The following is a 72,089-nucleotide window of genomic DNA, read 5'->3' as shown; positions in this document are numbered from 1 at the left end:
CTGTGCATCAGACTTCTACCAACCGCACATAGAGCATACTGAACAAAAAAAGACAATGTCAAAGTTTGATGGCCAAACCCTTTGTGTGTGTTTTTTTTGGGGGGGGGGGGTTCTTCACTATATTAAGGACAACTCGGGGGGGGGGGGGCTATTATGATAACTCAAATATTAGATTTTTTCCCACAATTAGGCCTGTTTTGAAATATTTTAAATAATTACTCCATAATTTAATGAGGTCCCACCCATAGATATAGAAAAAGAAGTATATAGTTTCTTTATCTATGGTCCTGGCACCCCCTGCACCCTCTAACCTGGGCCCAGAAATGTAGCCTTTCCCCATCTACCTTGGTCTAAATGACCAAACATGTAATGTAAGAATAGATAAAATGAACAGTTTTATGCTTTAATCCATGCAGACTAGACTGCATGCAGGAACAATAGTGAGAGACATAATTTGCGACTTGACTTGACAACCTTGTGACTTGACTCAACTTGACTCGACATAACCTTGTAACTTGACTTGACTTGACATAACCTTGTGACTTGACTTGACTTGCCCATGACAAAAAAACTTGGGACTTGCTTGAGACTTGGACCGAATTAATTGATACTTGCTTAGAACTCGGATTGGAGGGAACTGTGCAATTGTAGAAGTAATAGTAATGTTTCAATTTATCATCAACATCGTAGAGAAAGGCTATGTAGTAGTACGTATGGGCCAAGTGTAATGCCATCAATGGAACTATAATTCTGGAACTGGTTCTTAAGTGGAACAGGGTGTCGATGCCTAATGCCATTTAATCTTGGGGTTCTCCAGTTGCTTACCTGGTAGTGCGCATGCCCCATATGCAACACTTCAGTCCTTACTGCATAGCCTCTGGTTCTCTGGGGGGGGGGGGGGGGGCCTGGAATGAGCGTGGACCCTCTCGCGCGCGGTAAGGACCCCCATTACCGCGCTCTCTCTCCTGTTAAAAGTCATTGTAGCTCACCCATTATTCTGATCATTTCGTTTCTCTCTCTCCTTATAATCAATTTAAAGAGTAATCCAGCCAGATCAAATGAAAATGCATTAAAAGGAATAAAATGACAGTTTTCTTAATGAACTGATATACTGATCTACATGATCTATAGTGAAAACATAGATAAGAAGATATCCTGTGCCATTTGAAATAAATATAAACTGCCGACTGAAACTGTTAAAAAGATTTTAAAAGTGTCATAATCAACTGGAAGTGCTCGTCGCCATCCACAGTATGATACCAGTGATTTTTGTTAAAGTGAGATTACCAGTTGGAAACAGTGTTAACCTTTGTAATTAAAAGGCCCAACCGAAGTTACCGTGGCCAACCCAAAATTAAAATCCTGGTGCCGTGCCATCCATCCATCCATCCATCCATCCATCCATCTTCATTAATCAATTCACTCACCAAGTTCGGTCTTGTACAGCCATGCGGAGTATCTACAGTCTGACAGTCATGCTGGATCAAAGCTAGACTGACGGTGGTGACCCGTCTGCAGCTTTTTACTGCGTGCTTCGGTTGGAGGGCTGAACAGGTGTGTTTGGGTCTAGTCGTGGTGACGTTAACAGGGGCAGGAGATCGGCAAGCACTGTGGTCGGCCCGCCTGTCACAGAGGAGAGGAGAAATGCATTAAAATTAATGTAATGAAACTATAGCAACCCATCAGACTCTGAAATCGCACAAATTAGAGTTAGTTTTTTTCTTTGATAAAAAGAACACATGTTATAGGCCCTTTTAAAATATAAATTAAATAATGGAATTAAAAAAAAATCTACAAATTTCTGTGTGGGCGTCCCGTTGGCAGGGCGGGGACGTCTGTTGGGAGGGCGGGGTGCCCTGCCAAATACATAGGGGAAACACTGGACACTTATGTGAAAGTGCTGTTTGTGGACTACAGTTCAGTGTTCAACACCATAGTGCCCTTCAGGCTCATCATCAAGTTAATCCCAGGTAAGTGTCTGCATCTTTGTAGGTGTAAAACTATATGAGTTAGTGTTCCTGCATGTTTTTTGCATTCACTCTGCTTCATGTGGATGTGAACCACAGAAATACAATGTGAGCTTGACGCTGATGTAGGTAAGTTCAAAGCTGCTCGATAACATCAATCATGCGTACTCCATGAAATGCATACATCTGTATCAAGGACGCAGGTGCAAGTTTGAGTGTGAGTTTATTACCCTGCTCCCTACCAGGTTATGAGTTAAGCATAAGTGACCTTGGAGATCTAGCCAAGTTAAAAGAGAGCCGATTTCAGGACAGTGAAAACCCTGGATTTAGACTCAACATACCTCACTAACCCATTAATTTCACCTTGTAGTTTACCCCTCTGGTATCACCTGCAGTTACTGCTTGTGATGTATTCACAAAATGGTGGTTTATGTTGGTAATTGTTAATTTTGTGCTGGTTTAGAGACATTTTAATTGACACCATGTGTGAGGGGTCTTGAACATTTCACCACTCCAACTGAAGTTCTTATATGAAGGAGAGGACTGGTTGAAGACAATGCTTCATCATATGCTGAATTTTGGGATACGTGTAGACCAGAAATACGTCTATGCAGAAACCGGCCCTGACCAGTGACCGGCCGGTCAGCATCACATATCCAATTCTGTGCCTGCCATTGTCACACACGAGGTCGACGATGGTCACGTCACTGCAGTCAAGCCAGCCTCCACTCCCTCCCTCCCACTTGTTTTGTGGTGCGCATATATACAAGGCATTATTGTAAAAACTGGGTTACTGTTGAAGCTACCCTAGTACTAACACTGGCTGGTTACTAAGGGTTTCCAGGTCCACTGAAGGGTGTCCGACCAGAACAATCCAATGTCACTTCTTTCTTAGTGTCCTTTATTTGTGCCACACAATCAACACACACTCAACTCCAAACAGATCTTTGATGTACAGGTAGGCGTGGTTCTGAAAATATGAATAATCACAAATCAAACAGATGCTGCATATACTTGTTACAATAAATGAAATCAACAGCATATCAACTTTAATGCTAATTGACACATGGCTAACAACTAACCTAGAAACAGGTAAGGCATATTCACACACAACTCTCCTTTGGGAGGAGAGAAAGCATTTTTATTATGATACTGCCCTCTATCGGCGAAGGAGGTGAACATCAGTTTGACCTACTTTCACTCAAGCTGCGTGCGCTCAGCACCACAATGTCTGCACTCAATTAAACCAGCGCAACAGGCTCCGATAGACCATGTTTACAGACTGAATCACAGACATAACTTTAACAATTACGTACACACAGTACATTATGAACGATAATACTTTACGCAAGTCTTGCTGCACATATCAAACACGTGCAATTAATCTACACACAACATAGCGTCCTCGTCAATTAACACCCACTGGCCATCATGATTTCTGCCTGCAGAAATCATGATGGCCAGTGGGAGCTTAAGAAGTGCCTTCATGATGGCCAGTGGGAGCTTAAGAAGTGCCTTCTTCTTCCAAGATTTTGATCAGCTTCTGAAAAACAGTTAAATGATCCAATCATACCTTGTGGTGCTCTAGAGAGTGCAGTTTTGTTTTTATGTTTTCCAAAGGAATAAAATATTGACCACAATAACCCAAAAATTCCCTTTTATTTCCCAAGCAAGCTAGATTGACCATTTTACCTCTGGGAGCATAACATCGAAGACAAAATCCAGGAGTCCCCCCTCTATATTTGCGCTCCTACACCTGTGACCTCCTCAATGACCCGCAGTAGCTCAAGGATCCATTGAAAAGAGAAGTTCAAATCAATAAATTCATCTTTTATATGTTTCATCTATGAGAAAACACACGACTGATGACATTTTCATTTACCCGCTGGTCACTAAAGTTCAGGGTCCTCAGTTTTAAGTGTTGTTTCAGATTAATTGAGGTGGATGGGTTCTGCCATAGTTAACATCGTATTGGAACGGATCATTCCATTCATCAGATCATCGTGTAAGCTCTGAAACCAAAGGGTAAAGGGTGAACATGTAATCACTGATAGAGAATGTAATTACCAAGAACACAATCTATTTGAAAGTTACCTTGATCTCCCCCTCCTTGCTCAACAGCATCCATTATCCTGCAAAGATGAAAAAAAATGAGGACTGCCAGCAGCTACTGCAAAATCATTTATCAGTAAGCATCTCCAGATTATAGACAGGAAGATACCTCCACCTGAAGTTCACCTGACATTTTGTGATAAAAATATGATTGTAATGCTTGTGGGTCAAAACAGTTATCTTCTTTAGAAAACTTTAAATTCTTTTGGGAACATTATGTTGTCTTTACAGGACATAGTTTTAGAGAGCAGACTTTTTTTTTAACACTACCTGTGAAAACAGCTAATATTTGGGGTTAATAATTCTCCCCAAGCTGGCATTTTCTCATAGGGTTTAAATAAAGGTTTATTAAGCCTTTCTTTGAAAAGTGCAGGCTTAGTATGTCAGTGTTCATCTTTATTTTTGTGTGACACTACATACAGATATTTAAGTAGTAGTACCTTGGTCTGTCATTCATATCTGTGCATCCACAGTTGAATGAGTCATCACTGAGATGTTTATGGCACTTTCCGGCACAATCTTTGTGCAGCCAGACCTTGCACATTTGGCACTGCACCCATTCCACAGACGCAGCATCTGGGTATAACAGTCTAACCGCATAAAAGATGTTAACATTTTATGTTTGAAATTAAACACATACACTATCCAATTGTTATCCTTGTACAGTGCATGTGAAAGCATTTTCACAAATACAAAAGATAGTCACTTTCTTAAAAACAGTGAATAGGCCTTGAAGTGTTCAGTTCTTAAATTAACTTTTAAACCCACCTCTGTCCTGTGTTTTGTGATGCCTGGAAAACACAGAACTTCTTTGGATCAGCCATGCACAGTCGTTCGTTCTTTGCCTGAGCAAGTCAATTTGTAGAATCAGATCCATGCCTATCTGGCAAATATGTCATGAAAATTGTAATCCAGATAATCTAGCATCAAGGACTCTAAAGACAACCGTGTGTTAAACTGCACTTTAAAGCAGTGCAACTCAATATAACACTGATTAAATTATGGCAAGCTTATACATGCAAAAACACATTATCATTCAACATTACTGTTAAATGTAAAAGTATATGATCTCAGACAGATACTTATCATCATACCCTGGAAATGCAGTGCATTTGCTGAGTGGTTTTCAAGGTTCCTCTGGATCACACTGCCAGTTTTAGTAATGAATTTGGGACACCCAAACTCAGAGGACGACAAGACTGTACACTCCAGACTGGATTCTTTGGTTAAATAGAGGGGTGCATCTGAAAAAGGAGATGTTAAACAACATTGATATCTAGAAAACTTTACAGATCATAAGGTTAACACCACGTGCACTTCTTTTTGCTTATAATGTCCTCTTCTTCAGCGCTCGTTCTCACTACACGCTGTCCTGCTATCAATAAACGCAGGTGGCGATGTTGCACACTTTCTTTAGCTAAGCTAAAGAGCGAGTATAAGCGAGTTGAGCGGAGAAACAGCCTTCCCAACTCATGTCACTCATTACATACATTACATTTGTAGATAGCATAGAATTTTATCTTAGATCACACGCTATACTTTTTAGATATAGGATAATTAACACTCTTTCACTTACCTTTCTATCTATTCGTATCTTCGTATCTACCGTTGTGCAAACTTCACCCGCCGGGTTTGAAAAAGCAACTCCGCACGTCAGTTACAGCAAACCTGAAACAGCACATTGAACTCAAGCACTCGGGTAGCCTTTCAAGGTATGTGCAAGGGAATAAAAAAAAAAAAATCAAAAGACACTCCAACATTAAAAACTGATAAAATAATTGCTGTCTGTGGTTCTATATGGGCTGTGGCAATAATTTTGAAAAATAGCTTGCAGCAACATATTGGAAAAAAAAAACTATGAAGTAGTTCATATTTGGAACTGTGACCTTAGTTCAAAATTTTGAATTATGAACTCATAGTTCATAATTCAAAAAACTAGTTCATTTTAAATTTGTGAACTGAACTTTGAACTAGTTCATGTAGAAAGTGAACTTTCCCAACACTGGACATATATATGACTTTAATTACATCTTCGTGCAGTTAGTGGTTCTGAGTGAAGCAGTGGCCAATGTGGCACCTTTCCTTATCTCGTATTTTTTTTTTTTTTTTTTAATCCATGAATGCAATGCACTTGCCTACTGATTGAAGGAGAGGGTGGAAATCTTAAAATGGTTTGCCTCTGATCTCGGTTTCATACCCAGTAAATATGGCGTGGACTGAAAATGGTTGTAGTGTGTATAACACACTCTCAAAGCAAGTTACAATTTTAAGCTACCAGATTCCAGACACCATCAATCTGCAGAATCAGGATCACTTTAGACATTTACAAATCAGAGATTTTGTCAGCAAGAAATTTCACACAATAATGCAGGAGGAAATCCTTGATGTTGTTCAAAAATGCCTCTAAGGATGGTACTTACCAAAAAGTAGTATCTAAATGATATTTTGTTCCTCAAATTTTAAAAGGAGACCACACCCCGAGTATTTTAATAAGAGTGGAGCAGAGGGCAATTTCAAAACAAAAACAGTCACAATACTCAGGCGCACAGCCTGGCAACAAGCATCAGAGTCAGTTAGTTCATACGTCCAGGGACTGGACAGAGGTGGAGACCTCGGGCGGACGGCCCGGGGGCAGGGCAGAGCCGGAGCAGGAGAACTCGGGCGGACAGCCCGGGGGCAGGGCAGAGCCGGAGCAGGAGAACTCGGGCGGACGGCCCGGGGGCAGGGCAGAGCCGGAGCAGGGGGCCTCGGGCGGACGGCCCGGGGCAGGGCAGAGCCGGAGCAGAGCCCCTCTGGAGGCCGGCAAAGGCGAAGGCAGAGCCCCTCTGGAGACGGGCGACAAGCAGGAGGCCGGCAGCGAAGGCAGGACTGCTTGGGCGGCCGGCGGCGCTGGTGGAGACGTAGGCGGAACCCCTCTGGCAGTTGAGCAGGAGGCCTGCGGTGCTGGCAAGGGGGAACGCCTCTGGTGGATGAGCAGGAGGCCGGCGGCAAAGGCGGGACCCCTCGGGTGGCCGGCGGTGCAGGTGGAGATGAAGGCGGGTCCCTGACGGAGGCCAGCACTGAGACGATGCAGCAGCCAACAAGAGACACAGTGATGCCTGGGTGACAGGAGGCAGCTGCAGTTCAGGATGGACAGGAGGTGATTGTGGCCCAGTAGGAACAGGAACTGGAGTCGATGGCAGCAGCAGCGGCTGTGGCGGCAGCCCAGCCTGGACAGGAAGTGGCTGTGGCTCAGCCGGAACAGGAACTGGCGACGAAGGCTGCAGTGGCGGCCCAGCCGTAGCAGCAGCATGAACTGGTGATGGCTGCGGCGGCCCGGCCGGAGCAGGAACTGGCTGCGGCGGCCCAGCTGGAGCAGGAACTGGCGAAGACCCAGCCAGAACAGGAATTGGTGATGGCGGCTGTGGCGGCCCAGCCAGAGCAGGAACTGGCAATGGCTGCAGCAGCAGCCCAGCCGGGGCAGGAACTGAAGGTGGTGGCTGCGGCCCAGCCAGAGCAGAAGATGGTGACGGCGACCCAGCTGGAACAGGAGATGGCTGCCGTGGCCCCACCGGGACAGGAAGTGGCTGCGGCCCAGCCGGCACAGATGATGGCTGCGACCCAGCTGGGACAGAAAGTGATGGTGGCAGCAACCCAGCCAGAACAGGAGATGGCTGCGGAGGCCCCACCGGGCCAGGAGGGGATGGCGGCGGCAAACCCAGCCGGAACAGGAGATGGCTGCGGAGGCCCCACGGGGACAGGAGGCGATGGTGGCGGTGGCCCCACCGGAACAGGAGGCAATGGTGGCGGCGGCCCCACCGGAACAGGAGGCAATGGTGGCGGCGGCCCCACCGGAACAGGAGAGATGAAGGCTGGGTTGCTGGGCAGCAAAACCTCCGTGGCGCTGGGCAGCTGAGGCTTGCTGGGCAGCTGAGGCTCAGGAACACTGGGCAGCTGAGGCTCGGGAACGCTGGGCAGCTGAGAGGCATGACGGTGGCGACCGCTACAGTTGCGTCTGGGAGGCCTCTCAGATAATGACTCTGACTGGGCTGGATCAGGCAGGAAACTGGTAGGCTTAAAATTAACAGGCCTGAGGCCCGTAGGTTGACGGCTAGCCAATTCAGGTGCTGGAGAGCGGAGAAGGCTAACAGTCTGAGCAGGTGGTTGGTATTTAATAGAATCCATGTTAAGCTCTGAGTCAGGGTTGCTTGGGGAATTGATTTCAGCCTGTAAGTCTTTCTTAAGATTAGCTAGCACTGCCAGATTCTGAGCAACAAGGGGAAAAACTAAAATCTTGGGCCTTGACAAAAAGGTATTCTCCATTAAGGAGTACACGAAAATCCTTCGCCTTAGATCTGTGCATCCTTGTATGGTTGAGTTCAACTGCACAAACTCACAGCATGCCTTCTTCAACTCCTCCAAAAGTGACAAATCTGCTGGGTCCATTCTGGTCAGTTCATACTGTTATGATTTAACTAGTTGGTGGAGGACCCAAATGCAGACAACTGGAGGAGTTCTAGTTCAAAAAAAAGGTTTAATTAAATAAAACAACAAAACAAAGGCTTACATGAAAAGCAGGGAGGTCAAAATCCAGAGTCCAAGGAAAACAGAATCAACAAAAGGAAACTCAAAAACCGTCCAGGGGAAAAAAACACAGAAGGGGAAACAAACGGGAGACACACAGGACGCAGGCTGACATACAAGGAAAACAAGCACGAACTGACAAAGACACAGAGAAACACAGGGACTAAGTAGGGAGAACTAACGAGACACAGGTGGGCAAACAGGTGAAACACATGACAATTACAAAGGCGGGAAACAGACAAAGACAGGAAGTAAAAAAAGGAGACATGAGGGAGGACCAAAAACTACCAAAATAAAACAGGAAATCAACAAAAACCAAAACCATGACAGATATCTGATGAATACTGGTCCAAATAACTTACCAATGTGTCAACTGTAAGCTGCTGTGTTCTTGTTGGTATTACACAAAGAACGAAAGACATGAAGTGTGTATCAAACTTTTATTGAAGCTCCAACACAACCAATCACTGTTAAACTTGTACATCAGGCGGAGTAATATCATAATTTTGTGGAGTGCTACTTTACTATGACATCCTATTCTTACAAAAAACAAACTAAAAACTTTACACACAGTGATCAAGGTTATTCTCAAAACAAATGCCTTTCAAATCAAGTTAAGTGTTTTGCTTTTTTTTTTTACATTACAACACCAAATTAAATGTACTGTTACACATCACACGTTATTGTTTTCAGGGAAAAGAAAGGTCACGTATTAAACACATAACACTCAACTTTTGTGCCTGTCATCTTTGTTGTTTTTATCACAACTTTTTTTTAAGTGGTATTTAGTCATGCCATATCTTATGGGTTTCTTATTCTATTCTCCCACTTGATGTTTTGACAGGTGACTTGTCCATGGAAACACCAGTGTCTCATCGGTGTCATGAATGTGTTTTAGTTGCTTAAATGTGTGTCCTTAGACGATGCCCCAGTAGGAGCTGAGCTGGTGATGCTCCGGCATCATCTAATGGTGTGTTCCTGAGTTTCAGCAGGGCAAGATACTGGTCTCCATTATCTGCATGTGCTTTCTTTAGCATGAGCTTGACAGTTTGAACTCCTCTTTCTGGCAGTCCAATTGACTGAGGATAGTGTGGACTTGACACATCTGAGCTCCTGCTAATGAGCATTATCCAAGATCATCTGGAATTCCTGATTTCAGATGTGCAATGACAGTTGTACTTAGAGTGTCTTTTCTCAGAAACTCCACATCCATAAACTCTGAGTAATAATCTACAATAAGTACTCACTTTTGTTGTATGTGAAAAGATCAACACTGATTTTCTCCCATGGCCTCTACGGTACATTGTGTGGCTGCAGTGGTTCTTTAGATTGTGCCTTTCTGTATGTGTTACACACTGAACAGCTGCTCGCCATCTCTGTTATTTCTTTGGACATACCTGGCCAAAAGAGCAGATCCCTTGCTCTCCTCCTGCAGTTTTCAATCCCAAAGTGACTCTCATGAATGCAGTCGAGCATGTCATGTTTCAGTGTCTGTGGCATGATGATTCTGTCTCCATTGAAGATAATGCCTTCATCACAGGTTATCTCTTCTCTGTAGGTCCAGTAGTCTTGAATGTTTGTGGGGATTTGTCTCCTTTCCGATGTCTTGTAGCTTGTCAGCAGACACAGGCAAACTTCCCACAATCATATGAACATGTGTCTCTATGTCTTCATCATCTGCTGCTGTGCCTGGTATATAAGCTCTTGACAAGGTGTCAGCAACTATCATGTCTTTACCAGGTTGGTATTTTACATGTATCTGATACTTTTGTGTTCTCAACAGTAACCTCTGTATTCTTGCAGGTGCAGAGCTGAGTGGCTTTTTTTTCAACTGATGAAATCTTTCAAGTCCAAACACTATTGCCAGCATTTCTTTTTTAATTTGTGCATAGCGTTGTTCTGTTTCACTCATTGCTCTTGAGGCATATGCCACAGGTTTTTCGTCCTGCAGAAGCACAGCTCTTAGGCCACTCTTTGATGCATCAACTGACAGTTTCATAGGGAGGTTGAGGTCATAGTATTTCAATAGAGGTGCTTCTGTGAGCATGGTTTTCAGTTTTCTGTAAACTTCTTCATGCTCTTTCTTCCACTGCTACACCACCTCATCCTGTGTGAGCTCCCTTAACAATGCTGTGTGGTCAAAGAGATTGGGAATAAATTTCCCTAGATATGTTACCACTTCCACGAATCTTTCCATGTCTTTCTTACACTATGGGGTTGGCCTGTTCTTTACTGCTCCCACCTTGCTTTGGTCTGGTTTCAGTCCATCTTTAGACAGAATATGTCCCAGATAGGGCGGCACATTTTTAAGAAAAATGTAGACCATTGTTTCCAAAAGTCCAAGATGACATCTTCAAATGTCTTGTTTTGTCCACAACTCAAAGATATTAAGTTTACTGTCAGAGAGGAGTAAAGAAATCGGAAAATACTAATATTTAAGAAGCTGACCATAATATATGTAATTAAGATTGCCTTGTATTCATGGATGTGGGTTTGTTTGTTATTTATTCAGACACCTCAGGAGCACACAGTCAAAGCTACTGCTGCTGGTCCAGCTCCTTCAGCAGCTGTGACCTCTGCTGGAGTTTCTCCATCTAATGCTGCAGCCTCTTCTTCTACAAGTCACACTGGACCCAAACTAAGCCTTCAAATGGTACTTAAACTGCTCTTCTCTGAAAAATCAAATCAAACTCAAAATCAGAAGCTTACACAATGATTAAGTTCTACTTTTTAAATACATGTATATAGCTTTGACCTGTACACCTCAGTGGTTGTTTAATTTGTGATATTTTATCATTCCCCAGTTTGTCAAGTCACAGAGCGCTGCACTCAAACCGAAACTCAGCCTTGCCAGGAACCTCAGGTTCGATTCCATATATTGCTTATGAATGTAGTAACCATTTTCTAATGTTATTTACAATACTTAAAGAAGAACTAGGATCTGCTGTTGTGTATCTCTTCCAAATTCTGTGAATGTCATAGTGTCTGGTTTCATTTCTTATGTTTTTTTATTATCTTATCCATTGTGATACATGAAAGTTTATCTAATATGATAAATTACTTTGTATTGAAAATTTTAAAACATGCTTGAATAATTTGTATTGTTATGCTTCTCATAGAATGTCTCATTTTGTATCACACCATATATGTCATTTCTCTTTTCTCTCAGCCCCCTTCCAGCACCATCAGCACCTCATCTGACAGTTTGACCTCAACAAATCCCAGCGTCCCTGGGACAATGAGTTTGGGACTGCAGAGACTGGGCACAGCCAGTATCAGGGCATTATCTACTGCCTCAGTACAGAGACAATCCTAAAAGAACTGTGTTTGGAACAGAACAGAAAATCCAAAATGTAAATATGTGATGTAAATCCAAAATGTCATTAGGTTAGGATGTTCATATACAGACAGTGTGTTATGTATGGTATGTTAAACTGTCTTGATCGTTTATTTTGTATTTATTTAGAGTTTTCAGGTATTTGATACATTTCCAGCTGTTTTTAAGGTTGAATATGCAGCATTGCAAATGCACCATTCAGAGTTGAATGTTTACCTCACATTTTTAATGTCTTATTTTCTGATTGTTTCACAGCGGTTACATTCTAAAGCACAAATGAACACACTGACACCTCCACTCAATACCAGATGTTGTATGAATACAGCTAAAGTGATCCACTGTCTTCTCTACCTGTTTCTGCAATTTTCATACAGAGAGGAGGGGAAAAGGTAGAGGAAAGATGTGTAGAATGTGATATTATTTTTTATTATTGTCATTATCATTATTATCATTATTATTATTATTATTATTATTAGTAGTAGTAGTAGTAGTCGTATCATTATTATTAGTAGTATATATCTCTTTCTTAACTGATGTGAAACAATAAATGTCAACATTTGCTGTGCTCTGAAACTTGCAGTCAGTCATTTCTCTGAGTCAGAGATATTACTTGAATAGGACTTATGGTTTTGTTCAGATCAGTAAAGATAACACAAGTGTTTGTCCCAGCATACACTTTATATAAACTCCACTTGTAAAACAGTCTGTCTGTGGGTTGAAAAAGAAATTGCATTAAATTCAACAGACCAATACTAATTAAAGTTCTGTTCCATTCAAAATTAACAGAGTCAGGGTGCTGCTATTGTACATGTTGTCTCACTGGAATGGCTCTGCTGCACTAAATGGAATGGCACCATTAATAGTACTGAGAACACTTGTGTTTACCCTACAAGTTCATATCAGTATGGCTACTATGAAATAGGTAGATTTTTACAAACATTAGGCAGTGAAAGTCATTACAAAGAACACGAATTTACATGAAATATAATGAAGTCTACACATAACAGCCTTAATCCCTTATCTTTTGAACCTAATATTTGCTTTATGCTTCCCTGTTAATGAACCCTCATACTTACCTGTACAGAAAAGAGAACAATCTAAGAACATTCTTGGTTTTACCTGTCAGGCAATTAATTATATTACAGTGCCTGGAAATCTGACCTAAATAAAACTGTTGTTCACACACTCACCTAGTTCATAGCCCAAACAACCTTTTAACATTGATCAAATATAGTAGTATTACTAAATTTATACCCAATCTCAGATTTTTTAGAATTAAATTCCTAAGTATCTTAAACATTTCTAAATAAACAAAAACAATATTATTGAGTACACAACACAGTAGTGGACAGTGTATTTTATTAAGGTCAGACAAGGTCAGACATCTCACTAATCTCAACCAGTAAACTTCAGCTCCTTTGTGCTAGGTGGGAGTCGAACTTGGGACCTTGAGAACTACGTCAGTCTTCCCTCATCCAACCAAAATTGTAACATTTCAGCAATTAAATTAAAATTACACTATGTAGCCACCATTGGCAACTATGTAACATTTTAACGATTTGGGTATTTTGGGCTCTCTCATTTTTTCTCTCATTTTCTCTTTTTTCCTCTTTTTCTCCTCAGTTTTCTTCCCCCCTGCTTACAGACTATTGTTCCCTAGCTTGGGTCCAAAGACATGCATGTTAGGTTAACTGGTGACTCTAAATTGCCTGTAGGTGTGAGTGTGAGTGGTCGTCTGTCTCTATGTGTCAGCCCTGTGATAAGTGATGGGAATTCCGGCTCTTTTTAGCGAGCTGGCTCTTCCGGCTCCCAAGTGGCTCCTCAGATCTTTTGTTGCTCAAATTAATTTATTACCAAAAATAATGTAAAATGAATTACTAATGTAAAAAACATACATTATATTATTTATATGGCTTTATTTCTATACTCAACATGGAGGAGTGCTACAGTATTAAGCAGAGTGCTTAATTTTGACAACAAACACCACATATTATATTAATTACTAATTTTCTGTGTAAGTGTAATATTTAACACTGGATATATTAGTCTTCTGTTGTGCAATGAAGTTTTAATCTGTCAACAAGCAGATACTTTGTCTGATAATAATAAAGGTTATATATATGACTTATATATGACTTGGTTTTACAAGGCAGATAAAAGAACAGATGTTACATGTATCAGAAGGGGGATCTTTTCTATTTTAACCTCAATCAGCGATCAAGAACGCACTTTAATTCTTCAGCTATGAACGTGGTCTGCAGACTTCAGGTAACCTACAGGTGGTCTCCTCCTCTATTCTCTCTTATGTCTGTTGAAAACTGTCCAACTTGACTGTAGATTTTCATCTCTACTTCCTGCTGCAGCTGCCTGATCTCATCTACTTTCCAGGCGAGGCGCAGTTCATCTCAAACGAGTGTATTTTCTCACCTTTCAAGCGTGTTGTCACTGTCTGTAGCGCATGTTCTCCCTCGTCTCCCTCCCACTTGTTCATGTGCTCACTGTGTTGTGTATCTATAACCCCTCCCCTCCCTACTCAGTGTGGACACACACACACGCCACCAATCATGTGCGACTTTAACAGAAAAAAAGAGGAGAAAAAACAAATCGGCTCCCAATCAAGAGCCGATTCCCGTCGTTCTCTTCAAAGAGCCGGCTCTAAGATCTGGATCGTTCACGACCGACACATCACTACCTGTGATGAACAGGCAACTTGTCCAGGGTGAATCCTGCCTCTTGCCCAATGTCAGCTGGGATAGACTCCAGCCCCCTGTGACTCCACCTTCGGGAATAAGCGGTTACAGAAAATGGATGGTTGTCCCAGATATTTAATTTACCCCAGTCCTATGTTGCATTTTTCTCAATTTAGTGTAGCCCTGGCTAAAATTCATTTAGACATCAGAATGTTAATAGTTTTAAAAAATAAGCCAGGCGAAATATGTTTTAAAAAAAGCAGGTTAAAATGGATAAATATGTTTTTAAAAAGCAGATTAAAATGTATAAATATGTGTTGTAGCACCCAATAATGTAATAATTTACTGAAAATGTAATAACGCCTTAAAATGTAATAAAATTTGCACTTAACTCAATCGAAAATGTAATAACTTGACCAATAATGTAATAAAATATTCTGACTGATATTGTAATAACATTTTTACCAATAATGTAATACCTTATTACATTATTGGAGATTTATTACATTTTCAGGTGGGTCATTTAAAAAAAAAAAAAAAAAAAAAATGATAATGTAAAATTTGACAGATAATGTAATATAGAATTCTACATTTTGTGTTTTGAGAATCCAAGACTGTTATATAGCCTACACTGGATTTGAAACAACAGAATGCCTAATTGCAGACCTATACCATACAGCTATATACACATGCAGATACTCAGGGACATCCTGGTCCTGCTGAGTGTGTGATGGACTTACCTCCTTTGGTGACCAGAATTCCAGCTCAGATATATCTGAGCTGGAATTCAGATACATCTGAGCTGGAATTCTGGTATAGTTTTTGAGCAGCACTGGAGACCCCAGGTAACTTCCCTAAACGTACCTCTTCACTTCACAGTTTTCCAACATATCATTACCTCATGAAAACAAGTCAGTGACACTTCATTTGTAAAGATATAACATAAGCATTCCTAACACCCACATACACATTACGTGACACCTGACATAAATATAGGCCTCACTCATTAATGGTCTCATGAATGGTCTCACTTTTAATCAGTAAGATGTCAAGTGACAAAGTGGTCAGTCATAAAGTATATTATGAGATTTACCTGTAGGCTTTAAATACAGATTAAATTATCTTGAAAACTGAGCGGGCACTTCTATATTAAGTGTAAAGTCAACAGGTGATTGCACAGGACAAACAATTCTAGAAACAGTCTAGTAACATACTAAGGTGAACAGATTTCTTAAGTGCCTCTTAAGTACTTCTTAACCTAAACCATTAGGCCTATAAAGAGTGAAAATTAATAATGATTGAAAAAATAAATTATAGTATAGTATAATTTTTCAATTTTATTTCAACTGAAAATTGAAAAAATGTCTAAAGCCTACCATTACCCAACTATTATCAAATGTTATCACAGAAATCTGAAGGTAATGATGCTGAGACATTGCATACTCACTTACCAAGTGGTCACATAAAGCGAGAAATGTCTCTCTTTGCTAGCCACCACCTAAAAGAGACCCTGATCGTGTTCTCCCAGGATGCTGGCGTCCAAGATGAATTAATACATCAAAAGCATCATTAATACAATATAGTGACTGTATAATGGCAAATGGAATATAACCAAGTCAGTTGTCATTATGTTTTGTCATTTTTATACTGACATTTTTATTAAACCTGTACTTACAGAGGTAAATCTCACAGTATGTCAGCTGACCACTATCACTTGACATAGGCTAGAGGAAGATGGTAAATGGTCCGTATTTATATAGTGCTTTACTATACTTGAAACGATACCCAAAGCGCTTTACATTATACATCACATTCACCCAGTCACACACTGATGGCAGAAGAGCTGCCATGCAAGACGTTAACCACGACCCATCAGGAGCAGTAAAGGGGTTCGGTGTCGTGCTCAGGGACACCTCAACATGAGCTCTGCAGGCCAGGATCGAACCAGCAACGGTTACAAGACGGCCACTCTACCCACTGAGCCATGCCGCCCGTCATTCAAAGTGATATAATAACCATGAGAGGATATATTTATGTCAAATTTTGTGTTGGTGTTATGAATACTTAAGCCTACCCTCGTCAAATGAAGTGTTACTTAAATTTGTTTTGTTTGTTTGTGGTTGTTTTCACGAGGTAGTGATTCGTTGGAAAACTGTGGAGAGCAAAGTATGTTTAGGGAAGCAATAGTTATTATCTTGTTTCAAAGTCAGTGTATTTAACAGTCTTAGATTCTCAAAACACAAAATATAGACCTCTATATTACATTATCTGTCAAGTTTTACATTATCATTTTTTTTTTTTAAAAAGACCCACCTGAAAATGTAATAAATCTCTAATAATGTAATAAGGTTTATCGGTAAAAATGTTATTACAATATCAGTCAGAATATTTTATTACATTATTGGGTTTTATTACATTTTCGATTGAGTTAAGTGCAAATTTTATAACATTTTCAGACGTTATTACATTTTCAGTAAAGTATTACATAATTGGGTGCTACATGGTGTTAAAAAATGTTGGTATGGATGGTTAAAATAAGTTAAAATTGTCATGGTTTAAAAAAGTTAAATGTTTATATTTCATGCAGATGAGCATAGTTTGTTTCTTTTGCACAGGATCCCACACATGTAATCAGCCTTACAGTCTAACTTGGTTAGCAGCATAGATGTCAATCATTGCTTTTCTTTGTTTTCATTGCTATGTCCTAAAACAAATAGCCAACCACAGTCCAGTGTCAGGTAAAGGGATGGGGGCTTAGCCGTATCTGCAGGTCCGAGGTTTTGGAATGAAGGAGAAGCCATTTTGTCATGGTGGAGTAAACACTGATGTGACGAGAGATAATGTTCAAGACTTCGGGGTTGACGACCAGTTATCCTATGTTTTGGACTTGTGTGCTGTACAGGAGGTGAATATGAGCTTGTGTATTGTTTTCTGTATTGTGAATAAATGTTATGGTGTAAGAATGCATTGTATTGCTTAGCACTATTTGCCGCTAGCATTTAGCATAATAGCTTCTAGCTTTGCGGTCATACTGTTAGCTTTGCATTTGAAGCAGTTGGATAAAACAAGCTATTGCTATATCAACATGAAATAGTGGATGGACTTGTTGTTTAGCGTATTTATTTGTTTCAGGAGATGGACATTTGGACTGTGAGAGAGAGGAAGACTCTTTCGGACCACTGTTAGAGAGCTGCTTTTCCCTGACGCTGCTGAGGGCTGTACTACGAAGCAAGCTCAACACAGCCAGGCTTTCTTTGCATGATCTGGATCGACAAAGCCTAAAACCGCAATCAGAGATAACGGGTATCACGACGGTGGTTATCAACTCACTTTGTTAATCCAGACTTTCGTCTTCAGACTCTGTGCGCGCTCACATAAAAGGGGCGTTTGTTGCGTTATTTGACTCTTCTTCCACATGAAATGAAGCAATCGCGAGCCACTTACTTAAGTCAAAATCATCAAGTTGTTATAATTATGAGCTGTGGAAAATATACAAAATACATTACGGCAAAAAGCAACATTGTTGCTGCAAATAAAGCAGGAGAAGAAGAATGATGTCAGAAAATTACTGATCAACTAAATGCGGTCTTAATGCTGCTGTTTATTCTAACATGAAAACTGCACATTAAACAATAAAACTCCATACAGCAGATTTAAACATGATGAAGTCTGTCTGACACTTGCCTCTGATGACAGAGACATGGAGATCACTTAAGTTTTTGACCAAACCAACATAAAATGAGTGTAACTTATTTAAGTAAATTTTATTGCTTGTATTTACAAGTGAAGCGGCCAATACAGTTTTTAGGCCTCAGCGCTCCCCAGTACGTCGGGCCTGCAACATTTTATTTTTTTTCCATTTTTGGGTTTGAGTGTGTGTGAGTGTGGGCCCACAGTGACTTGGTGATTGTTTGTGTGTTAAAATTGATAAGTATTTGTGATGTTAGAGTCCAATAAGAAGTGTTAACGAAAGAAAGATTTAAAAGATACCTGAAGTAACAAGGTGAACTGATATGTATTTTGTGTCTATTAATATTCGGTGATTTTATTTTTATAAGTGAATCAAATTCATTTTATTACATTTTATTTTTGCACCTTTTGTTAATAAATACCCAAAGTTTGGGATTTTTGTATTTGAACTATACTTCTGGTGTAATTCATCTTATATATTGCATTTGGGTTGTTTGGTAAAAGCCATTTACAAAGGGTGAATTGAATTAATGTACCAGGAAAATAACTTAATTAGAGACATCTTTCATTGTATTTTTTTAATATTATTGGAGGCAACGCCATTATTTTTAGTTTCATAATGGGAGAACAAAAGTTGTAAAAAAAAAAAAAAAAAAAAAAAAAAAAATCCAAATAGCTTACAAGTACAAGAAATAGCGCTACTAGATTTGAAACACAACCCAGGCCCCGCCCATAGTACTATTACACAGATCAGGACATACAATATAATATAGCTACATGGGATGGGTGTTAGATTAGTTTCAGGTTTTTGGCTCTGGCTCATTCCAAAACTTGTTTCAGTCTCTTATCATCATGTTTTTTAGTGTCACCCCACACAAGGATGTCATCAATGTTTTCACACCATCCAGTCCTTCAAAAACTTGTTTCACCGTCCTGTGGAAAACCTCTGATGCAGAGTTTTATCCCAAATGGAAGCCTTAAAAACCTATAGTGTCCAAATGAGGTGTTAAATGTGCATAGGTGAGAGCTGTTGTTGTCAACTTTGATTTGCCAGAAATCAGAACTAGCATCAAGGACTGAGAAGTATTTAGCATTTGCTAGTTTGGATGTGATTTCATCCATAGTTGGCAGCTGATAGTGTTCTTTCAATCGCAGAATTTAGATCTTGTGGATCAAGACAGACTCTACAACGACGATGGGATTAACCCATTCAGTAGGCTCATCAATTTTCTTTACAACTCCAAGAAGCATCACAGGCACTTTTCTTAGAGGGTGTACTTTTGGTACGGCACACCCTGAAAGACATCTTTATATTCAGAGAGTAAATCATCTGAGTTGTCATCCTTGTTTGCTGCTTCAACTCCATTTATTATATTGGTTTCACATTGCTCTTTACCACAGTGAATGAGAGCACACATTTTTTGTGTTTCACCTGCAGTTTGCATTTTCCTTTAACTGCAAGTTACTGTCCAGTGTATAGGCTGACAGTCTTGACTTTTGTCTTTGTTCTTGTCTGTGTTTGTGTCTTCAGTTTTTTTAACAGGCTGTGACAGGCAGTGTCAAGTTTAAAATTTTGTCTTTATTCTCTATTTTCGCATTTGCTGTCCATTCATCTGTTTTTGTGCTTTTTTTCAGTTTCATCTGAATGAACAACACCAACAAAGAGCTCTTATCATGACATCCAGCCCGACTTGGTATAAAAGAAATAAAGTTATCAACAGCATATCTTTTCATTTAAGAGAAGGTGGTAGGGTGAAGCCATTTATTGTCAAACAACTGTTTACTCTTTTTAAATCATAATGACAACAGAAACTACCCAAATGACCCTGATCAAAAGTTTACATACCCTGGAGATTTTGGCCTAATAACATGCACACAAGCTGACACAAACGGGTTTGAATGGCTACTAAAGGTAACCATCCTCACCTGTGATCTGTTTGCTTGTAATCAGTCTGTGTGTATAAAAGGTCAGTGAGTTTGTGGGCTCCTGACAGACCCTTGCATCTTTCATCCAGTGCTGCACTGATGTTTCTGGATTCTGAGTCAAGGGGAAAGCAAAAGAATTGTCAAAGGATCTGCAGGAAAAGGTAATTGAACTGTATAAAAACGGAAAGGGATATAAAAAAAAGATATCCAAAGAATTGAGAATGTCAATCAGCAGTGTTCAGACTAATTAAGAAGTGAAAAATGAGGGATTCTGTTGAAACCAAACCACAGTCAGGTAGACCAACAAAACATTCAGCCACAACTGCCAGGAAAATTGTTCGGGATGCAAAGAAAAACTCTCAAATAACTTCAGCTGAAATACAGGACTCTGGAAAAAAAGTGGTGTGGCTGTTTCAAGATGCACAATAAGGAGGCACTTGAAGAAAACGGGGCTGCATGGTCAAGTTGCCAGAAAAAAAGCCATTACTACACAAATGCCACAAAGCATCCCACTTACAATACTCCAAACAGCACAGAGACAAGCCCCAAAACTTCTGGAACAGAGTCATTAGGAGTGATGAGACCAAAATGGAACTTTTTGGCCACAACCATAAACATTACATTTGGAGAGGAGTCAACAAGGCCTATGATGAAAGGTACACCATTCCTACTGTGAAACACAGAGGTGGATCGCTGATGTTTTGGGGATGTGTGAGGTACAAAGGCACAGGAAACTTGGTCAAAATTGATGGCAAGATGAATGCAGCCTGTTGTCAGAAAATACTGGAAGAAAATTTGCACTCATCAGCCCGGAAGCTGCGCATGGGACGTACTTGGACGTTCCAACATGACAACAATCCAAAACACAAGGCCAAGTCGACTTGTCATTGGCTACAGCAGAATAAAGTGAAGGTTCTGGAGTGGCCATCTCAGTCTGCTGACCTCAATATCATTGAGCCACTCTGGGGAGATCTCAAACATGCAGTTCATGCAAGACAGCCCAAGAATTTACAGGAACTGGAGGCTTTTTGCCAAGAATGGGCAGCTTTACCATCTGAGAAAATAAAGAGCCTCATCCACAACTACCACAAAAGACTTCAAGCTGTCATTGATGTTAAAGGGGACAAAACACCATATTAAGAACTGGGGTATGTAAACTCTTGATCAGGGTAATTTGGGTAGTTTCTGTTGTCATTATGATTTAAAAAGAGTAAACACAGTTGTTTGATAATAAATGGCTTCACCCAACCACTAACCATGAGTGAAAAAAAGTTATTTTCTTATCATTCATATTCTCTGAAAAATTACCAAAAAATCACAAATTCTGCCAGGGTATGCAAACTTATGAGCACAGCTGTAGATGTGTACATATCTAGATGTATATGTTGTTATCTAACAGATGGTCCTCCCCTTGTTGTTTATATTGTTTAGATACTTAGTATTCATTTTTCTTTTAACATAATTTTGTATTTTATTCTCTTTAAAGTGTGTTATGTGCCCAGTTAGCACATATGTTACACTGTGGCTATTTGTGTTCTTTAAAACAAAACCTGAGAAAAATAACAAAAATATGAAAATAACAAGTAAAAAAAATAACAAAAATATCAAGTACACTTCATGTGCACTCAAGGTCACATCAGATGTGGATGCTAACTGTACCAAGACAAGGAGCCAATTGCTATTAGGATCTTGTCAATGGCACTGTAAAAACAACACAAACAAATGTTGTGTAGGTGATGCTGTGGTGTACTCAGGCACAGAACATTAGTAATGTGAAAGCTGACCAGCAGGAGAGTGGAGTGGAGTGAACAAACAGGGCAAAGCAATCTTATCTGCAGTGAAGACACTAATTATCCAGAAGAACTAGAGTCCTGTGTAGTGATTAAAACAGAGAATACGCACAAGATTATTGATGTCCACTCTCTCCTGCACTACCTTGCTGCTTTGATGCAAATTCTTGAAGTCTAATAATACATTAGACTGCAAGAATTTGCATCAAAGTGAAAGATTTGTTCCTGTTTGTGGAATTAAAGACCATTCACAAATCCATCACTGTATTAAGATAACTTTATAAAAAAAAAAAATCAAAATTAACAAAGCATTTGTAATAAAGTACCTTTGGATGAAACTGCAAAATTCTGACATTAATATGTGAGACATGTTTACTGAACAGATACTTATTAAAGCTTTTAAAAAAACATTTATTGATAACTCACTGACTACAGCCTCAGTGTGATGCTGGCTGACTTTGTATTGGAGGAATGAAAATGACAAATAATTCAAGGTGAAGTCAGATCAAAATCAAACTAAGCAATTTAACTGAAGCAGTAGTACAAAAACAGAAAAAAAGTACCATCTATTGCCAAAATAACACAAACCTTATCACAGTGCAACTGCAAGCATCTGTATGCATTTCCAGTGTCACCCAATAAGCTACAACACAGGCTAAAATATCTGCACTAAATCCATACAACACTGAGACTGAAGATGTGGCTTCAACCCAATGATGAGAAAAGAAACAGAAAGCATTGTTATCATCTTTAGCCTAGAAGACAAACAGGGCTCTCACAGACAGGCAGGCAGAGCTGAAGCATTCAAAATTGATAACTCATGTATAAAAAATAAATTCATCCTTTGGCTTCTGAGCAGAGGCTGTTGACTGCTTCCAGGACTGAACCGATCACCGCAAAGAAAAACACGTGTTGACCAACGGATGTCTAGCTCACAGGAGTTTCTCTTCATCAGTTCATGTTTACATCACTTCAACATTCACACAGCCATATGATTTGTTGTTTGGTACAATTACAGCATGTCATCTTCACCTCCTCCATACATGTCAGCCAGTTTCTTGAAGCGGGGTCCCCACTCATTGAGGCAGTCGTAGTCCTGGTCTCCGCTGCTTGATGAGTTCAGAGAGGAGAGGCTCCCGGCGTCAGAGCCACCTCCTTCATAGTCAAACACCAGTAGGGAGTCATACGGGGGTGCTGTTGGGTCGTTGTCAGCTGCTTTCAGGTTCTGAGAAGGGAGCACAAGATATGTTCTCATTTTATAGAACTTCTGTTCACATACTGCACAAGCAAGTCAGGAAAGATGAGTGAGAGGATTATGCAACATGTATAAAAGCAGATTACAAAATCACAACATGAACATAAACAACTAGGACACCAAAAGGGCCATCCTGGCAAATTCAGTGAGTTTATAGCTTGTGTTGATCATCATCTACAAGAACATACATGCTCTGATAAAAGGTGGCTGAGAGCTTTGCTATTATAGTGTAGTGAAATGCTGTATATCACTGCAGGAGATTATTGAAAATAGTCTCAGCAGAATTTGGAGCAATGAATGAGGCAACATGAGATGGTTTATCATTTCAAACAAATACTGACTTTGTAACTGCAACCAGCAGTTTTACAGCTTGCTCTGTCAGCCACAGGAGACTGAAACTTGGCATGGATGTCAAAGGTGTGTGTGTTGCATGAGTGCATAAATATGTGGATGCTTGCACATAGTAGGGCTCCCCCTGAGAGTTGACAGTTCAAATCATTAGTCCCCTGAGGGGTATACTACGAAGCAAACTCAACACAGCCAAGCTTTCTTTGCATGATCTGGATCGACAAAGCCTAAAAACCGCAATCAGAGATAACGGGTATCACGATGGTGGTTATCAACTTGCTTTGTTAATCCAGGCTCTCATTTTAAGGCTTTGTGCGCGCTCACATAAAAGGGGCATTTGTTGCATCATTTCACTCTTCTTCCACATGAAATGAAGCGATCGAGAGCCACTTAAGTCAAAATCATCAAGTTGTTATAATTATGAGCTGTGGAAAATATACAAAATACATAACGGCAAAAAGCAACATTGTTGCTGCAAATAAAGCAGGAGAAGAAGTATGCTGTCAGAAAATTACTGATCGACTAAATGTGGTTTTAATGCTGCTGTTTATTCTAACATGAAAACTGCACATTAAGCAATAAAACTCCATACAGCAGATTTAAACATGATGAAGTCTGTCTGACACTGTCCTATGAGGACAGAGACGTGGAGATCACTTAAGTTTCTGACCAAACCAACGTAAAATGAGTGTAACTGATTTAAGATTGTCTGTGATAAATGATGATGAATTTTCTAATCCGTAATCTGAGCTGCAATATCACCAAGACAAAACAGATAACAGTAAAAAGTATTCAAAGTGTCTGTAGTTGCTTCATCATTATTTTACTGTGTGGATTATATACGATGTAAATTTAAAGTGTTAATATGATCTGGAGCAAACGGGAAAAATGACTCTGCATCACCCACCGGAGGTTACCATGACAGCGTGATGCAGACAGTTTGTACCGCTGTTTCATTTTTACATTATATGGATTCGTTCGGTGATATAACGAACATACAGCTCAGCAGCTTTTCATTTTTAATGTCTTTCCTCAGTTTAAAAGCTATATCGCTCATAAACAACCTTGTTAGGACAATAATTAGTTAAAGAACAGCGCTTTTTACAGAGGATTTAATCTGAAACTCTGAACATAACCTGCTCCCGACCAGGTTATGAGTTTAGTATAAGTTACCATGGTGATCTAGCTAGCCCATTAATCTCGCTTCGTAAGTACACCCCACTGTAGTTGACTGAGATTCTCCCAGTTGAGCACTTGTTTTTTCCCTTTATCAGTGTGCATCACAGTTACAGGATGAAGACACTTACAAAAATGTACAGGGGAGAACATTTACATGAGGAAGTATAATCAATCAAATATATTTTATATTAGGTGGTGCACTTTGTACAGTGACGCAGATAAAAAAAACAAGAGTTGAAACTTGTTTACCAGCCACTCATTTCAACCTCTCTCATCATTCAACAGACTACAAAGAGCAAAGTAACAGCATGACAGGCTGTAAACTTTACAATTGGAGGAAACAACACAGCAGTTTTGTGATGATTTAGAGACTGTGTTTGGTGAGGTGAAGACAATTTATTTGATTGTATTCTTAAACTAACTGTGATGGAAGAGAAGTGCGATATAAACGCAGTACACCATGACACACTGTCCAACCCTCATCCAGAGCGCACCTGCAGGAGCAGGTGATGCTTGTTTGTCATTTGTGCTTGTTTTTGTCACCAACAGGCTCAGATTGTTATTGTTGGTGTCTGACAACATTATAGAAAGGATGACAGCAATGAGAGACCTTCTTTTTAAAGAGTAAGATACATTTTGTTTAACTAGAAACAACTGCTATCAAACGCACCAGAATCCTTTTGAACCACTATCAACTTCATTCAAACTTCACAGAAACTAAATGAAACTGACTAAAAATGTCACTGTCCCAACAATCACCAAGTCTGGTTTGGACTAAATAAATTAATAATTCATGCTGTAAAGGAGTGCTCGGCACAGGTGATGCTGGACAGCGGCTGCAGCCTCAGGAAAGAGGCTCCACAGGTCCACTGATTTTATAACGCACACATTTAGTTTACCTAAACCTATGTGGTAAAACATACTCAGGTAGGCTCAAATAAGAATTTAGTGTGGTGCACTGCACTGCAAAAAAGGACAAATCTTCGAGTACTTGTATAGGATGACCAAATCTGATTTCACTAAGGAATATCAGAGTTGAAGGCAGCCATAGTACATACATGGCCACTGTAACTGCAAATTCAAACTTGTTTACCCAAAAAACTCAGTAATTTATAAATGCAGTAATAAATGAGCTGGTTTCCCATGTTTGAGTTTAGTTTCTATGAGTAACTCTTTGACTCACATCATCGATGAAGTTGCCAATTTCCTCTGGGTTGGCTGGGCGAGGCCGGTACTGAGGAGCTGGCATGAAGTTTGGCACAACATCGTTCCTGAACACCTCGGGCCGGTTGTCCAGACCACGGTGGAGAACACTCAGATCATAATCCTGATGGAGAACACATGATGGGGTTACACAAAACATGCTGCATCTTCTGCACTTCCATGATACATGTGATCTAGGTTTTCAGCAACAATTTATCAGGAACATTCTGTATTTAGTTTATTTATAAAAGGACAGTGTGCAATTACATTGATCATTTACATGAAATGAAAACATGGTGGCACCAGATTTAGTGAGACACTAATTTCCATCTATATTCTGCCTCTTTAGCTCCTGCTGCTCATCTACACATTGTCAAAACTGTAATTCATACTTTTCATGCAGACAATAGGCCTACTTTAGAACATTAGGACTATGATATATAATCAGTGGTAGGGGTGGGCTGGATAGCTGAAATTGGTATTGCCATAAGAATATTTGAATGACAGGTATATATATCATGATATGGCAAATATAGTGAGGGGCGGGTCTCCCCCACCTTGCTCCTCTCTCACAGCACACACCGATGCACTGGTACAGACACACCCACCCACACTCAGAGGGCGGAGGAGAGACAGTTTCCCCACCGTTACATTAAAAAAAACACCAACAAACAAACAAAAATTGTAAATGGACGACCGGAGGTTCTCCAACTATTCGCAAAAATATCAGCGTTTTTTTTAAATAAACCGTACGTGGCGAGGCGGGAAGCACAGGTAGCTCTGCAGCCAGTGTTAGCCAAAATGAGAGCATCTCTTCCAGCCCCAACCACAGCTCTTGCCGATCTCCTGCTCCTGTTAACGTCACCACGACTAGACCCAAACACACCTGTTCAGCCCTCCAACCGAAGCACGCAGTAAAAAGCTGCAGACGGGTCACCACCGTCAGTCTGGCTTTGATCCAGCATGGCTGTCAGACTGTAGATATTCTGCATGGCTGTACAAAAGCGAACTTGGTGAGTGAATTGATTAATGAAGATGGATGAATGAATGGATGGATGGATGGATGGATGGATGGATGGATGGATGGATGGATGGATGGATGGATGGATGGATTGCAGGACAGGATTTTAATTTTGGGTTGGCCACGGTAACTTTGGATGGGCCTTTTAATTACAAAAGTTAACACAGTTTCCAACTGATAATCTCACTTTAAACTTTAAGTTTATATTTATTTCAAATGGCACAGGATATCTCCTTATCTATGTTTTCACTATGAATCATGTAGATCAGTATATCAGTTCATTAAGAAATTAATTTATTCATTTATTCCTTTTAATGCATTTTCATTTGATCTGGCTGGATTACTCTTTAAATTGATTGTAAGGAGAGAGAGAAAAGAAGCGATCAGAATAATGGGTGAGCTACAACGACTTTTAAAAGGAGAGAGAGCGCGCGGTAATGGAGTCCTTACCGCGCGAGGGTCCACGCTCATATATATATATATATGTATATATATATATATATATATATATATATATAGATATATATATGTACACACACACACACACACACACACATATATATATATATGTGTGTATATATATTTAGTTCTGTAATTCATCCTCTCCTATGCTCCAAACATTCCTTTTTGCTCCAAGGAAAAAATGCTAACATAATAATATGTGTCAGGGCTACAAAATACTAAACTGAGGAAATGTAGCCAATGTTTTATCCTCATCTCAAAGTGATGTCCCAGCCTCTGATTTCAGGTACCTGATCGTCCTCTCCACCTCCCTCTTCATCATAGTAATAGATGTTGTCTCTGATGTCATCATCCTGCAGTAGAGGTTCCTTCTTCTCTCCTCTTCTTCGTCTCGCAAATAGCAGCAGCAGCAACAACAACACTGAACATACAGAGCAGAATTTAATTCAGTATACCCACTACACGTCCAACCACAGTTTACCATGGTCACTGCAGGACCAGTCATTTATGCACACACACACACACACGCATGCACCCGCGTATGTGCCCACACACACGCGCCCACACACGCGCCCACACACGCGCACACACACGCGCACACACACGCGCACACACACGCGCACACACACGCGCACACACACACACACACACACACACACACACACACACACACACACACACACAGAGTTGTTCCAGTCCCATGTTTTCCATTGTGATACTGACTTCTGATAACTGATCTTGTATCAGCTGATAAGGCGTACTTATTTTAACAGCTAACACTACTGACCCTGCATGGATGTGATGTGATTACCATCATTCTTGCATGGCCTGGCTAATCCTGGTTAAAAAAAAAACATTTGGCATACTGGGTGCTGCTGGGAAGTAGCAGGGTCCTGTTTCAGGCTAATAAATTACATGATATCAGATAGGTGAACAGACTTGTGTATCAACTGAAACCCAATCCAGTATTTTTGGCTGTATCAAAGGCATTTCTGATATTGGAATCTATTTCAGAATAACCCTAGTTATGTGTTAGACCTTTAATTTGGTCCTACTATATCTTAGAGGCTTTACCATATTTATGATGCAAAGCATCCAAGCTTGTATTCACAAACTGTCCCTGGAATTATGAATCAAAATTCAGACTCACTGAGCAGCAACAGGACGCCTCCAAGTATTCCCAGGATCATAGGGAGTCCGGCTACACTTTTCACAACATCTGGGCAGTGCACCTCTGCCCCTCGGCAGTTGCACACTTTGGCCTGGACAGTACTGTCCTGCTCTAGGCCCTGATTGTCTGAAACCCTCAGGACCACAGTGTACTCTCCGCTGGCAAGGTCAGTGGCTAAATTCAGAATGATGCCCGTTTCTGCAACAAAGAGGAAAATAAAGGAACATTTACTTTATACTTTGTGTTTGTCTAATTCTACCAATATCACACAAAATAATTTTAATACACATCTTGGCCTGAACAGACTAGCTTCCTGGTAAATATTTTTCCTTTTGTTCCACTGAGGTGTTCTCATGACACATTCCTTCCTCCCACGCTGTGCACCACCTCCAACAAATTCAAATCATTAAAACACCAGTGACAAAAAAATGAGGAAATCTTTCAGCACCTGAAAAACTGAAAATCATTTTTTTAGTTTTTTCCCTAGGAGGGACCTTTGAGTGTTTCCTGGGACCAACTATTTGATTGGATGGCATTAGTTTGTTACTTGCTACAGTGCTCAGCATAAATGAGTACACCCCAACAGATTTGTCAGAAAACCTTTAGTTTCCTTTCAGAATCACTTTTCCAACATGACCACGATCCAAAACACACATCTAAGGCCACTGTTGCATTTCTGAAGAACAGGCTGAAAGTGATTCAGTGTCCAAGTATGTCTCCTGATCTGAACCCAATCGAACACCTATGGGGAATTCTGAAGAGACAAGTTGAGCATCACTCTCCATCCAGCATACAGCCTCTAAAAGGGGTCGTTCTTGAAGGATGGAAAAAGACAGATGTCGCAACATGTCGCCAACTTGTTCATTCCATGCCTAGAAGACTTGGTGCTGTCTTTAAAAGTCATGGTGGTAATACAAAATACTAGATGTAGTAGTTTTTGTTGTGGGGTGTTTAGTTTTTGCATCAACTAATTTGAGTAAAACTGAAGATTTTGTAATGAAGTTATATTATTAACCTTACTTTCATGTTAAATTTTCTATAAAACTAATTTTTGTCTAATTTTGTTCTTGTGTTCAGTGAGATATTGATTAAAATCTTACTTTTCAAAAGGAGTGTTCTCATTTATGCTGAGCACTGTATGTGTAATGAAAAGTTTCATTTTCAGGCCTGTATAAACATTTTACATACTGGAGTCATTCATCCTAGCAGTCCAGTTGGTCTTGGACAGGCCCTGCAGGGAGACGCTGTATGGAGCAGCAAAGCCTGGTCCATCTTTATCTGTGACTGAGAGCAGCTGAGGAGGTGTGTCCTTGTTACAAACCTGAGAAAACACAATGTCACATTCAATAGTGCTGCGGCTTTGGGTTTCTTTTACCTCTGGAGTTAGTATTTAATGAACTGATTTTACATCATTTAGACATATCACCAGTTTCAATGGATTTTAAATAACACCATCATAGAATATAAGTTCTGCACCCAAAGCATGTCAGTCTGAAATTTCATTTTATCAAACCATGACAACTGTGAAAAGATTGAGAAAGGAGGCTCACAGTGATTTGGCGTTCCACAATGGTGGGCGCATTGTCATTGACATCTTCAAGCTGGATTATTAGAGTACCAGTTCCTGTGGCTGGGACATCATCTGGTGAGGTGGCGCACAGACGCGCACAGACACACACACACACACACACACACACACACACACACACACACACACACAGACAGACAGACAGACAGACAGACAGACAGACAGACAGACAGACAGACACACAGACAGACAGACAGACAGACACACAGACAGACAGACAGAGAGAAATATATGTTGTAAAGTAGCAGTAGGATCAAAGCAGATTAGCAAGTACAAGTGTAAGTTTTGCCTCCCACCTACCATTGTCATATGCACCAATCAGTGCTGTGTATTTGTTATCCTTGACAAAGGACGACTCTCTGTCCATGGGGCTTTTCACCTTAATAAGGCCCGTCTCTTTGTCCACATTGAGCCAGCCTGCTGGGTCACTAATGATTCTATACCTGGAGATGAACAAGATCATCACAGTGAGATGGTTACAGCCAGAACTTAATCTTCATTACTGTTTTATTGTCACCAAATGCAAATCCTCTGGGTCAACTTAGAAAGCAATGCAATGCAGTGGATAACAGTAGCTACTGATGGGAAAGGTCTGAATAGAAAAAGGTGCTGTGTGACAGAAATGTTTGCTGATGCTGATTGAGCCTGTGGGCCAGAGAGGTAAAAACGAGATGTGAGTGGTGAATGGTTTCTTGTCCAAAAGAAAACATGGTATAGAAACACAATTTAGTATGTTGGAGCAAAGTAACTTAAACTTACGATTTACTAACCTTTGCAAGTCTTAACTAAAGGGAAAATTCACCACTTTTCACATGGATGTCCAGGTAGTATTGATGGTAAATGTGGTCAGCTGAAAATATAAATTCCTCAGTGCTGCTATATTGACTCAGTTGTTCTTCCTGCATTCAGTGATGTCACACTGATGTCATTGGTGGAAGAACTACAGGCTATATCAGTTTGGATTTCTAGTCTCCTCTGGGCAGACAGGCATTATGCTAGATGATTACTTTTGTCACCTAAGATATGTTCTGGCCAATCAAGTAATAGTTACAGGCTAGGGTGGTGATACAATGCATCCTGGTCCATGTAGACAGTACCAGCACTGTACCGTGAGCAGGAGAATTCAGTTTTCTTGGTCAGTATAGCATAACTGACGGATTTATTGCATCAACATTTACCATCAATACTGATTGGATAGCCACATGAATTTTACTCTCTAATATTTAATAAATCTTGTCTGTACTTCAGTTTCTAATACTTTACACTATTTAAGATTAGCTGGACCACCATGTTGAAATAAAATTAAAACAGTAAATTAACAGTGACTCAACATTGTGTTTTGTTACATACTTAATAACTGGTTTTGGTTTACGTTTTGAGCCTGAATTGAACGGGTGACCTTGGTTAACATTTTTCTTTTTCCACTTTTCTCCAGCAGTGATAATAATGTGCTTAAATACATATCTAGAATAAAAAACTTTCATCTTACATGACTTTCTGTTTGCGTGCAGTATCTGGGTCAGAAGCGGTGTACTGCACCACATCACTGTCAACAGCAAGGTCCTCCCGCTTTGAAACAAGCTTCTCTACTGGATCAAAGATTGGAGCTTCATTAACGTCCTGCACATCCACCACCACAGTGGCCGTGGCAGTGGGCAGATCAGTAGCAAAAGGAATCTCATTTTCCACTGCAACCAACAAAGTGTGCTTTCTGCTTCTCTCAAAGTCAAGACCCTGTATCGATGGAAGGAAAATCACAGCAGCACATTTCTGACAAATGTTGCACAACTCATTCTGCTAAACTAAAGCCCAAACTCCTTTTTAACTTTGTTTTAACTTGAATTGATAACAGAAGAGTGATCGTTATTTTAGAAACTAAAAAATAAAACATTATCTTACAAATAACACTGTGTTTGGGAATTCCTACCTTGGCAGTAGAAATGAGTCCTTCATGTTTGTTAATTCCTGTTTTTACAGAGAAAAGTCCCTCAAGATCACCACTGACAATCGTGAACTTGGCATTCCAGGCTGGAGAATGTGGCTCGTCACCATCAGTTACTGATATTTTAACAACCTGAGAATCCACTTTGTTTTCTGCCACTGTTGCCTGATACTGGGAGAATGCAAGGGGTATGTTAGAAACAAACATGGAAACAGTGGAAACCATGAAAACACATGGAAAAAGGATGTTCCTTGTTAATATGAACAGTAACATTGCCAGAAATGATTATGGTGCAGTAGTTTCTCCAGCAAACCTGTCACTGCACTTCTTGCACAACATGTATGGCAGATTTACAATTGGAAGTTTTAGTGATTTGGTCCTTGATTTCACAAAGAACACAAAATTCATTTTTAGCAGGTCAGCATTGACTATTCAGATAAAATGACAACTGGCTGGCATATTTTAATCAGAATGGGTTTTTCTACTGTAACATGTAACACTGAAAATAACTATTAGGCCAGGCTGCACCAACAAGAATTAAATTTTAAACCTGATTAAATCATGGTCAAGTATGTTGCAAACTTTTAAACTAGATTAAAATTAGGAAACATTCAATTTAAACCTTTCCTCCAACCTCAGTTTAGATTTCACCCTAAGCCTTGATTCAATTTAATTCTGTTGCACCAAAACTTTAAACTCAAATTTAAAACGTCTGTTTTTCAATCTTCTATTATTTGAAGATAATTTCACCGACAAGGTTTTTTTTTTCAAAGGAGGAGAAATTAGAGCTTCTCTGCTGAGCAAACATGAGGAAGCTGACAAGGATAAGCATTTTTTTAGCTAGCAAGCAAAGAGTGCAGCCTAATGTCTTGATAACTTTTCAGCTAGCTAGCATTTATGCAGCCTGATGTTTTGGTTACTTTTTAGCTGGCTAGCAAACAATTTAATGTACTGATAGGGAATACAGAGCAGCCACAACTTTTGCCCTCTTTTACTAGCTACTACCAAATCACTAACTGATAATTGACATTATTATAATAATTCAATTTCTTTTATTTATATTTTAATTAGCAAGTAAATTCTCAACTTATTTTTAAAACCTAGATTCATTCATTTTAAACTGTGTATTGCTTAACTCTGATCAGAATTAATCTTAGATTAAATTATTCTTTGGTAGTGCAACTCAGTCTTAGGGTTAGGGAGAGCATTACTTGCTGTTGCAGTGACATCAGGAAGCTTGGCTTTAGACTCTAATCTGCACAAATACATGTAAGTAGATATTGTTCACTCAGTTCCTTGCAACTGTTGCACTTGTGTTTTCAGAAACACTCCAATCCACAACCCAGCGCCTTGTTATAGCTGCTAAGCCTTTTAATTAATTAATTGCACAATTGCTCTTCAGGGGAGGGATTTAGCAAATAATACATTTCCAGTCATAAGTATGTTGTACTTACGTTGGACTGAGTGAAGGCTGGTGCATTGTCATTGCTATCTGTGACTGTAAGGATTACTTTGGCTTTTCCCACCAACCCTTCTCCACGCATGTCTGCTGCTTCTACTTCCAGAGTGTACTTTGGGTATTTCTGTTGGAAGACAAACTCAAGGTGTTAAACCCATCAACTGAAAGAATTTATGAGAATCCATGAAGATATTCCTCACTTTAAAGATCAACATGATATTTAAGAAAATATGCCTTCATATGTTTGATGAAGTAGTACAAATTTTTTTATTTCATATGTTGCTTATTACAAATTCCCTGCAAAACAAACTGACATTTCCATTGGCTGATGTTACAGAATGACACCTTCTCAAGTCCTGTTGCCATAGATATAATGCCTTCAACTAAGAGCAGTTGTAAGAACGTGTGCTTTGGTGGTGGTTGCAGACTAATAAGGAAATAATTTTCATTGTGGTACTAGTTACTTTCCCTTAGGGCTGTCAATTTATATTCAATATTCTAACAGCCATTCAAGTAAAGGTATGGTTGCTTGCTGACTTTGAGAAATCCAACTACCTTAAACCCTTTTCACACAAGCATTGCAACTCTGCAATTATCCAGGCACTGCCCAGAGAAACTGTATGTGTGAACACAAATTCCTCTCTTCCATCACAATTTGATATTTTCAAGACTTGATTTGTGATGATAAACACTAAAATAGGCCCTCCTCATCTACTTTCAACATGTGTGAACACTTCTGACTCATACAATCTCCTAATGCATACTGCATGGGTGACAGGGCACATTCAGATGATGCTCTGGCCTGATTCTCAGGGTATAGTTCTCAGCAGTGATGTCAGCAGTGACATTAGGGCTGCACAATATGGCAAAAGAAGATATTGCAGTTATTATTATTATTATTATTATTATTATTACTACTATTATTAGACACTGTGATATGATCCCCAGCTAGAGGGAATGGGCATTTTTGCATCACAATTTTAATTTTCACTGAATAAAAAAAAACAAAACTATTAAAATCATGATGACAAGATTTGTTGGTCAGGGCATCTCTGAAGCAGTCATTATAATGAGTGGCTAAGTGGCAAAGTTCCAAAGTTCCAAAAACTAGTTCAGGCTCATTGGTACGTCATACTTTGGTCTTTGGCTTAGTTTTTCCACCTACTATAACCACTTTGTGGTTTTAAATCAACATATCTCTATCCATCATTTATGTATTGATTTCAAGATACGCAACAGTTAATCTGGTCTCAACCTGTATCTGTCAGGATCAGCCAATAGCAGATGGCTAAATAAATTCTTCCAAATCAAAAGGAGAAAATTTTTCAACAGTTTGGTGAGAAAGTGTATCAAGACAGATATCTGTTTTCAAAACCTCACCTCTCTGTCTAGCCCACCGGCATTGACTCTGATGGCTCCAGTGACTGGGTTAATGACAAACAGGTATTCAGCAGGCAACGGTGGATTCTGGCTTGCAATACGGTAACGGATATCCGAGTTGTCAGAATTTGGCTGGTCGTCATCTGTGGCAACAACTGTAATCACATTTGAATCTGGAGAAAGAGAAGTCAGAAGGGGAAACTGAATATAAAGACTTCAGATTCAGTATTCAGACCACCTCATTAAAACAAAATAAAGACATGCAAGGACAAGAGTATGTTATTTTTTCTCCAATCCAATAACGACACACCTGGTGAGTGTGGTGTGCACTGTAAGTCAGTAATTTAAGTTATTTTGTAGTCTTGTCTCAATGCCATGTACCAATTTTAATACCCTAGTGCCTATAATGACTAAAATTACCCCAAAATATAAAAAGTGTATAGAACACTCAATCTACTACGTTACATTGCACAGGCAGAACAAAGGTACATTTAGACAATTGGCAGATGAGAGAAATGATCTAAGTTGTGTCCAAAGTTGTTTTTAATTTTGCCATCTGACATACTGGGTGCTTTTCATTTAGTAAATTTGGTTTCCTTGTCTCCTTTCCTTGTGTCTTAGCTCTACCCAGCGAGGATGTGACAGAGATGTGAGGACGACATGTAAGGACAGAGGAGACAAAGTTGTGAATTGAAAAACCTTTGGTTCCTTTTAGCATCTGAAGCGACGTCAGTTACTGTTGACCAGCTGATAACATCTCTATCAGCTGTCAAACTGACTGGTGCAAACATCCACAGAAACACTTATTTAGGAACAATTCCAACACCTGACAATATTCATTTAGATCTGTAAAAATAGCTGTTTAAAATAGCTGATTATTAATAGTACTCTTTCTGGTGTTGATTTTAATCATCATTTAATATTCCTTTTAAATCTTCAAATTTATATAAGTAATGGATCTGTGTTATTTGTTTACTTAGACTATTTATTTACTTGCATTATTGTTATCTGCACAATAATACACCACACAGCTGTGTAAGAATGTGTGTTGATTTTATTGTGAAATAAAGAACAAGACAAATTGCCGCTTTGTGTGATGCCACAACTCTTTGCAATTAAATGATCCTGTTATAAAGTGTTAGATGCCGACACATGACAGCAAGTTATATTGCATCTCATCATGTAACTGTGTTTTATTTTATTATCTGTAGATCCCTGTACATGACACTACAAAGTAAGCACTTCACCACAGGTATTTTCGCTGATTAGTTGTGTGACAGTGATCCCACAGTAATAATCTCTGAATCATCACTGTACCAGACACCTTTTCATCCTGTTTCTACCTGTCTGTCAGTTTTCAGAACATGCAGCAATTTGCAGTCTAATAATACTAATAATTCTGATAATCAGTTATTTCTTCATGAGCTCTTGACACCGAAGTGCATTAATACCGACATCAGAATCATTAAAGTGAAACTGCTATTCTCACTTCCCTGTGTGGGTCCTGATGATGCAGGATGACAATCGCAGAAACTGTCCAATCAAAATAATTCTTGATAAAAGTTCTGATAAAAGACTTCCGCATAGGATACACTGGTTTATCCTTGCTCTGAGCTCTTCCATACACCTTGTCTCTCCTCATTCCTCGTCTCCTCCAGCTGCATTTAAGCAAATGGAAGATCTTTCATAATGGCGGGCCGGAAACAACTTTCGGGTTGACAGAGGAGAGAGGAGACAAGAAGGCATAATTCAATGTAATGAAAAGCACCCACTATATAGTCCTCTACACATTAATCCCCAATTGACCCTAGTTAAGTCCCATCCCTTTTTGTTCTGTGCTCCAGTAACAGTTGATCAAGCTGGACACCTCTTTCAATATTTTTCTTTCCTGTAAAAGTGACATAACAGATAACATGTAACATTTAAACTTTGTTAATGTTTGCAAAACGCGAGCTAGCTACTGATTGATATAGATGAGCTAGATGGCATTTTGACAACATTACCTAAGTTACCTAAGAAACTAAGAAACCTAACTTACGTCCTGGACGAGGGTGCATTTATGTGTCTTTTTACAGGTCCCCCAGCATTGTCCTTTAACCATTGTCAAAATTTGGTTCTCTTTTCAACAATGAGCCTAGCACATTGCATATCTACATACAGGGAACGGGAAAGGAGAAAGTTGATGAGGTACCAAGCTTGCTTAACTGGAGCACAGAGTGAAAAGGGGCAGGACTAAGGAAGGGTCAATTAGTAAGGGAAGATTTCTATTTAAATAAGAAGGTATGCTGGTATTAGTATGCTCACTTTAGTAATGCACCAATTCATTCTTGTATGTACATTTTGGATCTGTCTTGTTCCCTGTTCCTCTGGACTCAACATGCCTAAACCCATTTAGTGTCACCTGCAAACTTTGTTCAGCCTGTTGCTGTTTCAGAAATTCTTGTGTATTTGTTTTGCTCCAATGCACAGCATTAGAATGGAGGGTCATCAAAATGAGAAGACCACATAACATTCATGCAGTGGCCAATTATATTACAGGTTACATTAGAAAAAGTTCAATTTATAACTGTGCACAGTGTGTTGGAGCAGGTCATGGATTTGTGATACTTGTGATACTTTATCACAGTTCAGGACAAACTGTTTCATTTTTATAAGACATCTTTTTTAGGCTTAAATAACATCCACTGTCAGTACTTATTGGTGAGGCCTCAGCAACTTCTCCCAGGAAGGTGTCTTTAGTGAAAACAGGTTTGTTGTCGTTCTGGTCGATTACATTCACCACAATGTCCATAGGTTCCTCAGCATTTCCTGCACCTTCTGCCACAGCATGCGCCTGAAACTGCACACAGAAAAACATACTTGTATTATGATACTGCACATACAATAAGAATCCATGTAGATCCTTTCATTCTGTATCACTAGAGCATGCATGTGGGCGACTCACTATTGAGCCACAGAGAGTCACTGAAACACTGATCACTGACCTGCTGTGATGGAAAAAATACTCACATTCTTTGTTTAAGTAAAAACACTAATACCACAATGTAAAAACACCTAATTACAATTTAAAAATCTTTTCAATTTTTTGAAAAATCAACATTTTTATTGCTGTTGTTGTACTTTAATGGTTTTCTTATTGGTATTTTTTGATGACTAAACACAGACCTGCAAACTCATAAGAGGAGAAAAAGGTGGCATGTTGGTAAACCTGTCCCCTGTCCCCTGGGGGTCTGGGAGCGTCCTGCTCCAGAAGAAAAATGTTGCGATTTTAACATGCTAACAAAGCATTCTGGTAACTGTTTCAGTTAAAAGAGTTATAGTTGTTCATTTAATAGACCTGTCTTGTTTTCTGTTTTGTATATTACCACTGTTCTTAAATAAAGCAAAAGTAACGTAATAGAAAAAAATGCAGAACACACAATATTTATCTGATTACTCAATTAATCGCCAAAATAATCAATAGCCCACTTGAGATCAAATTGGGCTGTATGTGGCCCCTGAACCAGAATGAGTTTGATACCCCTGATTTAGTTGTTTCAGTTTGTTATTTGCCAAATAATTAACAATAACATTTTTAGTTTTAAACAAGTTTTTGAAAGATTTCTAAAATATTTATGTTTTCCCATTTTTATGACAGGTGGTCTAATAAATTTGTTAAGCACTGTATACAAATAAAGGTAGTGAACATAAATTGTAAAGGGAAATGAAATATAAAGTGTGTTCAGATGTGTCTGATTTTGCTAAGGGGACAAAGAGCGTGTGTACAAACCTAAGAGCAGAGCTTACCGTATACTTGGCTTGTGTCTCTCTGTCCAGTGGCTGTGTGAGATACAAATTACCAGTGTCTCTGTCCATGTTGAAGAGACCAACAGGCTCTAGATCAGCTCCTGGACCAGTGATGCTGTAATAGATCTTCTTTACTTTATCTTCATTAGAGCGGATCTGCACAAAACACAGCATGCCTCATTACAGTACTGCAAAACAATATCATCTGCAGTAAAGCAGGGGTACAGAGCTATTTGACTTGTACTGCATTTAAGTTTCTGAGGTACAAAAATCAAGCAGTGGCCTGGTTCCAATATTCAACACCAAGTCAATGATCTTGTAATCTCTGGATGACAGCATTGTTTCTATTGCTGTTAGTGATCTTCCCAAACCTTATAGCCATCAACCACTGAGCCCCCATTGTAACATCATGATTTAAAAATATCTGAGGTGGTGTGTTCTAACCACCAGAGTTGTCATGAGGCAGGAGTTTTGCTGTTTCTGACATGTCAGAAGAGAGAAACAATAAAAACAAGCTGTTGCTGCTGGTCACTACACTAATGTTACGTCTATGTCCCGTTTATTAGTTTCTTATTAAATCAGAAACAGTAAAATAAAGCAGATAAATTAAAGTACAAACAGGAACGCAGGAGAGACGCTCAACAGCAAACCACAGAGATTCAGTTAGAAGCTACAAAAAGTAGCTCAACACACAGACACTTAAAAACTTCCTTCTCTCTATTCTCCTACACAAATTCAGCTTCACAACACATGCTTGTTGGAGGGGGAGAGAGGGCGGTTGTAACGGGTTGGCTGTGGAGGAAGAGACGTCACTGCAGCCCACTTGGAGGCAAGTCCAGTGGAAGTCCAGCAGGGCTTGACTCAGCATGACCAAAAATGCCAGTAGAAAGCCCCACAAAACACTTGGTTGGCAACTGTTTCTTTCCTGCGAGCCGATGTTTGTTTCTTTCAATCATGTCGTTACATGTGCAACTCTTTTCTTACCTTAGCTTCCTCAGTTTAGCTGTCCAGCTAACTTTATTTCAAGCTTCATGGACAACACAACTAAGTTATGGACAGGTGCAGGGTCAGAGGCCCTTTTAAACCTGGCCAAATGTATGTGGATGGTTAGGCAATAATTTAATTATCCTGTGAGGAGAGATCAACTTTCTTGTCCCAAGAAAACAGAGGACCTCACTTCTTATCTTAGGTTAACGTAGGCCTGGGTAATATAGCCGAAAAACCTATCACAATAGTGAAGTTTCATATCAGTTGAATACTGATCGTGTAAGTTATGACTGAAGATATGTTGTGTACTCCAAAGGGAGGAAGTGGCTGAGGGAATAAAATACGTTTGTTGTATCATATTGCAACAATATTACAGGGATGACTATTGGTGCTTTCACAAAATATGAGATTATTATATAAATAATCATCAGTAATGTGGATATAATGCCTAAGTGAGTAAAGGCAAATAATAGATCAGCTGGAACAGTCTGGTAAATTCTCAAAATTACATCACTAAACTGTAATGCAGCCTTTAAAAGGCTTCTGACATATCATGATATAAAGATATCCAAAATCTATCACAATATCTAGTGTCATATCAAAATACATTATAATATCATTATATTGCCCAGCCCTAGGTTAACTGAGATAAAAATTAATGGTATCAGCGCTTTACTTCGGGAGGAGTGGGGAGAGATACAAGACAACCAAAGGCTGTATTTGAACATACTGTAAAGGATTTTAAAAAATCTAACAAAATATCAATAAATAAATGTAAAAAATCAGAGCTCAGTGACTGCAGGGGAAACCAAGATGGAGAAACAAACTATCAAAGTCCAGTTCGGTATTAAATTCTTAGTTGCAAATGTTTAGTTCCTCTTACTTGAGAGACTCTGAGGGGGTAGGGTCCTCTGTCATTCTCAGCAACATTGATGTCAGGAATAACCCAGTCTCTCTTCCTCCGCCTCAGCCCTTCGCTGGACTTGGGGAATAGCAGAATGGGAACCTGTGGATCTGTTGCACTCTGAAAAACACAAACATACACACAATCACTTAGTAAGTGAGGGTTTGAATAATACAACACTGAAATAAACAACTGCAAAGAAGTGCATTTATTTCATAGGCATCAGTATGAGCTTAAAATGGAGAGGAGGACTACTCAGGGGTGGAGCCTATCCCAGCTCACATTAGATAAGAGGTGGGGTAAACCTTGGACAATCATGCAGTCATGGTAAGCTGAACTAACAGGTATATAGGTGTGTATGTATGCATGCATTTTTGTATGTATGGATTACAGGCATTAGATAACAATGTTCACATAAACTTGACATTTATGTGGAGGCTCGTTGGTCATTCATCTGGGGCTAACTTCTACTGATAGTTGTTTTATTGATTGTTAAAATACATTACAGCCTTTTTTTAAATTAATTAATTTATTCATTCATTCATTCATTCATTCATTCATTCATTCATTCATTTTATCAATTAGTAATAACATGAATAACATACATACACAGGCCGGATCAAAGAAATCTACAATGGTAATAAATGGGAACCTTCATATTGTTTACTCTGGCTTTCACAAAATAGCCACAATAGCAATAATGTAATTCCTAGTATTCCTCTTAAGTTGTTACACATACTGAAATAATAATGCTGTAAAGAAATACATGTAATTTGAATACTGACATCTCAAAAGTACGTTTTCACATAACCTAGTGTGGCTTCAACAATATAGCTGCAAAAAAGACCAACAAAATGGAACCGAGTCTTGCTTGTTAATACACAGCCACAGAGGGGCAGTGTGTGATCACAATAAACAGGTCTTTAAATGCAGAGCCTTTTCACTGTCAAACTGCCTGTGTCAAGGGCTTTACTGCTCCCCACCCTTGATAAACGAAATGTTCATTGTTAAACATTTTGTGAGCATTTTCATTCCATTAAATGCATTATTTGTACAGGGACTAAGAACAATGGGGTTGCAATTTTTTCTTCATGCCCCTTCAACAGTGACTCTAATCCTACCTCTGTGTTATTAGCAGAGTCCACTTCAGTAGGGTGGCGCTGATGTTGTTCAGCGTCCCCATTGTGATGCTCAGCATTTAGGTGGTGGTTCTCACGATGATGCCCATGGTGCAATATCCTGACAGGCAGAGTCATTTTGTGGCCTTGTGAGTCCCAGGTGTCGATGTTGAAGTCATGATGTCCTCCATGAAGAGTAAACGGTCTCCTTAACTAGAATGGGAAAAAACAGTCAGCAGAAAAGGCCAATGTGCTGCTCCTCACCAACATGTACAGGGAAGCTTGACAACAGTGGTTAACATCAGTATTATTGCTGTTGAACTAAATCTCAGCAATGTTTCAGGTGGGTTCAGTTTAGGGGTGTGAATCTCTTTGTATTTCATGATTCAATGCTGATTCAGAGGGCTACATTGCGATTCTAAAACAATTATTGATTCATCTTGATGTGTCAAAATTTTAAACTTTTAAGCCGGGGGTGTTGGTCAGACTGTATCCATCTGCAGTTGCTCACTCTCAGTCATCCACATCAAAACTCAAGAAGTGACCTAGTTAAGAAGTAAACATTCTGCACATGCCCCATTTTCAGCCTCCTGGTCCTGTTCCACTGAAATACAATACTGATACTAATAATATGAAACCTAACTGACAATTAATGCAGTCTTTTTATAGTCTTATTATAAAATCTTAACTGTATTAATAAATTAATTCATCATTTTGAAAGCATCGCACAGTTTCCTGTCTGTATGAGAATAAATGTCTGGATGGGGTGTGGGTGTGGGGGTGGAGGGGGAGTATTTCACTGTGTTGTTATTAATGTTGTGTTTTCAGCAGTGGAGAGCAGCCTCTCTGGTGTGATGTTAGCTCGGGGAAAAGAAAGCCATCACGGTCCATGTTTTTTTAATGCCGCAGTGTGTGTCACTCAGTTGCTCTTCTTCATTGCAGCTGATCGCTGCTCTGCTATGTTAACATCTTAACATCATATATATATATATATATATATGATATATATAATATGCAAGTATTACATCCTTCATAGGACGATAAAACATAGTTACCCAAAGCCTCTGTCATTTTAACTCGTATAGGCTTAAAATGATGTGGGAGGTTTTTGCAGGGGTGAGCATTAGGTTCTACAATCAAGTGTTAAACTCTACTAACCTTAACTGTGCCATCTGTCTGCACTGTGAAGCGAGGGTCATCACTTCTGAAAGGAAATACGGTGCGGTCTGTACAGTCCATGAAGCCCACTGGGATTGGACAGAAAACATTGTTACCAGTTAAAAATGCAGTTCGTACAGAGAAAGCAATGAAACAGCAAAATAATGTACACACTTTCAGGCAGTATGACTGCTCCTTCCAGGCAAAGAGTGACAGATTAAACCCGCATCTCCGTACAAAATAAAGTCCAGTACAAAATAAGGAAGGATCGACTGTGAAAATTCCTCTACAGTGAGACAAACTGATTCTTGGTCAAGATTTGCTCAAGCAACTTGTACCTTTACATGTCATCACAAACAACACAGACAATGCACACTTGACTGTATTTTATAGACTTTATGATGAAGAAAAATAGTAACAATGTTTTGGGATAAAGACCCCTTTTGGTATTAATGCTGATGTTTTGTGTCAGAAGAATTTCTGAACCAAGCTGGGTCTACTGCCACTGATTAGGGTTGGGTACCATTCTCATTTGAAATGACACGGAACTGATACTGTTGCCTGGAATTTAGTGCTGGTACCCAACGGTACCTTTTCTCAGTACTTCACTCTCTTTGTATTCATAAAAATGTAATTTTCTAGATGAGTCCAAACTTTTAAATTTCAACACTGTTATTTATTTTGAATATTCTGTTTACAATTTAAAGCATTATACACACGACATGAAGTATAATCCCACCTCTCTCCCTCTTCCTGCACAGTCTGTGTCTGATCTGTTGACTCTCTTCATCAGCAGGGTGTTTTATGAAGTCACCCAAAAAACACAACTTGTTTATTATTAAAGTATGGCAGGATTAACTATCTAGACTGTGGTGGCCCAGCACAGTCTATATGATTAGTGGGAATAGGAAACACTGTACAATAAACTAGAGTAATGTGTAAAAAGTGCAAGAAGACTTAACAAAGGTGGTGATACAAATCAATTTAACCTCCATGAGCAGAAGCACCTGGTTGAGTATGAGGAGAGCCAGAAGCCATGCACAAAAAATGAAAAAGCCATAAAAAACCATTCAAGTGCTAAACCAAAAATATATTTTAGTATTGTGTCATATTGACAAAATTATTATTAAAACAGAAATACACAGATGCATATATCATTACATTAATGTAGGGCCATATCACCCACCCGTACTGCACATGACTCCTACAACGGGTCTGGACCACTCGTAAATTGTGTTCATACCAATGAGAAAATAGGTGAACACAGGAAGTTATCCTAAATAACTTGTACAAATCACTTTTGAACAAATTTGTTCAAATTAGTGGTTCTTGCATGAGTTCTGTTGTATGAAAACAAATGACACCATACTTGTTACACATCAGCTACTAAACAGACAGGCTTTGTTGACTGTAAAACAGCCACAACACAGCACCAAACAGCTGATCTAGACCAAATACCCATGCGGATCAGCAGGGTCATTATGGGGTGTTTGATACGTAATATTACAATATTTCAGGGTACAGCTGCAACAATTAATCAATTACTAAATTAATTACCAATTATTTTGCTTATTAATCAGTTGGAGTATTTTTTTTCCAAGTCAAAATTCTACGATTGCAGCTTCTGAAATGTGAATATTTTCTGGTTTCTTTACTGCTCACTGATAGTAAACTAATATCTCTGGGTTGTGTAGGCAAAACAAGGCATTTGAAGATGTCATTTTGACTGTTGGGAAACACTGATCAACATTTTGAGTTAGTTAGTTGCAGCCCTATTTGCAATGCAATGTATTCTGCAATAAAGATATTTTTCACGATATGACATAATACTAGGGGTGTGCGATATAACGATATTCGATCGTGAAGGATTAGAACGTGTAGACGATCTGCCAAAGTGAGGAGATCGTATGGATCATTCACGGGTCCCTAACAGGCGGACCCACACGCCGTCCTATACGGACCCGGACCTACAACCAATAAACTATTAAGAGATTTTAAATTTTGACGGGACGCTTCTATTTTAACTGGCGCAACTTTTCTAGTCTTTCCGGCGCTGGTTTAGCTGATCAGGAAACACACAGACCAACTGCAGAGAAGCTGCATGTGGAGGAGACTGTTGTTAATGACGGAGTTTATTACAACAGTCGAAACTAACGTGATGGTTAATGACATCGACACCAACCAGATGCTCTTATAAAATTAAACAATTGTCTATACGTAAAACAGGAGAGTCTGTGTTTTTCTGTGAGAAACTTTCAGACCTTCTCACAGCAGAGTGAACAGGTGAGGGAGGAGAGGAGGGCAGACTGATCACTAATCAATGATTAAAAAACATAAAAATGTCAACGTTGGTGACAAACCAAACCTGGATGTCCACACAAATAAAGTCTTTGTGTGAAACACTGCAGAACGAACACTGTGCTGTTTAAAGACAGTCTGCTGTCATTAGTTTGACAGAGACAGAGGGTCGTGTCTAGAAGGGAACCCTAGACCTGCGAAAGATCACAAATACACAAATCTCGCGAGAGTTGCGCAAATAAAGAGTTACCTTCTAGACACGAGCGAAAAAGGTGCGCAGCTCCAAAAATAGAAAATCATGTCATGGTGTCAATGTTTTTAATGTGGCAGGCCGCCATAAATAAAACTATTCACTGATCCACAGAGAGTCACTGAAACACTGATCACTGACCTGCTGTGATGAAAAAAATACTCAGATTCTTTACTTAGGTATTTTTACATTGTGGTATTAGTGTTTTTACTTAATTACAATTTAAAAACCTTGCATGTTATTGTTTCCTTTTTTGAAAAAAATCTTGTTGGTATTTAGGGCTGAACGATTTAAGGAAAAGATCTAATTGCGATTTTTCTGGCAGATATTGCGATTTCAATTCGATTCACGATTTTTTCTTCAAATCAAGCTTCAGTGCAATATTCACAATGTATAGTAACATTTACAATCATTATTAATTATTCAAACTAGGTATTTGTGAGGGCTTCAAAGAAAAATAACATTAAGAGAAAAACCAGTGACTATACTGAAGACAGGTCGCACACATCATCACATTAAATCCATATAAATAAATAAATTAATAAACACACACACACACACACACACACACACACACACACACACACACACACACACACACACAGAAGATCTGGTCCATTCATTAAGTTCCATATGACGTTCGCTGCATTTTTGGTTATGATGCACGTCAGAGGAGTGTAACTACGAAGCGAGATTAATGTGTTAGCGAGCTATGTTGAGTCTAAATCCAGGGTTTTCAGTGTCACGAAAGTGTCTCTCTTTTAACCTGCTAGATCACCGTGGTAACTTATGCTAAACTCATAACCTGGTCGGGAGCAGGTTATGTTAAGAGTTTCAGACTAAATCGTCTGTAAAACGCGCCGTTCTTTAACTTATAATTGTCCTAACAAGGTTGTTTATGAGCGATATAGCTTTTAAACTGAGGGAAGACATTAAAAATGAAAAGCTGCTGAGCTGTATGTTCATAATATCACCGAACGAATCCATATAATGTAAAAATGAAACAGCGACACAAACTGTCTGCATAGCGCTGTCATGGTAACCTCCGTTTGGTGATGCAGAGTCATTTTTCCCGTTTGCTCCAGATCATATTAACACTTTAAATTTACATCGTATATAATCCACACAGTAAAATAATGATGAAACAACTACAGACACTTTGAATACTTTTTACTGTTATCTGTTTTGTCTTGGTGATTTTGCAGCTCAGATCACTGATTAGAAAATTCATCATCATTTATCACAGACAGTCTTAAATCAGTAACACTCATTTTACGTTCATTTAGCCAAAAACTTCTGTGATCTCCACGTCTCTGTCATCATAGGACAGTCAGACGGACTTCGTCATGTTTAAATCTGCTGTATGGAGTTTTATTGTTTAATGTGCAGTTTTCATGTTAGAATAAACCGCATCATTAAGACCGCATTTAGTCCATCAGTCATTTTCTGACATCATTCTTCTTCTCCTGCTTTATTTGCAGCAACAATGTTGTTTTTTGCCGTAATGTATTTAGTATACTTTCCACAGCTCATAATTATAACAACTTGATGATTTTGACTTAAGTAAGTGGCTTGCGATCGCTTCACTTCATGCAGAAGAAGAGTGAAATGACGCAACAAACGCCCCTTTTCTGTTAGCGCGCACAGAGTCTGAAGACGAAAGCCTGGCTTGCTTTGTAGTACAGCCCTCAGGAGCACTGCAAAAAACCGCAGCTTTGGCGATCACGTGATCGCGTTGTCTGAAATCGCAGTTTTGGTCAGAAAACGATAAATCGTTCAGCCCTATTGGTATTTTTTGATTACTAAATACAGACCTGCAAACTCATAAGAGGAGAAAAAGGTGACATATTGGGCAACCAGTCCCCTGTTAGGGGTCTGGGAGCGTCTGTCCTGCTCCAGAAGAAAAATGTTGTGAAAACATTCTGGTGACTGTATCAGTTAAAAGAGTTAGTAACATGTTCTGTTTGTGGTTTCTGCAGACATTACTACCTTATCTTTTACCTTTGTGCTTGAAAAAAAAGTAGAAAGTAAAGTAAAAACAGTAAATGTAAATCTAAATACATAGCATAATACATAATATAAATACATGTAAGATCGTGATAAAATCGAAATCGTGATTTTCTAATAAAAAAATCGTGATACGATATTTTTGCCATATCGCCCACCCCTACATAATACTATATATTTTTTGTTTAGAACTTTTTAACTCACCTTGTACCCAACTTCCTGCACATTACTGTGGTTTACTGTACACCTGATCTTATTTTTGGAACTAACTCCTCCACTGTAATATTGCTACCATCACAACACATTTTTTCTTTTAACATGAGAGGAATTGTAATAAATATATATGATATATAGTGAACAATATAATATGGTACATCCCTATTTCCACTCTTCACTTACCATACACTGCCTGGCCAAAAAAACAAGTCACAAACTCTAATATTTCATTGGACTAGATTACGGCATGCCATGGCATCGTTTCCATAAGCTTATGCAATGTCACACATCTATTTCTGTCCAGAGTTGTGTTAAATTTTCACCAAGATTTTGTATTGATGATAGGAGAGTCAGACTGCCGCGTTAAGTCTTCTCCAGCACGTCCCAAAGATTCTCAATGGGGTTAAGGTCTGGACTCTGTGGTGGACAATCTATGTGTGAAAATGATGTCTCATGCTCCCTGAACCACTCTGTCACAGTTTGAGCCCAATGAATCCTGGCATTGTCATCTTGGAATATGCCCATGCCAACAGGGCAGAAAAAATCCATTGATGTAAAAACCTGCTCATTCAGTATATTCAGGTAGTGAGCTGACCTCATTTTTTGGGCACATAACATTGCTGAACCTTGACCTGAGCAACTGAAGCAACCCCAGATCATAACACTGCCCCAACAGGCTTGTACAGTAGACACAAGGCATGATGGGTGCATCACTTCATCTGCTCCTTTTCTTACCCTGGTGTGCCCATCACTCTGGAACAGGGTAAATCTGGACTCAGACCACATGACCTTTTTCCATTGCTTCAGAGTCCAATCTTTACGCTCCCTAGCAAATTAAAGCCTTGTCTTCAATTAGCCTCACTGATAGGTGGTTCTCTTAAAGCTACACAGCTGTTTCAACAGTCTCCTTAGTTTTTTTTTTTCTTTGCTTGATGCAGGCAAATAATTTGACCCTTCTCCCATCTTTTCCATTTTGCCAGCTGAAACATATTATTCACTGCATCCAAAGGAAGGCTATTACTTATTTGCTTAGTTAAATCCAGGAGGTGACTTTTTTTTTGGCCAGGCACTGTATTTCTTAGTCCACTCCACCCACTCCTGTATGAAGGTAAAGCTCAATGTCCGGCCCAATGCATGCTGGGATAGACAACCCTGCACAGGATAACCAGTATTGTGACTGGAGATGTTCCAATAAAATCTTTAACTTAACCAGAAAAAAGGCGTATGTGTCAGTACATGGAGGTAGCAGGGTTCAGTTTAAGGGTTAATAAATTATGTGGTATTGGGTTGCCAGTACTAACACCAGCATTTTAGGCAGTATCAGAAGCCGATACTGGTATCAGTATCTGAACAACCCTAATTGGCCTTCGCTAAACCCTGCCCCAAACAGCAACTGTCCAATCATAGGTTAGCAACCATAACTAGAGTTGACAAGCTTTCCATTTCTCTACATGTCGAAGGTGTGCAGGAGGCTCTGAGGAGAGGGATACTCAGCATTTCATTTGTCTTTTTGTAGTCTCTCAAAAACATGAAATACAAGAGCACACGTGTGGTGAATGGATTAAACTCCGTCCTCAGCTGCTCTAACATAAGCTACAAACATTAGCCTGTCTGGCTAACTAATGTTAGCTTACAAGCTGCAGTAACCAGCCAGGTTAGCTTAACTTTTCCCAGCTCTATTCTGCGATCGCAGTTCTGCTGGTCTGGCAGGGTGACCCATCTCAAGGTCCGCTGCACTGATCGAGTCCAGCGGCTTCCTTTTCCCACATTAATGAGTGTATTTCTGTCATCTAACATCTAGATATACTTGCCGTATTTTACCACCTCACCAATGTGTGAGATTGAAAAATTAAAATGTCAGCTGGAGACTTCAGCTCACTTAAGTTGAGTTAGCTTACATCACCCAGCTACACTTACAAAATCTGCTTCTGAGTCATTACTTTAGCTGACAAAATCCACCATCATCAGCTAGAAATGAGAAGCTGCTTTTGTTTACATCTCTAATGAATCAAGACCTTGTGTTTCACAATTACTTCCAATTTCAATGTTAACTGTGCCACCGTTATCACCGTAAATTGAATAAATGCAGTGCAAAAATGGAAAGCTTGGTTGCCTTAGCAACAGTAACTAAGGAAGGCAGGGCTTAGTGAAGGGTCAATTGTGACACAGCTTTTTCTTTTTAAGTCTTGGTGCTTGTGTTCGCTCTTACTCCAAGATAACAAACAAGCTGCTCTCAAGTACAAAGTACAGTATCAACTCAAATTTTAGCTCACCTTGACTGCTGTATTGGTTTTTCAGTCTGTCTCTTTTGAGCACAAAGACACTTTCTCTACATTCATATTTTTCAGACAACAACAGAGTAGAACTTAACTGTAGTCTTAAAGCTACATAGAGCAAACCACAAGCCTGGTCCACGACACTTTAACACCAAAGATAAAAACACTGGAAATATATAATCTCTCCTAGTAAACTGACAAAAATAAAATCAAGTGCTCCTTTGCTTTGAGTATTTGACACCATTTGTACAGCAGGGCCTGCAGAACAGGCTCTAGGACTTTGGTTTGCCCTGCAGCATTACAGGAGATTCAGAGTGAGAACAAGCTGAGACTTGAGGTTGTTTGGGCTACATGTGAGAACAATGTTAACAGCTAATCTGTAGAAGGCCATCTGTGCCGGAGGAATGCTTAGCACAAAAAGTTTTATTTATACACAGAACTCAGATCGTGTGCTGCTTGGATTTTTTCATGGCTAAAATGTTCTTTCTATATTTTACAGTCCAAAAATAATCCATGTGCAATGATACCGAACATGTGTGTGCATTAGGTAGTGAGTGAGTCAACAGCAACCTTGTTCTTACCTTTGCCCAGTCTGTAATGCTGGCTCAGATGCTTTCTAGGCACTCTGAAAATTAAAATATCTGACTCGAATCGAGGTACACATGTTTGCTCCTCAGCAGTCACTGATGTTGAGGCCTAGAAGAAGAAAAACAGCCTTTATTATGAATCAGAATATACATGTATGGAAAATATGGAAACGGATCGGTGCAGCACTAGCGTATCAATACATCTCCATTAGGATGCGCATATGTTTCATTTATAGCATCTGTGAGCTGCCACTGTTAACTTTCCTCCATCTTCTCTCTCCCGCTGTCTCTGCCTGCACCACTCTCGCTGGACACCTACGATACGATACGATACGATATACTTTATTTTCCCCATAGGGAAATTTGTTTTGGACTCGAATGCTGCACACAACATGCCTCCACAGTGTGATAAAACAAACAACATAATAAATAAATTGCACATAATCCACATTGCACATTACAGATATTGCACATACAAATACATAACACATATTGCACATACCCTGTGGTAAGAAACACCATGAAACTATTGCACAATCCCTGCAGCCTCAAACAGCACTATTCAAAAGCTTAAGGGAGGTAGGAACAAATGAAATTTTAAATCAGTTCAGTTTACAGCGGGGAACTCTGTATCATCTGCCAGAGGGCAAAAGCTCATATTCTACATGCAGGATATGTGATGGCTTGGTCAATATCCTGTGAGCTTGCCTAAGAACAGAACTAAGAACACCTGCTGCCACGACCACAAAAACAAGTGCTCCCCCCACCCTCTCCTGTGTCTCCTCTTCATTTACTTAAAACAGACGGCGCTTAAAACAGTGACAGAATTGACATTATACCACGTCACGCCACCAAACTTTCATAATGTGCAAGTGTAGTATAAATTTGTGTTTTATAAGAAAGATGAGAAACACTGCTGCAGATTATTTATGCAAAATGTGTCAGACAGTACAGAGACACAAGTCTGACCCACCGAGACGTCATGTGAGAGCAGGTAACACTTCACTGTTCCTCCACACTAATCAAAAGCGCAGCACTCTTCATATGAAACAGAGCAGCAGATCATTTTACTGCAGAAATACTGATATTTTAAACAGTTTTAAAGTTTGTTCAAAGATTCTCATTTAGGCTACAGGATGTAATTTACACATGAGACTCATAAAAAGATGTTAACACCACTGTAATGTCTCCTTCTCTCTGTCTCTACTGTTACTACATTTAGTAAAACTATCAGGATTTTTTTTGCAGCTAAAAGCACTCTACAAATGTAGCATTAATTGAATCAAAATGCAAAGACTGACACATTGGATTGTCTTGTATTACATCATATCGTATCATATCGTGACAGAGCTGAATCATATCGAACTGAATCGTTGGCCATTTAAAGATTTATAAGACATATCTATCTTTGAACATGTATCGACATACGTATTGAATTGGTCTCAGTCAGTGAGATACACACCCCTACAAACAAACAAACAAAAACAGAGTCTTAGGGTCTATCTAGGCTGCAGCTGGCAAATCTTTTCATTATCAATTAATAGAACCAGACAGATATATCACTGGCCAATATGAATGGACCATACTGGGCTTTCACAATATTGTTGGTCTATTTTGTTACGTTGTCCAACTTGTGTCCAAAATAGGGATGTGTGTGGTTAGTCGACTACACGATTAAAAATTTGTTTGTAGGCTGTGACATAATAAACTGGAATAAATAATAAATAAACTTATAACCACTCGACTGGGGCAACATGTGACCACATCCAGCACAGACATGGACATTAACTTACAAGCAGAGCAGCTGCTGATGCTAATATCAGCTCTGGGTAAATGATGTTTGCCCACAGAGACCATGAGCCTTCTCAGTCTGAAAAGGTGAAGCATTTAGTTAACTGTTATGTTTTGTAGGCTAATGTGCAATGTTCATATTAAAATTTGCATTTAAGCAATGGCCGCCAAGAATATCCTTAGTCCAAAAGAAACTTTTTTTGACAAAACATAATGTAGATTGAAGAAAAATGGTATGGTATGGTATGGTGCACTGAGTGAAAAACTACAGTGATGGACATTGAAAAAATGAAAAGAAATCAGGTGCTCTTCAAGGATAGGGTCAAAGATTAGATGAAAAATAAAACAAACTGTGACTGTCTAGCCCATTCAAAATCAAAGCACTTGTTAAATTTATGAATATGTCAACGTGTTTCGATTCAGTCTCTATCGTGGCATAGAATGACAATGAGAAACTGGCATTTCATTTAAAAACTACACAGGTGATTGTGTAACCTGGTCATACATCAGTTCTGGCAGAAATCAGAAAACATGACAATGGAACCAAATAAAAAGTGAAGACTTTATACTATGACAACAACAAAACCCATTAAAAATAAAAATGGAAAAGAAAAAAAACAAAACAAATGGAAATACCTTCACACAAAATGAGTCTGACAAGTAAGAACAAATTAATAGTAGTATACATTACTCAAAAATAATGACACTCAGCAAAGTGCACATGATGACTCACCCTTATTTTGATTAAAACAGTGGTCAAATGATCATAAGATGATGGGGATAATGTTTTTTATATTTAATTTATGGACAGAAATTTATGATCCTTTTTAAAATTTCATTTATTTCAGCTGATATACTTAAATATAGCAAATATAGTTGCTGTTTACTCAACTCTACGTCAAACAACTTCCATTGTCATCTACAAAATGTTTTTTCTAGGGGTGGGACTTTAACGCATTAATTACGATTGATTAATTAATTACAAAAAAAAAAAAAAAAAAAACACGTAAAAAATTTAATGCATTTAATCGCAGTTTGCACTCCAGACAACACGGAACGTTTGTCAGTGCAGTGGAGCACAAGTTTCATTTTAAAAAACTGCCTGATGGAAGCCTGTAGGACAGTAGGTCTGTTTATTTTTGGCCAGGGATATTTTTCTTTACAATTTTCAATGGCCAGGGTTTCCACTGGTCTGAATGTACTTGAAATTGCACTTTTAATGTAAAACAATCATTTTCAAGACATTAAAAGAGCTTGAGTTTAAATAAAGCTCTATGAAAGCTTGAATATAGCCACCATTATGATTTATAGTGCCATTGTCAGACTGATGGAAAATAAACAATATTTTGTTGTTTAAATGTATGTATGTGTCTATCATTTGATCCAGTCATATACCAAAATCCATTTAAATTGAAAAATGTTGCTTCTTGTGGCAAATATTGTTATGCCATTAAAATGCGATTAATTGAGAGTAAATATTCACAAAGCCTCTAATTAATTAGATTATTATTTTTTAATCGAGTCCCACCCCTAAGAAAAACGTGTGAGGTAGTAAATTTCAAATGTGTGTTTGGACGATCAAACTGAAATGTTGGAGTGGAATTTAACCTGTCGACAACGTCATCAACAGAACATGGGCGAGGCCCATGACTCCTCCATGAGGAAGAATGATCCAACACGAAAAAATGGCGATTGAAAGCCGTCTTGTGTATTCAGGGGCTGTGAGACACGTTTAGGCATATTACTTTTACATTTATTGTGATTTACGATTTTATCTTCTATTGCGTCTAATTATATGCACGAAGCAGCACTTTTATACAATTTTGTCATTAACATCCCAACCACCTAACTTCGGTCTTGCCCACAAGGGAACCTTAGACCCGCGACTAAGCTCGCGAGACTTATTTTAACTCAACCACGGGCTTTCCCTGACCCTAACCCAGTGTTTTCTGTCTCTTAAACTACTTAGATCTGTACTATCGCATTGCCACGTTATTAAACATAACCGGTCTGTTCAATGTGCTCGATGAAGAAAACTCAAAAACAAATCCAAAGCTCGCGAGATTTTCGCAAATTTAGGGTTCCTTTCGAGGTACAACTACCAATACGCGGCAAGTGTTGTTACCGATAGAAGTCGATACTTTATTTTAATAATAATAAAAAAACAAAATTATATTAAGTAAATAGTCAGAAGTATCAACGGTTTCTAAAAACACACAAATTCAAAAGAAAGTTACATAAGTAAAGTAACAACTTTAACTACCACTTTTTTAAGTTACACACTAGGGTAGCACAGAAATGTCTGAGAGCCTTACCGCAGTAAAAACATCAGGAACTCTCACCTGAAAAACGACGGAAAAAATGGCCAAAACCGCGAAGCAAGCGGTCCCCATCTGTGTGTAAATCCTCTTACAGTGCTCCTCACAATCAAAGTTAAAAAAAAAAAAAAAGATGTGTAAATGAATCGTAAAGATATTCCTGTGGCACTACTCGTCGTGTCTTCTTTGTCTCGTCTGATGAAGGTAGTTTCAGTGAGTGAGTGACTTCAGATGGATTACAAACTGCAGGTACTTTCAGCGTGACGTCAGCTCACAGGTGCGGGGCTTCCGTGTTCCCGATATGGTCAGACAGGCTGAACCCGCCTCGACAGACAGATACCGGTAGTTTCTGTTCCTTCAAATTCATGAACAAATAGAACATGTAGAAGAGATAGAACAGATATAGCCTACAGTAGATAGTAATCAATGTGCTGTCAGAGAGCCCTCTGAACCAGAAAAGGGCTGTGTCTGAGCTCAAACAGCAGCATGATATACTTTCTATCTCATTTCCTCTTACTGACAATCACGAGCTCCTCCCCACCCACCACACACACACACACACACACACACACACACATACACACACACACATGCTGACAGGCTTGGGATTGTCTGCTCAAGGTTAACCCTTATTTCCATATTTGGTCAGACTTAACTTTAACATATATTTTACTATTCTTGAATTGGAGCATCTGTAACGAACAATTTCCTCTTGGGAGTTAAAAGAAATTCCTGATTCTGATTCTGTAACATGTTTGTTCATTAAAAGAGCAATATGCAACAGCAGTCCAAATAGCGAGTTGAACAACATAATAAAATCATAAAATGCCTCCATACTGCTCATCTGGTGTAATCCAAGTCATCTAAAGTCCTGAGATGCTGTTTTGGCTTGTCGGCATGCCAGAAAAAGTTTGGGAACCTCTGCATTATGACATCCTCTCACATAACTAGCTGTGCTATCCATGATGAACTTATTCAGCAAGTTAAGTTTTACACAAATTTTACTCTTCTGCTTTAAAATGGAAATAAAAATCACAATCATTGATACAATGTGCAAATTCAGGCTCCTAGATCAGGCAGAAAATAAGGTGGATAGGTTAAGGTTGATGATAACATGATGATATGATAATGACAGCTTGCAAAATATTGCATGCTGATGATTTAGGAAGCTACATTGCCTTTCTCCTGTTTTTCCCACGGGAGACAAAAGACTATATAAGATGTCTTCATATTTATCACCAATTTTGTCTTCTGGTGTGAGCAGGATCATTTATATATGCAAATCTTATTTTTGTAATAGATTAACAATTGACCAGCGATGAACTGGTGACTTGTCCAGGGTGAACCCCGCCTCTCGCCCAATATCAGCTGGGATAGGTTCCAGCCCCCCAGGACCCTTCGGCAATGAGCTGTTACAGAAAATGAATGAATGAATGAATGATTAACAATTAGGCTTCATGCTCTTAAATGTTATGTGGCATTGTACCACCAAAATTTTACCATGGATGATGTCTCCCACTGTGTGCAGTTCATTCTGTTTTAGTGACAGATTCAAGTAGGCCTAGTATTGATATTCTTTGTTATTGTTATTATAAGAAAGTTAAAAAAAAAAGTGTTGACTTAAAAGATCTTAGATTTTAGGTTTTAAGCAACAGCCATTACAAAACAGTAATTTTCATCACAGGCATTCTATAATTCAATAACTGAACCCTCTTACAGCTTCATGGTGAGGCATGGAAGAAGGGGGGCTTTTCAGGAAGCAATTAATTGATGTTATCTTTTGCTCTTCCTCTCAGTCCAGTCCCAGTCATCCATCCTTCCTACAGGGAGACACAAAAAGAGTGTGGGCAGAAGAAAGACTGGTCAGTATACAGTAGCCAGCACTTAACCAGTAAAAAGGGTCAGTGTGGGACAAAGAGGGAGAGGAGCGAAGTGGAGGGATGGAATGAAGGGGCAGTGAAGGAAGGAGGCAGAGTGGGAGGAAGGCAGCGAGAAGTGTCAGATTACATTATTAGTTTGCTGAGAGTGAGTGACTCAGTTGTGATCATAACCAGCACTTTAATTCATTTTTGTTTTGAGTTGATTTGAAGAGTGAGTGACTCACACTTTATACCAAGTGCACACAGATTTGTCTGTTGTAACCACTGTGTCAACCTGAAGTCAGGGTTTAATTCAGCTATAAGCATATGCAAATTATTGCACAGGAACACCACTAATGAGTGTCAGATGCACGTAAGTAAACAGAAATGTTTGGGTCTAGACCTCCCATTTACTTATACATTTTATCCTATCAATCAGTAGTTTTTGTGTTCATGTCTCAAATCCCCTCCAAATTTGCCCCCCAAAATGTTCAGTGGGCCAGCTTTTACATGTGGAGTTTGTTAATATTTAATTTATTTTTTAATGTTAAATGAACACTCATAATACCCAAATACTGTTACATAAATACTGCAGTTTTACTTTATATTTTAGAATCCTTTATTTTTTTTTTTATTTCTGAACTATATTTTCTAAACTACCTCATGAAGCGTACAAATTTAATTTGCAGAAACATAATCAAAGAAAAAGAAAAGGAGGGAAAAAACAGTTACAACATTACATTACAACATTAAAATTTGCATAACGTTAAAAAAAGAAGTTCAAATCATTGTCAGCAAGTTGAGATGCTGCCAAATGCAAGAAATGTTTTTCTAGTATGTTTAATATGTATATCCACTGATAGAATCATACACAATCATCTGCCAGGATTTTATGGAGAGATGAAGTTACCCCCTTTCCTTTAAAACAAAGCTGTGAAAATCTGGAAATCCTGTGTGGGATTAATAAAATGTGTCCTGACAACATGAGGACAGTGGCTTTTTCTGGTCTGCTGAGCAGCAGTGTATGGAAACTGAATGAACTGTGGTGATAATTGGAGACGCCTGGGGACTGCATGGCGCATTTGTGGTGTCCACAGCTGTCCATGCATGTATCCATTTGGGAGTAATACAGAATTAATACCAGTGGACTGGGACATGTCAGACCTATCACCATTCTCTCTGGCAGCAGTGAGTTGAGGCTCCAGAACAGCATGCAGGTCTTGAAGAATCTCAGTAACCTAATCATCTTCAAGTGTAAAATTTTTTAATTATTAAACGAATAAATAGCTCTTTCATTACATTTCATTGCTTTCATTTAATTTTTCTGATGGGTTTTCATAAAGTGAATTGTATTTTATTCATTATTATCAATATTTTACAGCACAAAATGCAAGATGGCTTTTGTGTGTACTGGCTTATGTGTGGTCGGGTGTACTCTTAAATTTTGTTCTTACCTAAGAATAAACTGTCATGTTTTTGTTTTTTTTGTTGATTTCCAGTTTTATTTTGGTAGTGTCTGGTCCTCCCTCGTGTGTCCTGTTTTTACTTCCTGTCTTTGTCTGTTTTCCCGCCTTTTGTGTTCAGTAATTGGTTTCACCTGTCTTTGACTGCCCTCACCTGTGTCTTGTTTTCCTCCCCCTCCCTAGTGTATTTAATCCTGTGTCTTGTCCTCCTGTCTTTGTTGATTCATTCACTTGTTCTTGTCTCCGTGCTTACCAGTGTTCCCTAGTGTTGTCTTCCCAGACAGCATGCCTACGTCTTGCCGACGTCGGCACAATGAATAAAGTTACATCGCTGCGACGTCGTATGGAGAGCGTTTGCTCATTGGGAAGACGTCGCCGAGACGTCAGCATTTGGTCGAAAATGCTCTCCAGACAACGTTTGGCCGATATATCAAAGCTGCACAGCGTAGCCTCTCTACAGCTTCTATGACCTTTATTTATTCAGGTCGAATCATTCTATCAGCAAATATCTCATATCTCATAATATCTATCATAATATCTCATCTTACATGTGATAGGAATATGGTAATATGACAATAAAAAACAATATGCTTGACCATCAAAATAGATTCCTAATTTAGTGTGTTAATAAAATAAAGAGACACAAACGATTCAAGTTAATGATCATACATTTATTTCAGACTGCATAGTCAAAACAATTCCAGCACAGAAAAGATAACCAAGACAGAACATATAAAAACATACAGCTGGCCGGTCGGGAGACTCACACGGACAGCACGGTCGGGACTGCTGGCAGACTTATGAGCCTGTAAGGGGGAGAAAAAAGACAAAACACATGAGCCCAGGTTGTTCAATTAACTTATACTATACAATATTATACCCATACATAGCCATACCCTACAAATAAACACGTACAAATAGACACACCAAGGAAGGAAAACGTAGCTGTGCCTTTTTTCCCGGCCGCTGTCTGACCTTAGAGAGCCACCGTAGTTGATAAGAGACCTGTAGCTAATAGTATTAGCCCTATGCTCTTTAGCTTATTAAACGTGTTAAAAAGCACCACAACAAGACCTCCAAATAACCCATGTTTAATACAGTGTCACAGGCAACACTGTATGAAGCACCAGCAGAAAGCATGACTTGAAAATATGAACCACAAAACGTTCGCGTTTATTATTTTGCGGGGCGGTCTGACAGCCCCGGCTTGACCGCGGATAGCTGCTGTACTCCGGCCAGCTCTACAGGAGAGGCGGGGGGGGGGGGGTGGGACTGGAGGGACATGACAGAAACAACTGGAGTGTGTTGTGTTTTCCACACACCTACGTGAAGTGGATATTAACTTCACTTACAGTACAAACACACCAACAATAGTCCATAACCAGTACCGAACTATGAGAAAATGTTACACCGAGTCATATTTACAAATGGAGCAGAGCAGAGCTTCCCTTCATTAGCTGCCAGTTAACTGCTAAAGTTAACTCCCCAACTGTAAAAACACCGAAGCCCACCAGCTACTAGCTAACAGCTAACGCTTACTAACGTTACCTGACCCTTTCCCAAATTCAAAACTGATTTGTTGTCTAGATGGAGACTGTTCACGTGCTGGAAAGACTTATGGCTACCTAGCAATGGCTAAATGAAGTTAGAGCTAGTTGATACATTTGCTGGTCAGGTCTAAGCAACTAACGTTTGTTAAGCTAGCTAGCTAGCCTGTTAGGAGTCGGCATCTGGGCTCTTCACCTGTGCTAACATACCCAGTCAGGGCTTTGAATAAATTAAATTTAAGTGTGCCTTGCACTTTTCACTTGCGCTTTAAATCAGCATAAGATAGGTCCTTGAATGCTTATGTAAAGCATAATCTATCAATTATTCTGGTAATTAATTGAGTAATCAGATAAGAAATATTGCATGTTCTGCATTTTTTTCTATTACATTACTTTTGCTTTATTTAAGAACAATGGTAATATATGAAAGATAAAATAAGACAGGTCTATTAAATGAACAACTACAAATTGCTAAAGTAAAAATACTTGTAAGTAAGTAGTTACTAGTAAAATAACTTTACTTTTACTGTAGATTTACTTTTACTGTTTTTACTTTACTTTTTACTTTTTTTCAAGTACAACGGTAAAAGTAGAGGTAGTAATGTCTGCAGAAACCACAAACAGAAGATGGAACTAACTCAGCACAATGTTACACTCTGCAGTGTTGACTAAGACTTCAACCCTAAAATTAATGTCCATCCATCCATCCACTGTCTTCCACTTATCCGGGCCGGGTCACGGGGGCAGCAGTATAAGCAGGGATGCCCAAACTTCCCTCCCCCTGGACACTTCCTCCAGGTCTTCCGGGAGGATCCCAAGGCATTCCCAGGCCAGCTGAGTGACAGTCACTCCAGCGCGTCCTGAGTCTTCCCCGGGGCCTCCTCCCAGTGGGGCATGCCCGGAACACCTCCCCAGGGAGGCGCCCAGGAGGCATCCGATATAGATGCCCGAGCCACCTCAGCTGGCTCCTCTCGATGTGGAGGAGCAGTGGCTCTACTCCAAGCTCCTCCCGGGTGACAGAGCTCCTCACCCTATCTCTAAGGGAGCGCCCCGCCACCCTGCGGAGGAAACTCATTTCAGCCACTTGTATCCGAGATCTTGTTCTTTCGGTTTAGGTGAGGGTAGGAACGTAGATTGACCGGAAAATTCCCCACGACAGACCGGTGCAACGACCGCAATACTGCTGCCGCTGCACCAATCCGTCTGTCAGTCTCACGCTCCATCCTCCCCTCACTTGTAAACAAGACCCCAAAATACTTGAACTCCTCCACTTGAGGCAGGAACTTTTCTCTGACCTGGAGGGAACAGGCCACCTTTTTCCGGTCGAGAACCATGGCTTCAGACTTGGAGGTGCTGATTCTCATCCCAGCCGCTTCACACTCTGCCGCAAACAGCCCCAGTACGCCCGGTCCCCCTTCTTGAATAGAGGGACCACCACCCTGGTCTGCTAGTCCAGAGGCACTGTCTCCAACTCCCACGCAATGTTGCAGAGGCGTGTCAACCAAGACAGCCCTACAACATCCAGAGACTTGAGGTACTCAGGGCGGATCTCATCCACCCCTAGTGCCTTGCTACTGAGGAGCTTCCGAACTACCTCAGTGACTTCAGCTTGGGTGATGAATGAGTCAACCTCTGGGTCCCCAGCCTCTGCTTCCTCTACGGAAGGCATGTCAGTGGGATTGAGGAGATCCTCAAAGTATTCCTTCCACCGTCCAACAATATTCCAGTGGAAGGAATACTAAAATTAGTCCCGGCCGGATTGGACCCTCTGATGGGCTGGTTTTGGCCCGCGGGGCATAAGTTTGATACCCCTGATCTAAGACTTCAACCCTAAAATTAATGTCTTCTCTGTAATTTTCACACTTTGCAAACTCATCCCGGCTGGAGTGGACTCTCTGGCGGGCTGGTTTTGGCCCGTAGGCTGTAAGTTTGACACCCCTGATCTAAGGAGTAGAGTTCCAAAGCCAACACAGCTCAGGCCCCTTTCCCACAGAGGCCCTGTTCACACCAGATATTACCTTGTGTCTTGAGTGGTTTTCACATATGCACTTCAAAGTATATCCTGAGAATCAGGATTGACCCAAACATGCCCTTTCACACATGCAGCATGCGTGAGGAGATTGATAGGAGAGGAGATAGGCAGATAGTCTTCATGAAAACTAATGAAAACACTGCACAGCATCATCAACACACACCCCTACTCACTCCAGACTCTGAACTACTCTATTCACACATGAGGCTCACCCAGACTTTGGACTGGCAGTGTTAAGTTTGGGCTGAAAAATGCAGACATTTGTGATGACACATACAGTTCCTCCGGGTAGTGTGAGGATAATTGTAGAGTTGCAGTGCATATGTGACAGCTTAAGTATAGGTGTGAATGTACATTGACATCAGATCACATTTAGAGGTCACCTGGGATGCATATGCCCACATTGCACTAACAAAAGGATATGGGATCCAGAACTAACCTGTTTATAAGATGCCAAACCAAAGAACTGAACTTTTGAAAAGACAAAAGTGGAGACTGATGTGAGGAATCAGGAGGAAGAGCAGGAAAACTGAGATTCTGACTCTCAGTATGCCTATAATTGTTAATATCCAGACAAAATGTGGAGGTTGAAACTAACTAAACTATGAAAATTATAAAAGCAAGGTACAGAGAAGGAACACTGATAGCCTGACAACACTGAGTTTGTCAGTTTTCATCTTTGGTTGACATAGGATGCTAAAATCACTCACTCATTTCTCTATGCTTGTGAGCACACAGCGTGTTCCTCTTAAGAGCAGGCATGAGAGAAGCTCCATTGTGCTTGGATTTTATAACTGACTTATGAGCAAGATGCACACTTTTACTTTCTCTGACTGTGTGACATTCTGACGTTTTACACATCTCATAGTTCAGGTATAAAACCCCAGAGCACCCTGGAATGTGTCTCCTACCAGGCTGCTGACAGCGCAACTAAAACATGAGGCTCATGTTGGCTGATATAAGAGTTTAGTGTGACGCTCAACTAAAAAAGGAACAAGTAGTCAAATGGACAGTAGTGGACATTTAATTGACACAATATCTCTAGTGTTTACTTGCGTAGTGGGAAAATGAGATCCACAACCATTTTACCTCTTTACTCTGAGTGTCCCTGGCAACAATGCAAAGAAACAGTTTATGGTCTTGGCCTACAGCTGAATCATATTGCAGCTTGAATTATTCAGTGAGTAAAAGCTAAAGAAACAGCTGTACCAACCAACCATCTCATTCAGGCTGAACAAATCACCCCTTGACTGTGTTTGCGTCAAATAAGAGACAAGGTTTATTCTAAGCACATCTTATCCACTATGGAATGTCTACAAGTGTAAAATACCTCTCTCTCTCTCTCTCTCTCTCTCTCTCTCTCTCTCTCTCTCTCACACACACACACACACACACATTATTAACAAGCATGGTGTCCTTCCACTATCATATTGGAATGGAGGAGTCCAGAGAGAGAGAGAGAGAGAGAGAGAGAGAGAAACATTTTCTGATTGTTTCACAACAATTATGTTCTCAGCACAAATAAACACCTCCTAACCCTCTCAGCCACACAACACTGTACCAATCACTGCAATGCCTGATGTGGTCTGAGTACATTCTAACTGTATCTTGTTCTGGGTCAACTCAAGCTAGCATTTTCTTCAGACTGTGGCCCAAATAGTAAAAGCATGTATTTTAGATGAATGAGATGTATTTACTCTGAAATAACATCATGAAAAGAACATCCTGCCAGGGGTGTTTGAGCGGAAGTTACTGTAAACAAACGATGTGATTTGATTTCAACAATTTCAAACTTTTACACTCAATAACATGTTAACATTATAACAATTGTAATTATAATCCATATTTGCTGATGGCTTGGTGCGACACCTGATGTTGCTTCACATCCTCCTAGACTCACATTCTTCACATAAATACTATAATTCTATGTGTTATAATCTTGGTCTTCAAATACTGCATTTTTGTGATTTTGCTCTATTTGACTTGAATAAGACAGAACACACACACAGTGAACTGCTATCCTTCAATATCATGTATGGTACTACTACAGTTGGTCATTATTGTCTTCTTCTTTTTCCTCCTTAGTCAATGAATAAAATATAATTTATAATTCCACATAAATCATTAACTAATTCAACTCAGATCACTTGTCAGGAATAAACACTGTGCTCTGCATCTGTTTTACTGCGCTGCAGATTGTCTCTGTCTGCCAAGGCCATTAGTGGTTACTGCTAAAGAGAGGCCATGTCAATTATTAACTGTCAGGTCAATGTTTAGAGAATCTGGTATCTGCTGACAGCAGTGAGGAAACACACTGAAACTGGTGGATTTAAAACAACAACTCTGCAAACTCTACATTTTGATAGAACTTAACTTTCAAAATAATAAACTCATAACCTAGTTTTTGTAAAACAGTTTCTCACTTTGGCAATGTATATACTGTGGATATTTTACTTTTGCTCTGCTAGCACATGTTTAAAATATTTTTTAGATTGCCTGCGTGGGAATAGTGAGGGGTTTTAGAATGATGAATTGTAGAAAATGTCCAATCAGAGTCATCAACATGTGGGTGTAACTATGCAATGTTTACAATCATTTCTCATAAATCTGTCCCTCATTAGCTGAGTTGCTTTAACTCTATGGTATTTTTGGAGGGTGTTGTTTATGTTGTGTTATACTGACAAGAATTTCTAAAACTTAGTGTACCTTAAGTGATATGCATAGCCTGAACAAAATATTTGAAACACCGTTCAGAATTAACACAATACAATTCAGCAGCAGCGAAAACACACAGCCTCCAAAATCAATTAGCACCTCTCTGAAACTGTCTCAGCAAAAGGTGGTTTTAGTGTGAGAAAAGGTCCCCTGGACATAACCTGAATGAAGTTTGAGGTGTTTTTTTAATCTGCGCCAAACAAACAAATGAAAATGCAGTTGACCAAGACTCTTGATGGTTTAGTCAACTATTAGAGGCAGCTCCAGACATTTCACTGTTTTTAAAATGCCATTTTCTTGAGCTCCTCTCAGTGTTTTCCCACATAACCTAACATAGGTTTCTACATGACAATGTTGCTACATACTGTATAAACCCCTTATATTAAAGAAAGGGAGGGGAGTGCTGTAAAACCAGAAAATAATACAAATAGTTACCCTTTAATTGGAATTTATCAATCTACGATATCCGCATAACGATAATTTTTTCCACAAAACTTCTTGTGAATGATGAGGAAATTCTGAACCTGTATGATAAAACATTACCAAAAAGACATACCATATATAACTCTTGAAGTCATTCATACAGCAGATGAATTATATACCTGCTGTATATGACTGAATAGTGATAGAATGGTGTGAAGCAGCACATGGCTCTGCTCTCAATTCCCGCTCAGTGATTCTGAACAGAGGGAGATTTCTGGAAATGCTCCACAGGGAGTCCAGAACAGGGTCGGGGTGGGACTCATTTTCAGCCCGGGGATTTCACCACACCAGCCCTCATGCACGCGCGTGCGCGTAAAAAAGCGTTTTTCCGTTTCTCCGATATGGCATTTTTACTAGAATAATGGCTTGGTTTTTATGGCGCCGGGGAAATCACCGAACGGCCGCTGCGCTCTCGGGCCGCGGCAGCCGTTCGGTGATTTCCCCGGTACTCCCTATGGCCACCCCGAGCCTGGTCCAGAATATAAGCTCAGTGTGTTGCTCTGTAGAGGAGTCCAGTGGTGTTCATCTATATGTCTACAGCTGACTGCAGCATAAAAGCACTTCCAACATCCGTAATGCTGGCCTTCCTGTTAAAAGCCCATCATCAGGCCATTCATAAGCTTTTAGTTCCCATCAAATGTTTATGACAGGGAAGACTTCCACTTTCTGATTAGAGCTTCATGTACACTGACAGAGACACAGTCCATGATCGCCCTGCATGCATTCACAGACACAAACAACTTCAGCTTTCACTACAGACAGGAGTTTAGATGATATCAGGTTTTGGTTGTATGTGTGTGTGGTAGGAGGACAGGTCCAGTCATGAGCGTTTTTCCTGGAATGTCTGATGTGCTGTGGTTTCACCTACAGAGGAGTGACGGGAATGACGGAGAAGTGAGAGATCCTCTTTCTCCTCCTCTTGAATAATTGTGTCAGTACATTCTTGTTTACTGCCGGACTGCTGAACTCAGGCACATGAAATGACTTCTCTGCATTCATAGAGGAGTAATCTGAAAATACATTAGTGTCTCTTCATGAGTGAAATGTACAAGTGTCTCCTAATCCTCAGACAGGTGAATAAATGCTGGAGAAACCTGGAGTTGCCTGGTAACTGAACCCCTACCCCAACTATACACACAAAAGTTTTTTGTGCCTCAGTGGCACAGTAGCTCAGTTGGTGAAAGGGTGCGCTCTATGTACTAAGGAAGTGAGTCCTCTGCAGTGTTGGAGGCAATAAATACAAAGGCAGTGTATAAAAAAAACCCACAAAGTTTTTGGGTGTGTTGTATAAAACTGTAAAAACTGTATAAAAGTGTAACTAAATGAGTTAGCCTATAGTGAAAACTGAAGTTCATCAACACTGTCTTTGGAGTCCATATAACGCCATAATTATAAATGTTTTGAAATACTTTCACATTCTTTCACAATAGTTCCTTCGCATCCCTTTTTTACACCTTTGCACAACAGTCCTCCTTTCTTACGCACACACTGTGTTATCTGCTGGACAATACACCCAGCTGTGCATATGAAAAAGTCACAGTTGATAAACTCCATCTTCTGGATCAGTCATTCCCAAAGACTGGGTCGGGACCCACAGTTGGGTCACGGGAGATTTTATTTGGGTAACAAAATAAATAAGACTACAGAAAAAAATAATCAAATTTAAGATTGTTAAGATATGTACTTTGTTTTACTGATGAGAGGAAAAAATAAGAGTCTGTTAATTCTGCCAAAAGGCATTGATTTTGTCTCATTTATGAAGCAGGCTAAAATGTCCTTTTTCCTGACACTAGGAAATAAAAATTTTAAGATGACCAGTTAACTTACCCTAAATACCTTTATTTCTCATTTATGAAGCATTTAGATTTCAATAAAATGTGAAAATAAAAAGATAATATAAGGTGATGCAGAAATGGCAGTACATGTTTATGTACAAATTAACTCTTTCCAAGATTTATTGTAAAGGGCTAAATTGGGTTACAATGGTTTGTAAAAAGCGGGTTCCCAGAAAAAAGTCTGGGAAACACTGCTCTTGATCACTGGTTCCCAACCAGGGGATCCTGACCCCCTGTAGGGGTTGCAAAAGAAAGAGGGGGTCACGAGGCCTTCTTGATTTTAAAGGGTGTAAGACAACTTTTTCTTAAAGATACAGTATAGTAGTATCAGATCAGTATCATTCATGTCCTTGAAAAAATTAAATGAAATTGTTATTTTTTAACATTTAGAATATTATTTATGATTTGAAATTTAAAAAGAAATCTCACAGGATAAGGGAATGGTGAAAACACAAGCCATATTCATTCCAGAGTCTTCACTGCTGGCTAGATATTCTCATCCTGCAAGTGCACAGTTAAAATTACCAAAGAGCTCACATAAAAATGAGAAGGAAACACTGAATTTGTCCAAAAAAAAAAAAAAAAAGAGGGGGGGGGGGCTATTAAGTCAATATGAGTGTGTGTGCGTGTGTGCCTGAGGCCTTGTGAGTCACATCATAATGTGCTTGTCAGTCATGCTGTGATGGGAGTATTCACAGTGAAACTCTCAGTGAAGTGCTTCCACCTTCGTCTTGTGGTGGGTGGAGTCTTAGTCATGTGCTCTCCTTTGTTCCATAAACGAAACACTGCCCAACCCTCTCAGCCTCAACAGTTTGCATGGACACCTTTAAGGATATACACTAGCTGTAGTTACCTGAGGATTATATACCCAGTTCGCTGATACACTGTCAAAACTGCTGTTGAGGTGTCCCAGTATACAATGTTTCATGGCCATGATATGTTTGTGATAGAGGCAAATGTCACATGACTCTGAAGTTGGTTTACTGGTAATGATGATTCAGCCACTGTGACATCAGCTGATGAAGACTGAGCATAACTTTGTTCCTATTCCCACAAAGACAATAACCTTTGAGTCTCATGGGGTCACCATGAGACTCAAAGGTTATTTCCTGTCATGTGCTTTGTGAGGCAAACATCTGGTTTCCATTTTCTTGCCATTCTTCATCTTCAAACTAATAGCAGCAAAATTCACTTGGACAGTTAATTATGGACAAAACCTGACAGTTCACATAGATACAAAATGTATTTGTATATGCATGCACATATACACACATACAACAATGTATCTTCTTCCTCTGGGCCGCAGGTCTCCATTGTTTTCCAAAAACTGTTAAGAACATGACAGTAACTGTCACACTGTTGCACTGGCTGACATGTTCCTTCATTAACAGGAACTCTGTTGTTTATTTTGACTCTATCACACATGCACTGCCCTGCTACCCCAAATACTACAATTGTGTATTAATCCACCACTGACAATAGTCCCCTACAAATGCATAATCTAGATCACTTACAAGGGCCTGTCTGCTCAACACATCACTTTAGTGCCTGCTCTCACTATGGGGCCCCCTATCCCACAGGCCCCAGTGTGCTTTCCTCTGACAGACAGATTTATTTAACCCAAAGTCTGTTAATATTGGACAAAATTCAAACCCAAGGTTACAAAAAGAGATTTTTAAAGCTGTGATGGAATGTTATTTTCTCCCTACTTGGAAACTTGCAAGAATTTTTCTGTGTACTTAATCCGCTCTCTAAACCCTGGAGAGGTGAAGACTGCTTGTGGACAAGGCCTGACTGCTGTTTATCAGAAAGCTCTTGACCACACCCTACACCTTATCCTCCCTTTATCTTCACTGCTTGTCTTTAACTACCAGTCTATTGTCTTGGCTCTGTGAGTGTAGGTGTGGTTCTTTAGAATTACAGTCATTGAGGTCAGGTAAACACAGGCAGCGAATCCACCTTAAAATCAGAGAGAGCTGGGCAGAAAGAGCAAGCACCACACTTGACTTTCAATCTAATGACCCGGAATAATTTTGAATGAGATAATACAGTTTTCAAGGTCTGGCCATATATGGCTACTGCTTTCTGTTGTCCGCAAAGTTTCCCTCAGGCTCCGACACATCTCTGCCTGCCAGTGGAGCTCACAGCTGAGTTGGGTGGGGCGTCCTTTATTTTAATGCAAATAGAAGGAAATACACACACACACACACACACACACACACACACACACACACACACACACATACAGACACACACAGAGGAATCTTCCTGCTTGTATCTTATGTCTAGCCCTAAAACACCAGCTTGTTTAAATCCAACAATATCTAGCAGTATTGCTCCGGTTGGTCAAAGTTCCTCAGTTTTTTTTTTCATCAGCCACTTGATTACTTCAGCTCCACCGTTCCATGCCTGAGACATTGCTCAGCTTGTCTGATTTTGTTTGCTGTAAACTGTTTTTGGTTTTTCAGTCTCAAGAGTGCTTTCACATCTTACTTGTTTTGTTCAGTTAAAAGGAGCCACAGTGTGTCTGTCAGGTTAGTGTGGTTTGTTTTGGGCTGCTGTGAAAGCAGAACAAACAAAAGCCTAGTCTCTGCCTGCTTTCTGGTGAGGTTTGTTTGTGGTGTGAAAGCTAATGAAGCAACCACAGGACTTAATGATAGTAATTATGTGAGTTTAGCACAACGACTACTATAAAGTCTATTGGCTTTATGAAATTTGTTAAGAAAATAATATTATAATTGATTGTGAAGCAATATATACATTTATGTAAAACATTTAATAACCATGGTAACAACAAAGTGTGTCAGGGCAGGTACTTACAATCAGTTATTTCTTCATAAAAAACATAAATGTACAAATCAAAAATACTAAAGTGCTGTATAAACTTCTGTTAATCACCACTGTGTTCATATTTCTTAAAGCACATTTAAGATGATTGTTGCTCTGTGTATATGCACACTGGGAATGGAATTTCAAAAATATATTGTAAGTTGTTTGTAGTATTCCTTTACAGACAGGAATGTCAGACAGGCAAACTGTATGGTACAGTGCTTGTGTTTGACTGAGTTAATTCCTGTGTAGGGTGCACATACAATAATAAAGGTAGGAGGATGGCCTTCACCCTCCTTACACAGGCTGTTTCGTACAGGGCAGGCTGGGGCCTGCAGTGACTTGCAGACAGGAATGCTGCTAAACCTGAATCATCCAACTGTTCAGTGTTGCCTGTAACCACACGTCAAGGAGCACAACTATTGTGATGAAGAAGTATTTGTGTGAATAAAGATTAAGCTTTATAATCTCAGTCAGTCTTCATTCTTTTTGTGAGGAAGTCATTGTGAAAATGAAAGCTCCTTATGGTTCACTGTTGCTGACTCTCAATGAGACTGAATGCTGTAGTGGGTAAGAATATAAACACACGAGAATCTGTCTCCATCTGCTGGGCTGCTATGGACATGACACCTGGATAAATGTTCTGTATGGTCTGTATGGCTGTCTTCACTCTTCTGGGGACCATGTATACTGTATGTAAAGTGAGTTAGTAGCTTTTGTATATGGTGTTTGTTAAATTTGTATTCAGATGTAATGATGACTTGGTTAGTGAGTGTCAACAAATTACATGTTTTTGTTTGTGCTTGATTAGGACCCAGTTGTTTTTAAATTAATAATTTATATTCTTTTATAGAAATCCAAAACATATAGCACACTGCATAACAAAGAGAAACAATTTAGACTGTTATGTAAAACAAATTTTGCGGCACTTTATTTTACATTACTTCAATAAGATGTAACAAGCTGTACTAAGACAAAAACTAGAAATATGATTTTTATGGGACAGCATTAGAGCTTTTATTAGACTTTATTAGAGCGTAATTTGAGACATTACAATAGAACAACACTGTAAATTAAGTGTAGTAGTTACCACTGTTGAACCCTTATTAGATTTAAGGAGATGTGGGACACATTGCAATAAGAACTGTACTGTGAAAATGAAATTATATATCTGCTACTTCTCCATTTAGAATTTTTCTCTGTGTGACTCAAGAGTGCAATAAGGATCTATCAGTGGGAAATAATACACTTTAGTGTACAGTGCAGTTCTGTTGTAATGTGCCCCTAATTACGCTCTAAAAAAGTGTTATAATGGTCTAATAAAGGCTCTAATACTGTCTACTAAAGAACATATTATTTCTAGTTTTTGCCTAATGTGATGCAAAGTACAGCTTGATATGTATTTTTAGTGTACTGTCAAATAAAGTGTGATCACAAATCACAAATCAAATGTTCTTTTGTCATATACATAATATATTAACAGGACTTTATACATATAATAATTGATATTATACTACTATAACTCGAACCATAAATCTAGTTGTGCAGGACAGAAGAGAGGGGCCAGAAAGGCCCTTACACAGGAAAAAAAAAAAAACAGAAACCAATTAACTTGACTTCATTTTATTGAGACAGTGAGTGTATATATGTGTGTATGTATATATATATATATATATATACACACACACACACACATACATATTTATATATATACCGCATAATAGCATCACACAGCTGCTGCAGATCCATGATGAGGTTCTCCTGTTCCACCACATCCCAAAGGTGCTCTGGTGACTGTGGAGGCCACTGGAGTACAGTGAAGTACATCATGTTCAAGAAACAAGTTTGAGATGATTTAAGTTTTGTGACACGTTTTCCTGCTGGAAGTAGCCATCAGAAGATGGGTACACTGTGGTTATAAAGGGATGGACATGGTCAGCAACAATACTCAGGTAGGCTGTGTGGTCAGTTAGTACTACAGGGCCCAAAGTGTGCCAAGAAAATATCCCCCACACCATTACACTGCCACCAGCAGCCTGAACTGTTAATACAAGGCAGGATGGATCCATGCTTTCATGTTGTTTATGCCAAAGTCTGACCCTACCATCTGAATGTCGCAGCAGAAATCAAGACTTATCAGACCAGACAGCGTTTTTTCCAATCTTCAATTTTGGTGAGCCTGTGTGAATTGTAGCCTCAGTTTCCTGTTCTTAGCTGGCAGGAGTGGCATCCAGTGTGGTCTTCTGCTGCTGTAGCCCATCTGCTTCAAAGTTCGACATGTTGTGTGTTCAGAGATGGTCTTCTTCATAACTTGGTTGTAACAAGTGGTTATTTGAGTCACTGTTGCCTTTCCGTCATGTCTAATCAGTCTGTCCATTCTCCTCTGACCTCTGGCATCAACAACAAATTTTTGCCCAGAGAACTGCTGCTCACTGGATATTTTCTCTTTTTCAGACCATTCTCTATAAACCCTAGAGATGGTTGTGCGTGAAAATCCCAGTAGATCAGCAGTTTTTGAAATACTCAGAAGAGCCTGTTTGGTACCAA

General features: G+C 39.5%; 1 protein-coding gene across 1 annotated transcript; it reads right to left on the bottom strand.

The window, feature by feature from the left end:
- Positions 1 to 22,334: 22,334 nt before the first annotated feature.
- Positions 22,335 to 55,181, bottom strand: LOC146315950 (cadherin-1-like). Its single transcript, XM_084735226.1, has 18 exons — positions 54,804 to 55,181; positions 50,665 to 50,779; positions 43,037 to 43,125; positions 41,882 to 42,091; positions 40,740 to 40,880; positions 38,870 to 39,025; positions 37,778 to 37,922; positions 35,084 to 35,256; positions 33,699 to 33,827; positions 32,230 to 32,415; positions 31,792 to 32,036; positions 30,603 to 30,745; positions 30,265 to 30,356; positions 29,903 to 30,035; positions 28,694 to 28,912; positions 27,834 to 27,964; positions 26,041 to 26,184; positions 22,335 to 23,300 (listed from the first exon to the last, which is right to left on the bottom strand). Exons 1-18 carry the CDS (start codon positions 54,852 to 54,854, stop codon positions 23,088 to 23,090), a joined length of 2,715 nt encoding a protein of 904 aa, XP_084591352.1. The 5' UTR covers positions 54,855 to 55,181; the 3' UTR covers positions 22,335 to 23,087.
- Positions 55,182 to 72,089: the final 16,908 nt, after the last annotated feature.

Source organism: Lutjanus erythropterus, chromosome 14 (assembly GCF_056507025.1).
Source record: "Lutjanus erythropterus isolate fLutEry1 chromosome 14, fLutEry1.hap2, whole genome shotgun sequence".
Taxonomy (NCBI): domain Eukaryota; kingdom Metazoa; phylum Chordata; class Actinopteri; order Lutjaniformes; family Lutjanidae; genus Lutjanus; species Lutjanus erythropterus.
This window is presented reverse-complemented; position numbering and strand designations above follow the sequence as displayed.

Excerpts from the sequence above, each read along its gene's own strand:
- LOC146315950 (XM_084735226.1), bottom strand. The coding sequence starts at position 54,854 with ATGGGGACCGCTTGCTTCGCGGTTTTGGCCATTTTTTCCGTCGTTTTT. Across the intron at positions 42,092-43,036 it reads AGACAGATGGCACAGTTAAG|TTAAGGAGACCGTTTACTCT; the intron begins GTTAGTAGAGTT and ends TTCCCATTCTAG. Across the intron at positions 35,257-37,777 it reads TGCTGAGGCCTCACCAATAA|ATTCAAATGTGATTACAGTT; the intron begins GTACTGACAGTG and ends CTCTTTCTCCAG.